Consider the following 72,089-nt stretch of genomic DNA (forward strand, 5'->3'; position numbering starts at 1 on the left):
GTTCTATATATTCGTCTGGTATGACGTTAAAATTTTAAGTCCTTCCTTTTTTTAATCTTTTATAATATTATGATCTTTTAGAAAGAAAGAAAAAAAAAAATGCTTTAGTCGATAAAGTTTGTAAATTAGATTAAAAAAGAAAACAAAAGAGGATATATGATGGTGAAAATTTTTCATATGGTAATCACGTTTGTCAACAAGATAAAAAATTTTAAAAAAAAAAAACAAAAGGAAAAAGAAAAAAAAGAGGGACCTTCTCTAGATATTTGCCCCCAAAAAGAAAGAACCTTTACAATAATATTTGTTACCTTTACAATAGCATCCAACATGATGATCATTGTCTAAAATTCACAAAAGGATCTACTTAGATAAGAGGAAGCTTAAAAAAGAAGAAAAGAAAAAGAAAGCAAAAGAGAAAGAAAGAAATAATTAAACAAATTAGGTCTCATTTTTTGAGGGGTTTTTGAAACAAGGAATGTAGTTGGGGTTACAGATGGTTGCCTTAATAGTACACCTAGGAAGGACCCTAATATCTCAAAGTCTATGGGCATGTCAGTCCCAAGGTCTCCACTCATAGGCCAAGTTTGAAACAAAAAGGAATTGGTCGCAATGGCAAAATTAAACTATGAAAAATTTTAGACTGAGTTTTCCTTCAACCACGATGAATTGAAATCCATTCCCTGCAGAGCTTCAGATAAGCACGAGAAGGGTATCAAGAGAGTATTTTGGGGAACATACTAGAAGCCCTATAGGGGTTTATGAAGATGGTGTGGTGAAGGAAAACTTTCTCCAAAATTAAAGGGTCGATCCTGTCTATCCAATGGTTGGAAATACCACATCGCATCACCACATGGTAAAAATAGAGAGATCGAGGGGAAGGGGGGGGGGGGGACTCTCTATTGGAATATATTCTTTGAAGAAGATGAGGAATGGCAATATCTCAAAAAACCAGATGTGGGTTTCCTACATAAATTTTTTGGGGGAAATTAAAAAGAAAGAGAACTCTAATTAATCGCTTTTCTCTTGTGCTTCATCTTCCATTGATATCTTCCTTCCAGTAATAGCATCACTGGCTGATCGAGGAAGATTTACTGCAGTAATAAGGCTACTAAATCCTTCAACAGCACTCCAATTTGTTGAAGCAGGTGACATTGCTGGTTCAGAAACTTCAGAACTTTTTGTTGTTTTAGTACTTCGAGAAACCTTCAGTCCCCTGGGAATTGAACTGTCCTTGTTCTCTTCAGTGCTGAAACTAGAAGATGAAGATATAGGTTTCAGGAATAGGCAAATTACTGCACAATCATCAATTCTTGATTTTGGGTATTTTGTTCTCCAAGCATGAATTGCATGATCTACTAAAATTTTTGCTGCAATAGAACGTTTCCTCGCCGAAGCAACTATCTTAACAACTTCTCTGTTTGATAGAACATCCCATACCTAATCGCGAGAACAAAAAAAAAAATACAATGATGATCAACACTTATTAAAAGATAGGAAAAAGAATTCTGTTCGAAAGTGTGGCCTACCGTGAGTCTATCTCTCTTCCCCATATAAAAAGATAGCTCTGAACCCTTATTTTAAGGAGGAGAGAGATAGACACATGGGAGTACTGGCATAGGCCATTTTCCCTGACAGAAAACTACTTCCCAATAGATATTCTTATATCTAGCTGGATAATTGATTCTAATTCATCTTACCCCATCAGTTGCTATGACAACAAATTCATCTTTGCTTGTAAGTTTTTTATAAGAAACTTGAGGGACAGAAATGAGTCCATAATCTTTCAAGCAGAAATCCCCAAAAGCTCTTGCCATTGCTAGACCTGGACAATTTTCCTCTGGCATCCACACTCTACTCACATTTGGTTCTTTTTCCATGGCCATAACTCTTCCTTTACGTTTCTTAATCCTTTCAGCTTCACCTAATTACACCAAATTACAATAACACATCAATGACCTCCCCATAGCAGGATTAGGAAGAGAGATGATTTTAGAAGAATAGTTACTTACTTGGAATACTTGGTTTTAAATCGACTGTAAGTTGGACGGGAAAGGGTTGGTTTCTGTTGTCTATTGAGCAAAGAACCGCACGAGAATCTCCCAAATTCGCTATCAGCAAGTGCTCCCCCTACATAAATAAAGAAGCCAAGCAGTGCACATCATCTCTCTCTAAATTGTTGGGGTTCCACGTGGAAAGCAAATGTGATAAATCCCACATCGTATGTGAATAGCCCGATGTGGAGATTTAAGGCCCCGTTTGTTCAGAGGGGAAGGTAGGGTTGGATTGCTGGTAGATTAGACTCACATGTTGGTGGGATTTTTTTGTTAGGATGAAAATGTTGAGGTAAAGTTATTTTTCTCATAAATAGTAACCAAAGTCTAGTGGTATTTTGGATGGCAAAGTATCGGATTTTGAAATGTCACATCAGCAGACAAAGCAATTAATGATGCCCCTAAGCTTTTGTAAATTCACTATCCTAAATTAACCAAACAATATTGGGGTGGGATTTTGAAGTACCACATCAGCATTTTTCTCACCCCACTTAAGTCCCGTCTAAACAAACGGGCCTAAAAATACTTGGATGGCTAGCTTTTAATGATGAGTTCTACCCAAATCCCAAAATTAATGGATGACACCATACTAACCTGTCTAAGGATAGTAACTGCAGTGGTACCACTATAGAAAGAATCAATGTTGGAATCCGAGCTGAGTTCCTTATCAGTTTCGCGGTAGGCCTTAAGAAAACCAGATTTCCATGAAGAAAATGTGGGGAAAAAAGGATCGTCTTTGCTAACGGTATCAACAATGTAATCACTTTCAGGATCATAAACATCACCATCTTCTTCATTAGCTGATGGTGTTTCAACATCATTGTTGTTAGATGAATTCAATACTGCACATAGTTTCGATGGTAGAAGATCCCTTATATGAAGTGCAACCTTGTGACCTGAAGGTCCATGTCCATCAAAAACACCACAGAAGATCTTACCTTCTTCTCCACCGAAACCCTAAAAATATTAATAAGATTAATTCATTAGTGAGACCATAAGAACAACAGAAAAAATCAATAAGACCCAACAACAACAACAACAACAACAACAAACTCAACCTTAACCCAACTTAATGGGGTCGGTCGGTTACATGGATCCAAACAAAACAAAGTATGTAAAACATAGTTTTAACCAAAAAATGGAAAGAAAAGATGGGAAGAGAGATGAGAGATGAAAAAGGAAAATGACAAAAGAAAGATGGAAATTAAATAGAAAAAATGAAAGATGAAAGATAGTAAGCATGGTTCTAAGTATCCATATCGTATCGTCCGATACCGGTTTTGCTAGTCACTGATACCGATATCGTGCCAATACCGTATCAATAGCACGGTACGAACAAGGGGTAAAATGATCAAAAAACTCATTTTTTGAAGGAAATTCAGGGATAATTTTGTCCGATACAGCAGGCCAATACCGTATCGGTATCGTATCAATTTTGCGGGTTGCCGATACTCGTTCCAATACCATGCACTAAAACCATGATAGTAAGAGGAAAGAGGAGAATTTCAGCCAAATGGGGTCTGCAACATGGATCCTTGACCTCCAGCAGGCTCTGCCCAAGGTCGTACTTGGAATAACAAACCCTAGCCTATGCATGTCCTTTATCACCTCTTCTCCCAAAAAAGGAAAATTGAAAAAAAAAAAAAAAAAAAAAAAAAAAAAAAACTTTTTTAATTAATTACCTCCCATATGGTCATAGTATCTTGATTAACACCTTTTCTTCCTCTTTCAGTGAACATGGATGTGAATTGAGAAGGACCACGTAACCTAACACGAGACCCATGATCTCCCTGACGTATATCATTTTCTTCTTCAACAACAATTTCTCTTGCTGCTTCTTCTTCTCGCTCCATGAATCTTTCCCTTTTTTCCATCTTAGTACTGCAACAAGCCCCCATTTTTTCTTTTTTTCTTTTTTGTTTTTCAAATTCCAAAATTAAACCCTTTAAAGAGCTTCTGGACAAACCAGAGACTGACAATGGCCTCCGATCAATACCCACCAGAATTCCTGCAAAAAGCCAGTCTTTCTGGGGGCCCCAGAAAGCTCCTTCGAAAAACAAAGAAGGAGAATTGAATGTAATAGCAAGTTGGAACTAAAGAAGAGAAGAGAAAAGGGTTGAGAAGACAACCTTGTGTTACCCTCAAAAAAGGGTCAGAAAATAGAAAATTTGCATATATAGTAGATTTCATTAGAATCGTCCATCTCTCTTAACAAACTTTGTAGTTTTAGAGTCTCATATACTATATAAAGTTAAAAGTCTCTGTTTCAGTTTCTGGCGATAAATGGGAACAGCTGGAAACTGTTATAACTTAAAACTTACAAAAGAGATTAGATAGATAATGACCAAATTAGCAGTCTAATTCAGACACTTATTTTATCTATCTGTGCCGCCCTAATTACGTAAAATGACTTCCTTAAACTATTTTTATGGGCCATGCTTTCATTATTACATGTTGGGATTTTTCACCTATCTCATTTTATTTTAATAAAATAATTTGCAAAATGTTTCGTACATGACCATACATTGTGTACAGTCATGCATTCAACTGTTGGATGGGCATGATCGTGTACAGTACACGGCTTCTCTCCCCATCCAACGATTGCATACACGATCGTGTACCATGCATGATCGTGTACGAAACTCTTCCCAAAATAATTTCTCTGATGTTTCTAATTAAGATTTTGTTTATGATTTTTAGAATTAATGTCATAATTTCATCCATGAATATTAGATTTAATTAGAACTTCATTTTAGTTTTTTTTTTTTTTTTTTAAAAAAAACTTTACTAGACTTGGGGCATATATAATGGCAATCTAGGGGGTTGTATTTTCATGTTAATGGCAATTGTATATTTTAAGCATGTTATTTAAATGTGTAGTTAGTAGTTATTGGAGTCACAATTGTTTGTGACGTTTCCAAAAGTCACAAGATAGACTTGAGCCGTTCATTTTAATGGGTTTTTCTATTAAATTGTCCATTCACATGATCAATGTTGGAGAATACATAGTAATGACTAGAGTACCGATACTTATTCATAGACATACACAGGATGCATGTCAATATAATGGGTATCTATTTGAAGTAATTAGACTCTGAAAATCTAAATCATGTCTTCTCTATCCAACAATTGGAATGAACACATCATCTATCCTCCAATTTGGATCCTCAATTGCTGCCTATCCGTGCGGTCAGAGTGTTGACTTGCACAGGCAAGGGTGAAATAACTTCCCTACCCACTGCCCGAGCACCCTGCCTAGGTGGAGTCCATGTGGGGTCCACACCCTGTCTGTGTAAGGCTGCACACCAACCGCACGGACAGACGACAGCAGAGGATCCTGATCCCCTATCCATGTGGTAGAATAGATGTTTTGTGAGGTTTGGAAAAGTAAAAGATCTTTGTAACAATAATATTTCACCTATTTAAATCCAAATTTTATAAGTTGTTGTAGCACTATCAATTGCATAATTGGATGTTATTTAGGGTTGTTTACTGTTAATCTCAATTCCTATTTCATGATAATGATTTTCAGATTTCAATTTTCATTATTTCTTGCGTGTCATTTTATAGTGGCAAACTTGCAATATGATACTTATAAGGATTATTTATATGCGTATTTTTTATTATTTATTTCTATCATCAGTCTAAGGTCTATATATATATATATATATATATTTCAATTCTCTCCCATGTATGTGCTCTTCTTTTTTTTTTATGAAAAAAAAAATATTTATTACTCAAAAAGAACAGAGTCTGTACATCATGCAAATAAGGGGGAATGGAGGTTCTATTAGTGATAGTAAAGAGGGCTAAAGAACGTAGGATTCTAAACCAAAGATTGTTTTTATGCTTTATAATTACATTTGAAAAGTTGGAAGTTAGTTCGGCAAGTTCAAGATAGGAAGGGGGGAGATTCCAGGGAATACACATATCTCCTCGGAGATTCAAAAAAGCATGTAGATCATGGTTATTTATCCAAATTTCTTTGAGATGGATTTTATCCCTCAATGCGTGTTTCCACCCTAGTAAGATTCCAAAAAGCTCAACCTTCATTTTGTCGGTCGAACAAGTAAATTCTGCAGATGTTAAAACACTCTGACCATCAAGCAAAAAGTCCATCCTATTAGTCCTATTGAAGTTTCAAAAAGACCTGCGCAACATAAGACAAGTAAGTTCATTACGTGGTTAGATGGAAAATTAGAGAGAAATTCATTTTGCGTGCATATAAGAGGATCAACCAAATAAGTATTTATCTGTGGAGGAATTAAGTTTAGATCCAAAATCCATCTAGAAATATTTAAAAGGACTGGATTGGGGTCATTCGTAGCTAGAGCCCGAATTACTTTGTTTCTTACATGCCAAATGAAATAACATGTAATTGTAACAATAGGAAAAAAATCATGATGCAGTTGGTTTATCCAGAGCTTTAGATTGAAGGAGGGAAGCACATAGTTGTGCCATACAAGAGCTGCTTAGGTGCTCTGCTATCAGTCCGAGGGGTCTACATGACCAGATACGCTTAGTCCATTCACAAGATAGAAAAAGATGCCAGTGAGATTCATCACGAGCACCACAAAAAACACATGTAGGCTCGATCGATATCCATTTTGAGAGAGTGGCCTTGACAGGTAAACCTGCATTTAAAACACGTCAAAAAAATTTTTAAATTTCGGATGTATATTAAGTTTCTAGAAAAAACGCCTTCATTTGGAAAGTAAGGCCCTGTTTTGTAATGGTGGAGTTAAAAAATTTGATGCATGTCAAGTGGAGAAGCTTCCAGATTTTGTTAAGGAGCATCTCCAGACGTCTTCAAAATCTGAAATATGCACTTTTGATATCTCATAGTTGAAGCTATTAGGGAAAAAGTGCATAAGAGACATTAAATTCCAGCTTTGATTAGAGATAAGATCACTTACCTTACATATTGAATTGTCATAAATTTCAGTTGGTAAACAGTGATCAGGAATAATAGGGACCCACAGGTCATGCCAGCAGTATGTAGTTCGACCATTTCCAATTTTTCTGCACACGATTTTCTTAAGATCAGGTAAAATGGAGGTGATACTGTTCCATATCCATGATCCCTTTTTTCTTCCCACATTGGGGTTGAAAATAAAGGTTCGTGAGAAGTACTTGGATTTCAACACCTTTGCCCAGAGAGAAGATTCCTCGTATATTAGTCTCCATCCAAGCTTTAGGATTAGAGCTTTATTGTGGGTACAAATCTTATCCCATCCTATAAAATGAGCTTTTTTTTTTTTATTTACAGAGTCATTGTTCAAAAAATTTAGGTAGATAGAATCTAATGACTTACAGATTTTTTGGGGAAAAAGAAAACAGGACATTAAGTAAGAGGGGGTAGAAGCAAGAACAGATTGGATCAAAATTCGTCTACCTGCATATGAAAGACAATTAGCCTTCAAAGTACTCAATTTCGTTTGGACTCTTTGAACAATGAGATCTAAATCCTTAACCTTGGATCTATGATGAAACAGTTTTGTTCCAAGGTAAAGAGAATCAGGGTTCATTTCTTTCATTTTGAGGATAGAGCAGATTCTCCTTCTCCTCTCAATATCAGTATTTCTGCTAAAATGGACTTCACTCTTTGAGAAGTTAATTTCTTGGCCAGTAAGATCGGAAAACAATTCAAAGATAGCTTTGATTGAGAGGATATCATCTTCAGTATTTCTACAGAAAATGAAGGTATCATCAGCAAAAAGAATGTGGGCAATTTTTGGGGCACCCCTAGCAATTTTGATTCCCTTGAAAGCCCTAGTATCCCTAACAGCATCTAGCAAACGAGAAAGAACTTCCATTGTGAGAAGGAAAATGTAGGGATTGAGGGGGTAGCCTTGCCTAAGTCCTCTAGAAGATCTGAAAAACCAAAAGCGCTTCCATTGATTTTGAAAGAAAAGGAAGTTGTACTGACCAAAGAGTTGACCAAAGATATCCATTGTCTAGGAATCTAAGAAAACCAAAGATTTCCCAATCATAGTCCACTCAACTCTATCATAAGCTTTTGACATGTATGTGCTCTTAGAATTAGGGTTTCACTATCTAAATTATTTTTTGGATCATTCACTGTAATTTATTTAAATAAAATAGTAAGTAAATTATTGGAAAATCACTTCAACTGAATGGATTGGGTGCCTAATAAAACCTTCATATATATCCTGCCATAACTTGAGCCAAATCATTCTATACTCAAATTTTACCTCAAGTTGTGAAAAATATGATATCTGTGTTATGACTTATGACAAGCTTTGGACACTTTTGTTCAAAAAAAAAAAAAAAAAAAAAAAGGAAAATTTCATGGATACCCCCTGTAAGTATACAATATATTATGGACACCCCAAACTTTGGAAAAATATCACAGACACCCTTTACTTTATGATTTTATTTCAACTTAGTCCACTCTATTAGGTCTGTGCATTAAATCCCTGTTAATTCTTTTATAATGACAAAATTACCCTTATAAAAGGATGAACTTACCATAAAACGTTAACCCTTAAGGGTAAAACCCCAAATAACCAAATTTGCCCAAAAACAAATACCACATCGTTTCGCTGGGCTGAAGGAGGAAAACACAAGAATAGAGACATCCAAGAATTACAAGCCTTGATAGAAGAAATATGTTTGTCCTGTATATTAATTATCCCTAACCAAATCTGATAACATTCACCTGATCTACCAATATTCTCATTTCCCACCTAGCATATGGAAGGGGATCAAAACCAAGCAGCAATATGGAACAAGAAATGTTAATTTTTTAATTTGCACATCCAGAAAAGAAGTACAATCAATGTCTTGGAGGGAGATTTTTCCCAGGTATAAATCACTTGTGTGATCAAAACAGAGTGGGAGGCACTTCCAGTGTAGATCTCTCATGAATGGCTCTCATTCCAGGAATCCACTTCTCTTCATTCAATGGATTGACATTTTAAGACGGTTTTGCAGTAACCGGATCCGATAAACGCCAACATTTGTTCGATCTATTGCAGAATAAAGGGGGGAAAACAAATTGAGAAAAACAAAAACGTCGTCTTGTCTCTCTTTCTATGCGCATTTGTTATGTATTTATATTGCTCATATCTTCGCCTCTTCGTTTCTTTGCTCTCTGTCTCTGGAGGAAATCTATCTTCAAAAGCTTTTGCTTGCAAAAGTGAGGGCTTTCTTGTTTCAATTAATTTGTTGTTTGTTTTATTAAGGAAGGGAAAGCGGTGAGCTTCACAGGTACGTCCGTTTCATTCTTTGATCTCGGTTGCTGTAGAAGTTGGGATCTGTTCGTTGGTCGGAATATTTGATCCTTCTCGGTTTTTCTTCGTTCTCGGATTGATCGTAACGGCTCTTGCATTTTATTTCTTAGTTATTGATAAATTGGGTTGAACAATCCGTTCAGAAAGATTATTACCACCCATCATCTTGATCTCCTTCTCTGTTGGGGATTGACTTCTTCCAAACCAGTTGCATCGGAAAATTTCAGATCTTTGGTGTAATGCCTAAATGGCCTCACATTTGGTTGACTCATGCTTTTCTGCTAGTGTAAATAAACAAAGAGAACCTTGAAGTGGTAAGAATAGGGAAGATGATGGAATAAGAGTTTTTTATTGAAATTACTGAGGGGGTAAAATGGATATTTCAACTTTGGATGCTAATTGTGCTTAACGTTAGGGGGAAGGTTGATATTTTTTCAAAGCTTGGGGTGTCCATAATATATTGTATACTTATAGGGGGTTCCGTGAAATTTTCCCAAAAAAAAAATTTGTTGGGTCAAATTGTTTTTCAACAAACGACAAATAGACCCCAAGGTTTCCATCACATGTCTCTAGTTTCAAGCAAAATAGAGTTTCCATTTCGAAAAATAAAGCAGTAAAGCATTTAGAACTACCAAGAGGATGCATGGACGACACGGGAGACAAAGGAAGGTAAATAATTGAATTCAGAATTAAAACTTACTTATAGCCGATCCAAACCATTGCCTACATATCTGATGCAGCTCAGAAAGAAGGGTTTAAAATAAACTAAAAAAATAAAGAAAAATACATGATAAGGGTTAAGGAGAATCACTTAATTCTGAGGTCTCTAGATGACTCACTCACCCAAGTGTGGAATTCACTCACCATTAAATGACCTCAAATTTACATTAGAGCTCACATGGCATACACAACTACAAGCATCCAAAATCATCAAGCCCCCTTCCACAAGACAAAAGATATATATATATATATATATATATATATATATATATATATATATATATATATATATAGAGAGAGAGAGAGAGAGAGAGAGAGGAAGGGGGGAAAAACAGTTGAAAATTAGTCATTGGAGAGGGAGAGAAATGTGGAGTCTTGAGCATTCAAGAAATAAATGCTAATGCCATCATGTTGATATTATCTTCCCCCGTTCTTGAAAAACTCATCCTCGAGTTTGAAGCAGACATCTTTGCCCAAGTGTCATGACCAAGCTTCTACAACTCGATCATCCTCTACCTCACTACATGGTGCTCAAGAATCATAACTTGCTTTAATACCACGCTATAACTCAAAAATTAAGGATTCAAAATTAGAAGAAAAAAAAATGTGATAATAAGGGTTAAAGAAAACCACTTAATTCTAGATTCTCTTAGACACTCACTCATCCATGTGTGGGATTCACTCACCACTAGATGATCTAAAATCATGTTGGGACTCACATGGAGCACCCAAAAGTACAAGTACTCAAAATCATCAAGCCTCCTTCCTAAAATCCAAGAGATATATATGTGAGGGAAAAGTAAAAAGAACCATTAAAAATAGAATCATTACAGAGGGAGAGAAAAGTAAAGTCATAAGCAATAATGCTCATAACATTGTGGTGACGTTACCATTAGTTGATGCAGTGAATATAGCTCCATGGCCATGATTGGGGATTTTAATCCCACATTAGCCAGATAATGTGCGACCATTGGACTTATAACCCCAGAATGGGCTTCTCCATCCTTTCCTATTTTAAGAAATTGTAGATGAAAACTCATTCAACCTCAATTCTTGTCTTAAAAAATTGTGGATGAAGATTCAATGATGCTTATATACTTTTTTTAAAATTTAGATAAAATTGAACCAATTATCAACTATTTATATTTTCATATATATATATTCTGAGCATCTAAACCTACCCCTCCTAACAATAGTTGAAAAACTAGAGTTTTTTACTCGACTAGCCCTTTTAAAAACCTGTTGAGTTGAGCAAGTCAAACTTGGTCAAGGTGAGTCATGTTTTTTCTTATTTTTAATATCTTCCTTCTCCTTTTCCAAGTGAGGAGGCACTTACATTATGGTTGTTTCATAGTGAGAAGGAAAAAAAGGGGTCAATATTAAAGACAACAAAAAAAAAAATCTAAAGTTTAGTTGTAGACCAAATTTACAGTCTAAAAATAGTATATAGCCCAATAAAAATAAAAACCAAACTTTGTGAGTTTCACATGACTCAGGAAAAAATACCGAGTCAATAAAAAAACTCGGATTGATTCGAACCTATTCTTGTCATTTCTTAAACCTGGGAAAGTCTTCATTCCAATCAAGTTCATGTTTGTTTTTTACTTGACTCAAGTGACTCACCCGAGTCAAAATCGGGTTTTCCAACTATGCTCCCAACCCCTCCTTTTTTTTGGGGGGGGGGGGGGGGGGGGAGGGGTATTTATATTGGTGGCATTTGTTTGAAGTGGAATTGGAAACGTTTGAGGGTTGTAATTTTAACAACATGTATTATATTATCACAACATGATTATTATCTACTTTTCGAGTTGTTTTAATGAAAAGATCTTGCTCTGATACCACTTGTAGGATCAAGTGCAACCCAAGAGAGTGTGATTTGGGTTGTAAACAATTTAAACAAAATATATCAAACAAACTTCAACCTAAAACTAAACCAAACAACATTACACAATAGCAAATAAGAAAACAAGGAGATATATTCTAACCTTCTAAATCTTCTCCTCCCAATAATAGTTGGAAAACTAGGTTTTTCGACTCGACTAACCATTTTCAAAACCTGTTGAATTGGGTGAGTCATGTTTTTTCTTATTTTTTTTAATATCTTCCTTCTCCTTTTTCGAGTGGAGAGGGACTAATGCTATAGTTGCTTCATAGTGAGAAGAAAAAATGGTGTCAATATTGAATACAGCAAAAAAAAAAAACCCTAGGATTTGTTTAGTTGTAGATCAAACTTATGGTCTATAACTAGTAGGGAAATTCTCAGTGTAACCATAAATGGTTACACTGAGCCATAACTAGAGTTTTTATGTCTAAAATAACCCTCATTGGATCATATAGGACAAAAGACCTTAATGGGTAAAATTATAAAATGGCACACAAGTTACGTAATGTGTTTGGAGTAAAGGTGACTAGGGGTATAAATGAAAGTTTTTACATAGAAAAGATGAAGATCTAACATTCGCACAAATTATACGATGCATCTGATTTTTAAAAATATAATTTAGTAGGTTACTATGATTTACATAAATTTGAGCTAAAGACGACGTCGGTGTGAGGCAAGGCCTAGAATAATGAAACTCAAGTCCAAGTGCATATATAAGTTCAGCCCTTGGTCAGCTCATACACAGGCCCAAGTCCATTTGACTCATTTGAACCAAGGCAAGAGGAAAACCAAGCACCAAGTGGCTAGGCCACTTTTCATCCTAACAGCCTAGCCCCACTCAAAAGTGGCCTAAAACTAGTAGTGGGATCCTAGTCAAAGTCTTTTGGTCTTTTCCATGCTACACTTCATCCTATGAGTACTATCTTGGTCTTCTACAAACTCTATCTTGAGTCTCCACAAAGGAAGTCTTGGAAAGCTCAACTTCGACATGAAGAATTACTTCAATATATGGAAAATTACACCAAGACATGGGAATTAGAATCTATGTAATGACATATAATAGTGGTTCAACCTATTAGATAGTGGATTATCTTTGTTTCAAAAATCATTTTCTTTCTTAGAAAGTTGTGTAGTGGTTTAATCTCAACCCTTAAATCACACTGTTAATGGATGATCAAGATATTATAAGAGCTTTAGGATATAGCTTTGGTTTTGCTTATAAAATGTCTACCTATCTTGTTTGTAATAGTGAAGTTGAATTTTGATTAATGAAAATCATTGTTTCTCCCTTGAGTAGACACTTGAACCATGATGAGTTCTCCATAAAACCAAGATGAGTTTCATTTCAATCAAGTTGAATTGAAACTTTCCTTGCAGCCTTGAAGAGTTGTAGCAATCAATCTAAAAGTATTGATGCATCTACCACCTTTGACAACCTATAAGAGTTGATTCATTGGAGTTGTTATCCTTCTTCTCTCTCAATCTCTTTATTTCTTCAATTCTTATTATTTTATCATCATTCAATATTCATCCTATGTTGCACCCTCTAATTCACAAGCCATTATCACATTCTTCCATTTGGATTCTGTGAAAACTTAAAGAACAAAAGTTGTAGCCGTTTCTATTATTTTGAATCTAAAACTTTAATCACCCCAAACCGGGTCGTGTTAAAATTTATATCGATTTTATCAAGATTGCACAAATCTGCTTTCTACTCGGGTTCATTAACCAAGTTGAGTGTGGCCCCCATCTCTCTCCCGACCCAAGTTTAAGCAATACCTTGAGGGTGTTTGCATCTAGCTGTGAGAGTAGATGAGATCCACAGGTGTAGGGTGAGTGAGAGCAACAGGATGAGTACCATCGCCGAGGAGAGGAGCGATGGGGGGTTGCCGGCAGAGAGTGGCTTTAGTGTGAGGAAGAGGCGGGAGAGAGCTACTAAGTTTGATCGAGGGATGGAGTTAGGGTAGGGGTAGTAAAGTGACTAAATTTCAAACCTCACTGTCGGATCTATATAATCCACGTGTCGACAAACTAGAGGGGAATTGTAGGCACCACATTTTAACACCTTGGAAGTGTGTCTGGGCAATGATGGTCGAGGTTGTAACTCGTGTGGTGACTGAATGGTAAGAATTACCAAATTACCCCTACCCCACTTTTTGTAACCAAACTGTCCCAAGTAGAGCCTAAACCCCTAGCATAGCCTTATTTAACCATTTTAAGTCCACATGTGAAATTTCACTCCAATCTGGCACCTTTTGTCAAAATGATAGTTTTGCCCTTGGCATGATTCTTGGTATCCAGACATCTCAATTTAGTTCGAAACACTTTGGATGACCTCATTTGGTTAGATTAAGCTTTCTCGTAAAGTTTCGACCAAATCGGATAACTTTTATGAAAATGACATTTATACCCCTGGCATGGTTCTTGGTATCTGAGCCATCCGATGTGACCTAAAACCATTTGGATAACCTAATTTTGGTCATATTGTGCTTACAAGAAATTTTATGTAATTTCGATATCATTTGGACCTTGATGGGTGTGAAACACCCTTTATGTGCTTTCCTTGGTATCCGTGCCACTTTTAGGTAAAATCTGGCTACATCAGCCACACGGATGGAAAGTACGTGTTGCGACCTTCGCGACAATATATGGCACGTCAAAATCAAACATTTAGATCAAAAGATATTGATGTTTGATTGTGGATTCTTAAAATAGAATCTTTAAAAAAGAGAGAAAAATAAAATAACAATTGACCCGACCCAAGTCAAACCGGATCAACCCAGCCTGACCCGGCTCAGCTGGACTGTCGGCAGGGGACAAACCCCCACCATTTAGGCTGAGCCACACAAGGCCCATCATCCATGCCTAGCGCACATATACTCATATAGTGCCAAGATAAGGCTGCCCAACAGGCCTAGGCACGCACAAGCCCCAGCTACCCACCCACTTTTTCCCCTGCCATTAAGGCCCCAAGGGTCTTTGAGACCTTCCCTTGAACAGTTTTCATCCTATAAATAGGTGTTTTGGAGAGGTTAGGGGAGAGAAAATTTATGATAAAATTATCTCTGTGAAGCTCGTTCTCCCATCTTTCCATCCACGCTAGGTAAATCCCCATATCATTCTCCCATTGATATATAAAATTCCACAAATACCCCTTGCTCACCACTCTTGCCATTTAGACCAACCACATTCGGAACGGCTTTCAGAGGTTTTCGACGACTGTTTGAGGTCAAATAAGGTTACCCAAGCTGACCCCAAGCTCTTCCACGTTTCAAGGGTATTTTTATATATTTTTATTTATTTTATATATTTTCTTTGATTTTCTTTACAAAAAGAGGTTGTTTTCCACTTAGAAAATTATTAAAAATAATACAAGAGTGATAAAATCTTGTAATTTTTAGGGGAAATGTTTCTCACTGTCTTTGATGTCCATTAATTTTCCTGAGGTCCAAATCATGTGTTTTGGGACATTTTTGCCCTTGTGAATATTTTGGGGTTTTGCAAGAGTGGGGCCCACAGAATTGGATTCGGGTTTAGCCATTGATATGGGCGTGAAGATCAAGTTTATATTCTCCTCTGGTTTTGTCTGATTCGGGTTTTTAATAATTATTTTGTATTTTCTTGTTCTAATCCCAATGCTTACCTTCCAAAAATACAAAAAAAAAAATTGTTTTTTATGACTTTCTTCACCCAGCAAGGACATGGAGTGTCCTCTGTAATGTATCATATCACATAGAATAATCGCCATCCATGTGAGTTTGATTTGTATGTCATCCATGCCTTTTCTCACCCTAAGGGCATAATGGTAATTTCGTAGGTGAAAACCCCGAAAAAATACTTTTTTGTGCATTACATGCTGTTTAGGATGTCTTAGAAAAGTTTTTATGTATATACATGTCCATCTTGCATCATAACCATGCATAAAGCTCATTCTTGCCCTTAGGGGCATTTTGGTAAATTTACCAAATACGGACCCAATGTACCATCCAGTAGCCTTATTTGGCATTTTTAGCAATTTTAGGATGTTTAATAACATATCAAATGCCTGAAATTACTTGAAAGTGCATGTTCCATCACTTTTATCATTTTTCCCTTTAGGGGCATTTTGGTCATTTTGTGATTGAACCATGTTTAGGGTCCTAGAAAGTTTTTTGTCATTTTATTTGCATGTTTAAACTTTCATAAGTATGTTTTAAATATAAATTTGTATTTTCATGCATATTTGTATTTTTGCCCTGTAGGGGCATTTTGGTAATTTTTACCACTTTGTGTTTTTTAGCATTGTATACATTTTAATCATTCACATGCATGCTTTTAATTATTTTTAATCATGTTTTAATCTTTCGTAGCATTTAAATGTGATTTCATGCCTTTAGAGTTATTTTCGTAATTTTGGCTCTTAAGTGAGTTTTTTTTCTTCTAAATAATTGTCCTTATCCATGATATAATCACAGGTTTAGGATCTTAATCACTTTTGTACTGTTGACCGTGTTTAGAATTAAAATATTAATCTTAATTAACCTAACTAGGTCCATAAATTTCAACAAAGATAATCAAAACACAAAAAAAAAATTAATTTAATTAAGTGCATAATACGTATAACACAATAGTACACAACAGAGTTTGGTCTAGGAAGACCGACCGTCGATCGAGCGGTTGCTGGGTGCCTAACACCTTCCCAGTCCGTGACTTGACACTTACCCAGAGATCTAAGGCAGACCATCCATTGAGTCATTTGGAGTTAATTTAGCGCCCCTTCTTCAAAGGAGGGACACCATTCCTGGGTCCTAGACCCTAAATCTAGGTGGAGACTCCCATTTTTCCATTTTCCTTCTGTCCCCCAGGTGCACCACCAGCGACCCTCCGTCCGCTGCCCCTACAGAAACTAGGCAAGGAACTGGATGATCAGAACTAGATGCCATAAAAATCCAATGGGAGACAACAGGCTCCGAAAAGTGAAGAGTGTGGTTTAGCAAAAGAGCCTAGATCATTAATGGCCCCTGCGGTACGTATGCTTGCCATTGCTAGGTTCTAACAACATCAAACAATGCACATGTCAATCGTCAGACATCAGTCCTTCTACAGCTTATGATGTGTTGAATTCTTTTGTTGCCCTTACTATGTAAAAGAGGACGGAAACTAAGCGAAAGTTGGTGCAAATACCTTTTTTACCCCTAAACTTGTGTGAGTTGGGGGTAAAATGTGTAAGTTACAGGCTCTATATAACCAACCGTGGTTACACTGAACACATCCCTAGATAGTATATGGTCCAATAAAAATAAAAATAAAAGCCAAACTCAGTGAGATTCACATGATTCGGGAAAAAACACCAAGTTAATAAAAACTCGGACTGACTCGAAACTATTCTGGTCATTTCTTAAACCTGGGAAGTCTTCAAAACTCCAACCAACTTTAATGTTTTGTTTTTACTCGACTCAAGTGACTCGCTCGAGTCAAAACCTGATTTTTCAACTATGCTCCCAACCCCTCCTTTTCTTTCCATGGGAAGGTGTGTTTGTATTGGTGGCATTTGGTTTGAAGTGGAATGAAAAACGTCTGAGAGTTATATTTTTAACAGCATGTATTATATTATCACAACATGGTTTATCATCCAGAACATGGTTACAATCTACTCTTTGAGTTGTTAAACTTCTAAGAAGAGACATTGCTCTGATACCACTTGTAAAATCAAGTGCAACCCAAAAGGAGGATGAATTGGATTGTGAACTATTTAAATAAAATATAACATACAAACTTAAACTGGATACTAATCCTAAACAACATTACACATGGCAACTAAGAAAACAAAGAGATATATTCTAAGCTTCTAAACCGTCTCCTCCCAATAACAGTTACAAAACTAGATTTTTTTATTCGATTGACCTTTTTCAAAACCTATTGAGTCGGGTGAGTCATGTTTTTCTTTTTTTTTTAATATCTTTCTTCCTCTCCTTTTCCGAGTGAGGAGGGACTAAGGCTATGGTTGATTCACAATAAGAAGAAAAAAAAGGGGACTACTATTGAAGACAACAAAAAAGTTCTAGGGTTTGGTTTAGTTACAAACCAAACTTATGGTCTATAAATAGTATATGGACCAATAAAAATAAAAACTAAACTCGATGAGTTTCACTTAACTCAAGAAAAAACACCGAGTCAATAAAAACTCGAACTGACTCGAATCTATCTTGATCATTTCTTAAACCTGAGAAATCCTTTACGACTCCAACCAAGTTTTATGTCCTTTTACTTGACTCAGGTGAATCACTCGAAGTAAACCTAGTTTTTCAATTATGCTCCCAACCCCTCCTTTTTTTGGGGGGTGTTTATATTGGGGGCATTTGGTTTGAAGTGGAATGAAAAACGTTTGAGCGTTGTAGTTTCAACAGTATGTATTTTATTATTATAATATGGTCTATCATCCACAACATGGTTGATATCACTTATAGAATAGACTACAACCCAAAAGGGCGTGAATTGGGTTGTGAACAATTTAAACAAATATAACATACAAACGTAAATCCAAAACTAATCCAAACAACAATACACAATGGCAAATAATAAGAAAACAAAGAGATATATTCTAAGCTTCTAAACCTTCCCCTCCCAACAACAGTTGGAAAACTAGGATTTTCGACTCGACTAGCCCTTTTTAAAACCTGTTGAGCCAGGTGAGTCATGTGTTTCCTTTTTTTTTTTTTTAATATTTTTCTTCTTCTCCTTTTTCGAGTGAGGAGGAACTAAGGCTATGGTTGCTTCATAGTGAGAAGAAAAAAGGGGTGCTAATATTGAAGACAACAAAAAAAAAATCTAGGGTTTTCTTTAGTTATAAACCAAATTTACGATCTATAGGCCAAAAAAATAAAAAAACAGAGTCGAACAAAAACATCGAGTCAATAAAAACACAGACTGAATCAAATATTTGTCAGGCTATTGTTCTCTTATTCTCTCGAATTCATAGAATAAGTCATCGATTTCTCAAGAAGATCAATTTTGTTGATTGCATGATGGATTCCCTTGAAAAACATTGGTGCATGGAATGAATGGGGCTAAGCGATCTGCCAAAGCTATGAGATGTAAAAATGCATCGATTGGGGAGAGTTCTGCCTTAGAAGGAAGCAACCGCGTGAGCAAGTGTGGGCAAAGCGGAAGCGAGAATGTTAGCTTGAGTATAGCAAACATTGGTGAGAATCCAATGTCCCGAAAACCTAAGGGTTCCTCCGCATTGTATGTTTCTGCAACTACCCCGATTGAATTATTTGAGCTCACTCATTATCAATGGGATTAAGGATACTTCTAGCAAAAAATGTATCAAAGAGTTGGCAGCAGACTAGCCGAAAACCTAGTTGACTCACCTAAGTCAAAACCTAGTTTTCCAACTATGCTCCCAATCCTTCCTTCTTCTTCTTTTTTTTTTGGAGGGGGGGAGGGGGAGTGTATTTGTATTAGTGGCATTTGGTTTGAAGTGGAATAGAAAAAGTTTGAGGGTTTTAGTATCACATTTTTGTTATTTATTTATTTATTTGATAATAAGAAATTTATTGATGAGAACATGTTGAGCACATAGGTTCCAAACTACAAACTTCAAGAATCTATGGAGTGGATACAAGTAGAGGTGTCAAACGATCGGTTTGGCCAGTTTCGATCAGGCTGAATCATTTTCAGTCTTGAAATGAGTGAGACCAAATCAAACTGTTAAGAAACTTTGATTTTCGATCGGTTTTGATTCTGGTCCGGTGCGATTTCGATTTATTTCAGTTTTTCAATATCAGGTTAATAGTAATTTAGATTGGTTTGTTTACGAGTTTGAACCATAATAAAATCTTACATTTTTAACTTGCAGTGAGAATATATTTGATAAAGACACTTTAATTCACCTTCCCCAAGTCAAAACAAGTAAATAACCATGAATAGGAAAATTGATTTGATATGTTGTCAAATGGTGCGGTTTTGATTATACGGTCTGTTTCCGGTTCGGTGTATATTTCGTAAGGTTGAAATCAAAACCGCACCGGAAAAGAATCACCCAAAATCAAAATCCTTTTATATGCAGTGTGGTTTTAGCAATTTCTATTCGATTTTCTTTATCTGATTAACAACCAGTTCACATGCGGTTTGTAATACTGGTTCACATTTGGTTTCAACTTTGTACCCTTGAATTCTATTTTCCATTTCCCTGTTATGTGGGAGATATTATATTGTTTCATACACATCTAACTCTGGGCAAAGTTCACTTATACATGCTGGTTGCAATGATATTTTTAAGTGATCAATCAAGCCCACAAAGTACAGCAAGGGAAGCCAACCTGAGGACATCACCAACCCATACCCCCACTCAATTCATTAACAAAGTCCACTAAGACATGCCCGTTGCAATGATATTTTAGAGTAATTACCAGGATCCTCTGTCCCTTCATGAATTTGGCACTCAAACAGAAATTCTAAAAAATCTCATTAAAGAGCCTTAATATTTTAGATTGTTTAACCCCTTTTCCTAAAAAAATCAGAATTTTCTTAATCTCGATTTTCTATCCGGTTTCTATTCGGTTAACTAATGATTTTTGGTTTTGAACCTAACCAAACCAGTAATAAAACCTATGAAACCAAAATTGACTCATTTATTTACAGTGAAGTTTGGTTTGACCGTAAATGACCAGTTCGGGTTCCCACAATTGGTTTTGGTTCCATTTTGACACCCTTGGTGTTCATGTTGTAATCCGAACAAAGAATAATAAAGGGGAAGAATAGAAGATAACTAATATTGAAATCAATGGATAAATAGGGTCTATAAGAAAATCATTGTTACAAATTATATAATTATTTATTATTCAGTTCGGTTTTCGGTTTGGTTATCGGTTGGCTCGGTGCGGCCCGATTTTCAACTGGTACCATCATACCCCAACCCAAAACCAATCCGATAAGAATCTGTTCAGTTCCGTCTGGGTTTTTAAGTCGGTATCGGTCGGTCATAACGGTTCGGGCTAGATTTTGACACCCTCAGATATAGGTCGTTAGGTCCTACACATTAAGGCCCTTTTGAGCAAGGCAATCAGACTATAGACTATAGACTATAGATAGGATGCAACATGGACAATACATGCCAAATAGGAGCCACTGATAGTGGCAGATTCAGACTATCACCAGTTAGATAATTGATCAGCTCCCTATTATCATATTCGACAATGATATGGTCCAAGTTATCTGCAATCGCTTGAAGAAGACCTTCCTGAATCGCCATCGCTTCCCCTACTATGATAGAGGAGATTTTCGTGGTATCTGAAACAACAAGAAGAGGTTTGCCATTGTGATCTCAAAACACAAAACCCAACCATCCAATATCGTTGTCCGCCATAAAGAATGCATCACAATTTAGCTTAAAAACAAATTCGGAGGGTACCAATAGAGAGACATGTTGCGCTGCTGCAAAGGAGGTGATTGAATATTATTCTGAGCAAGAGGTGTGTTTAATTCAGCCTTAAAACTCCTCAAAAGCCTTTTCCAGGTACCATTCAATTTGCTCCTCAGCAGGGGTGTCAATTTGGCCCGGCCACCCTGAGCCCAAACAAGACTTGGCTGAGCAGCGCGGACCAAGATTTACAAACCCAACCCTACCCCCAGTAAGGGTCAAACTAAAACCAAAACCAAAACCAAAACCAAAATCTACCAAGTACCCACCATGGGTTGTCAAAGCTTGGGGTGCACGACTGAGTTTAGGGCAGTAAGCCAGAAACCATGCAGAAAGGACACCAAGGCTGTCTGGTGACAGATATCAGAACTTGCAGGCCTTAGAACTAAACAATCACATTCACTTAATTCAAACACCCGTGATACGTCCATACAATCACATGAATGAAGTCCCTACAGCCATGCAAACTGTGTTGGCTCCGTCCATCACACCATTTGTTGAAAATCTGTTCTATTTTGTTTCTCTAATGCACTCTGCTCCCCTAAGTCCCTATTGAATGCCTCTGCCTTCTGATGATTCCTGTGATGAACCTGTCTGTCCATATTTCACATAAGCCAAGAGAGGTTTGTTGTCTTAAATGAACACTACAGCCCAAGCTGCTTCCTTCAACTCTTGATCATTACTCTTATCAGTTAAGGGCAGAAGAAGGTACCATAGGAAAATCCCCATCATTCAACATCTGTTTTGGGCTTGCAAAAAAATTCCATAGGTTCACTGTAGGAGAAAATACCCAGGGTCTTTGATCCATTTGTTAACTAATTGTACCAGGTGAACTGAGTTTGGAATTAATCCTGATAAAACTTTCCCATTTGTTGCCTTGCCTCCCATATAAAATAAGATGTGATTTCTTCTATCCTCAATGTGATGTTTTTCTCTTTGAGGGACAGAACCTTGGATGCCATTGCAGCCGAAGCCAATTCTAATGGCGATTCTGACATATTGACGATAAAAATCCTGTAGCCCATTTTCTTAGTGAATGAACAAGAAAATAAAAACATGCCACAATGTTTCAGATTGCAAATCACTTAAAGCACACATTCATCATTTAATTAGAAAATTTGATTAAGAGAGACTTAGAACTGTTAGAACAGGGTTTCAAGAATCGGTATGGGATCGACCGGATCACAATAGAGCACCCTTTAAACGTTGCACCAAGGCCAGCCCTCATAGATCAGCCTCCATCTTAGACTCAATTTGCAATGGCTTTATTTATATATATATATACTACTTTTCCTAGAGCCTAGAACACCTAAGCAATTTGCAATGGCTTTATTTATGATTTTCATGTTTACACAATGAAAATCTCAGTACATGAGGTGAATTTTTTTTCTCTATCCTTTCTCAAATTGCTTGTGACCCCACCAGAAATTGGATTGCAGAATCAATTTCGCCATAAACCATGGCTGATCTAAAATAGGACATCAGATAGGTTAGGTTAGGAATTTCATCTTCCATTCTACCACCCACCTAGAGATTAAGCCCCATTTCCAGAACCCTAAAGATCTTGGAAACTTCTTTACTTTTATCCTTTTCAAATACAGGCTGTATCCACTATCCCCTGCTGGATTCTGCTATTCAAATGGATACAACCCACTCTTTTGAAAGTTTATTTGCTAAACCTGACCTGTCAAATCTTCAAATAACTCCCCAACTTGCCTTTTCACAGACTAATTGTGGCAAAAAGTAAACCGAGTTGCAATTACAAAGTTAACGAATTAACGACATTCACCAACACAATGTGACCTGAGACCTGAGAGGATGAGATGAGAGGCAAGAAGGGCAATCTTGTGAAAGCTTTCTCACCCTCCCCTCCACTTTAAAGTTTTTTCAACCAATCAATCAAGTGATCAACTACCCACATCTGTCCATGGCGCCCACTATTCCAAGCCCCACCCTCAAAACAATACCCTGCGTCTACATCGTTATGAGATATTCCATCATAACCCGAAAAAGCAATACCAATCTACTTCACTGTTCAGAATTGATTATATCACCCCCAAAAAAATAGTAGAATTGATAGAATTTATCATTTCCAGAGGGGGAGATTTGAAAGAAATGAAGCTCAAGAACCGAAAGATGGGGCAAGAAAGAACAACTAGTCAACTAACTACACACCAATTGTAAAACTAAACAATATCTATGAAGAAAATTTTCCAAAACAAAAAAAATGGAAAAAGGGATGTTACAGAAAATGTAAGAGTTTACCGGGTCACCACCATTGATGAACAAGAACTCCCCTCTCTCTGAGAGATGAAAACAGCTCCAAGCATTGATCATAAGACTTTTGATATTTGGGCGATCTCTCACCCGGGCAGCATTTCTGCCATCTATTGTAGTGACATTCAAGGAAGATCTCATCAATCAAACAAATGGCTCCGGTCTCAAACAACCTTGGAATCAAATCAAACTCTGTTCCTTCGACATCCATCTTCATCACCACAAAATCGTTCTTCGTGACTGTGTTCTTCAACCAACTGGCAAAATCGAATCCCCGAATCTTGTCCACATCGCCGACGAAATTGATCGATGATTGAACAGGTTGAATCCGACCCATTCCTCTGCCTTTGGCTTTGGCTTCAGCTTTCTCCCCAGGATCTCGATTAATTTCAAAAAATAATGTTTCGTTTCTCACCCAAGCCGCGTAAGGCAAGAGATTGATACCTTTCTTTTTCTGGTACTCTTCATGGAAAGTTTTATCAGCTTCAATGGCATAGATTTCAAACGTTTTGTTTTGTTTCGGATATTGCTTCTTGAACCAGCTTCCGATGCTCGATCCATAGCTTCGAGCACCAACATCAATATATACATACCTCGGCTTGAAGCTTATATCTGCCATGGATGGAACATACTTTATGTTCTTTATATTCCTCTTCAATGTAATCCATGGCTTCAACGGCTCTTTTGTTATCAGAGGTTCTGCTTTCCTGACCAGTTCTTGCTTATACCCAGGAACAGAGCACTTATTAACAGAACTACCATCGAGCATCTTCTCCCCATGACGAAGAATCTCAGTCTCTTTCTTCAGAACAATCTCCCGAATGGACGGCAACGAAGAATCCATGCCGCCGATATCACGCGAACGAACCAATCTACAACAATTGAATAAAGCAAGAAAAGAATTGAAACTGTACACATCGTTAGCCGAAGCTGTGTGGACGACCAAAAACCCTTCGGGCTTAAGTGTCCTGGCAACCTCAGAAGCGAACTCAAGAGGCCGGACGGATTCCTCAAGGGCACCCACCCCTGCAAATTCGAAATCGAAAGTATTATCGTTGAATGGCTGACGCACGGCCTGACCGGAAACCACCAGTGGAGGAGACTTCTTCTTGGAAATTCCGACGGCATCGTGAACACCGATCTCCTTCAGAGAGAATACGTCTTGTCCGGTTGGGGTTTCGATGCATAACGATTTAGAATTGGGTAAGAGGTAACCTTCAGTTATCAGATCTTGAAACACAGAGGAATAAAAATCGACGCCCTTACGCCACTCTTTGCTGGTCCAGAGATCGCGAAGAGTAGAACTGGAAGAAGACCCGACGGTGTCGACAACAACCGCGGAGGCGTCGATTCGAAGTAACCCACCGGCGATGTTGAGATTTTCAGGAACGGAAAAGAAACAGAAATCGCCGGAATTGCAAGAACCACCCGTAACCGTGACAACGTAAGCAAATCGAAGAAGGAGAACAGCAACGGCAAACAAAAGCATTCTAACAAGTATGTTTTTCAAGGGGCTTGATTTCCCAGTCGTAGGCTCCATGACTGACTACGAAAGAATTTCTTTCTTTCTTTCTCTTCAGAAAAACAGAATGAGAAGATAAAATGTTTTAGATAAAAAAAAATCAAGGTATGGAAAAACTAAAACCTAGCGAGAGCAGAAACGAGCAGAAGTGTGGTTGGCGCCGATTAGGGTTCTTGGAGGATGAGAAAAGAAACATAAACGGAAACTAAAACGGGAAGCCATGATTGCTGCGTTGTAGGATCTGAACGCGAATCTCTCTCTCTCATAAGATCTTCTGCGTTTTCATCTCTCTCTCTCCACTTTTCTTTCCTCTCCACTGTTTCTCTGGTTTAGGGGGGTTTACAGTCCGTAAAGAAAGGAAGAAGACGACCAAAAGAAGGGGGGGAATGCAGATAAGCGTTGGGCTCGGAAAAGAAAGCTTACGTGGCGCCGCGTAGAGTTTAGCCTGAACTTTTGAGTCTTTACGCGTCTTTTAATTTTAATTTTTCCGTTTTATCTCTAATAGTTAGGACTATAAATGGATCGGATTCGACTCGGATATGGATCGGATGTAATTGGATTAGGATATTTCCTGTTGAATACGGATGCCTCTAAACGAATTCTGATGGATTTGGATGCGGATCGAATTTAAATTTTCGATCATCCGTTTACACCTCTGTCTTGTGTAACCCGAACCTTCCTCCCCCTAATGGATACAATTCACTCTCAATCCATAGTTTTAGATAATGATTCGCTTCTCCTCATATTCTAGAACCTATTGAATCTTCAAAAATCCCCAAGATCATTATTTACTTAATTTTTCATAATTAAGTATTCGAATTCAGATTTTTATCAGAGTATTCAAATTTTTTTCTGAATATCTCTAATCGAATACGAATGCCCCTAAACAGATACGGATGTCGATCGAATTCGAATATTTTGTTGTCCATTTACAGCTCTACTAATAGTTTCTGTCTCTCTCGCCCCCAAACCTAGGGCGTTGACGCTGACGGTGAAAGAAGACACGTCAGACTAGAGAATGCCACTCATTTGTAGTGAAATATCCAAAATGCCCTTTAATCGACTTGTACCTGTACGCGTTCATGAGTCCAGAATCCAGAGTTCCAGACCCGAGTTTCAATGTTATTTTCCGCAACAAGCGGGACCCAACCGCGTACATATATATGTAGGACCCACTTCTTAGCGAAGATCCTAACCGTTTGTCACTAGCACAACCTTTTTTGTTCATTGGGAGTTGGGAAGGGAACCAGCTAAACGAAAGAAGCTTATTATTATTATTATTTTCTTTCACCAAAAAAAGAAGCTTATTATTGAGTATTGACTAATTGTTACCTAACACGTCAGAAAGTTTTCTGACTCAGGATACGGGTCTAGGATTGTGGGGGTTTGCATAAGTACACATGTTTCCTCCATGGATCGTGATCCTCTGCTGCCGTTAGCCGTGCGGCTGGCGTGCAGCGAAGTCGATTATTCCAAAGCTAGTAACTATAAATCACGCCCACGGTAATCACTTTGACGGTTTTGAAGGGAATCAGCACTCTGTTGGTCTCGTGTTGAGGTGGGTTCGGATCCAATAGGCATTAATTATGTTTCCGATGGAATCTCCATTGCCGTCTGATGGAGTTCTGCATTCAAATAGTAGTGATGGTGGGAGTAAGGGGGATCTTTATCCCCTGAGGTCGGCTGATTGGTACGGTTGTGCGGTTCCTCTTATAGGGGAGCTGAAATGACCATTCCACCCCCTGATCGAACACATTGTCTGGGTGGGATTCACCCTCTTTTATTAGAGGCACTAGGAAATCGTATTGGGCAGGGGAATCGCAGGTGATAAAAATTTGAGTAAGGGTGCCAAAATCAAACCAAAATTGTTTACAGAGACTGATCCATCTGTTTAAATCAAAATCGTGAAATCGTTTAATAAATGGTTTGGTTATGGTTTCAAAATTGAGCTCCTTTAGTTTTAAAGTTTAAATCGAATCAAGCCATTTAACACTTTTAAATGTATATAAATGTGTCAAAATCAACTCCAAGGGCCAACACAATTGGCAGGAGACGAAGCCTAAGGAAGCTGAATGTCCTAAGTTCGACTCCGCCTCCCCCCCCCCCACTTGGGGCCACACCCGCCTGAGAGTAAACTCTCTGGTGAACATAGGGTCCCAATAGCTCACGGTTCATGGTGATGCGAGGTTATACACGAGCCCTAGGGGATTTAGTCAGCCGAAGACCGGATACCTCCTGTTCCAAAAAAAAAAATGTCAAAATCAAACAAAAATCGTTTATTGAAATCGAACCGAACCATTTAAAGCCGAAATCATAAAATCGTTTAACAAATGATTAGATTTTAGTTTCAAAATTGAAACTATTTAATAAAACGGTTTAAACCGAACCAGACCGTTTAACACCCTTAGGTGGGACCACTGTTAGCAAAAACGCGTTTAAAATGGAATTGTAAACGCGTTCCCGTTTTTTACCATTTTAAACACGTTTTGCCGTATGCTTTCCAAACATATAGTAAAAAACAGTAAACGGCAAGTATTCCCGTTTTAAACACGTTCTCCTTTTTTTGTCTTTTTTAAGACCTTCGACTTAACTAACCATATCTCTCTCTCCCGAACTCTAATCGATTTGATTTTTTCACCGACGTAAAGATGACTCGAAGGGCTACAGTTTTCATGATATCACCTTCAACTCAAAGTCAATGCATGGATACCAGAAATAGATGCATGTATTTCAAATAAAAATTCCTTAATTTATATGAGAATAGTGGCATTTTTTTTGTTCCCTTTTTTTGAAATATAAACGTTTAAAACCCGTACCGTCCGTTTTTCATTTTTTACCGTTCTTTTTTTTTTTTATCGTTTTATTTGACCGTCTATTTGTAATTTTTTACCATTTAAAATCCGTACCGTAAAACTCCGTTTTATTATCGTTCCCGTTTCTACTAAGTATGGGTGGGACCATTGAATTGTTTACAATGCCTACTATATCATTTTGACCATTATTCTCCGTTTGTTTGACATGAGTATTTATGCCAATAGCATTAAAATATTCAATACTAAAATTCTGAGTGTGAAAAGAAAGTCAATTGACATGCTTGAAAATATGTGGATGGCAAGTTATATCACTGAATTTAAGTCTACAATTTTAAATATTATCATTTTCATCTTTCGAATGAAAAATTTTTGAATATTAACATAAAAATTATCATCTATATAAATTTATTTTTGTTATAAAAAAAATTTTCATTAAAAACTAATGAGAATAGATACAATCAACATTTAACAAAATTTTAACTCCAAAATCTTTTGTCAAATATTTATAATTATGATATTTGTAGATTTTTTGTATTTTTTAGAGGGGAGAGGAGAAAGGAATCTGTCCAAGAGTATGGCCCATGCGCCCATCCACAACATGGGACAAAAGGGCCAACCCTTGCCCCCCATAAAAGGGGAAAATCCCGCCCTTCTTGATGGTTTCGCACTCGCTCCCATTAGCCCTTGTTTAGTGCTTTCCAGTTTCGACCACTTGGAACTTTCGAGTTTGGAGTGATCTTTATTATTTTAATTTTCAGCAAGCTAACGTCTCGCCGTCTCGGTGACCCTACGAGTGTGTTGGAGCCTTGGAGGTTGGAGTGTTGGACAGCCCAAACTGGCATATTTTCTGTTTACATATCATGTGGGCACAAAAGACAAAGCAGCCGTTGTGGCTTATTTTGAATACCCATAATACCCTTTTGGTCCTTGTAAAATTCCCCACACGGCCACGCTTTTATCACGAAATGGAGAGAAAGTTCTTTCCGTTTTATTTTATTTTTTGGTGCAATTCTTTCCGTTTCATTACTATTAATTAATTTGATTACTTAATACAAGTATTAATTAAAAAGATGAAGAGCACATGGGCTCTTCATTAATTGTCCAATCCACGGGGATGTGGGAATTGGGATTGACTTAAGCTCCTATGTCATAGTTTAATCCGGAATTTTCGGTAACCCCATACCTGCACAAGATCCAAGTCCCAACTTTTGAGCGTTAACCTGTAATTAAACGTTAATTTTTTTTTTTTTGGGAATTAGAAGCTTTATATATATTTTTTGAATAGAGGGGGGATTGAACCAGGGAGGGGATAAGGTACCAGTCAGGAGACTCGAAGTCGAGACCTCCTTGTGAGCATGAGCATGAAGCGCACCGCGACTCACCAACTGAGATAGGCAGTTGTTGGTATTAAACATTAATTTTGTTTTTTCATTTATTTATTCACCATTGGAGCTTACATGGTTTTATTTATTCGTTCATGGTAAAGTTCTTGTGATGGGTACATCTATGGAGCTTGCTCTTATACCAAGAATCATCTAGACGACATATGATAAAGGCAAAGGGAAGCAGTTTTCTGTACTAGAGTGTGGCTTATGCCAGCACTCCCATGAGTCTATCTCTCACCTTCTTAAAACAAGATGGCAGAGGTGTCTTTTCACATGGGGAGTAGAGAGATAAACTCAGGGGAGTGCTAGCGTAGGCCACACTCCCGGACAGAGATCTTTTTCCCTAAGGTAAAATATGATATTCCTGAGATAATCTCATCATTACGGACCTATAACCCTAAGCATCACAGGGTTGTCTATGAGAAAAGTGGAGACATGATCAACATGCGTATTTATGACAAATAGCTTGGAAGCCAAGCCACGCCGCTCATGTCTCATACACCCCCCGTCTCTTTGAAAGCAAAGCTGAATTATACGACTTGGTATGGTGATGAAGTGCACGAATTCACAAATGGTAGGTTCTACACCTGCCAAAAGTTGCAAGCACCCGACTATTGGGCCATCTCAGACATTTATTGCAGATATCCCATTCGTCAAATCAACTCAAACATTCAATATTGATCTGATAAGCTGTCCCAATGTTGAGATATTTCAGTACCATTACCATCATGCCAAGCCGGGTTTTTTCTCCAATCCTACTATAAATGCAAGGGAAGTAACCCAGGTAAAATGGATGTTATCTCATCTGAACCACTATCCTTTCTCACTTGGTTTTCGTCTCTCACCTTCTACTGGATGCTACAAGAACTAACTTTGTCATCAGAAGATCCCCACGGAGTCTTCTCCGGCCCCTTTTTAAGCCTTGCTTAGTGTGTATAGGTTCATTCATTTGACGACAAAGATCTTCTGACAATTTTCACCTGCATCTTTTTCCATGGATTTTTTTTGGTAAACATAATTTATTGTTGATAAGTGATAACGTGTATTACAAATGGAATCTGAATTACAAACTTCAAGAAGTCATGGAGTGGAAAGGGGCCATACAGTCCTACACGTTACGGACCAGACTCTCTTAGCAAGGGAGTCGGCAATACTGTTTCCCTCCCTTGGAACAAAAGCAAAAGAGCATGATTCTACATAATATGCATTGTGAACAGTATATTGGACAAGAGGAGCCACTGATGTTGGAGGAGACGGGTGTTCACCGTTGAGGATGGTAATTAGAACCTTATTATCTGATTCAATCACAATATGATCCCAACTCTTCTCAATAACCTGTAGGATGCCCGACCAAATAGCAATTGCTTCGCCCACAATAATGGATGAAATTGAGATGGTTCAAAGGCAACATATATATAAAGGGTTCCCACTGTTATCATAAAAAATGAAGCCAAGACCACCATTAGAGCTATCACATGGGAGAGATGCATCACAATTTAGTTTTATAAAGCCCATCAAAGATGGTTGCCATATACTTTGATTTCCTTGTTACTATTACTGAGGAGGAATGATGAATGATGGATGAGATCTTAGCCCACAAACCTCTTGAAATTCAATATTAAATGCTTGTTGTGCTTGTCTAATAACATTAATTGGAGACCAAAGGTGTCTTTTGAATATGAAATCATTGTGTGCGCACCAAAATATACCAAACAACGAAACTGCAAAGAGAGACGGTCTCACGATAAACCTTCTTTCCATGAACACCCAAGGCCACCAAATTCCGAATCCAAGAAAGTATGCTTAGTGTAGTGGTAGATGGTGCAATATATGAGAGTGTGCTACCGAACCAAACCACCCATGCGAAAGGGCTGACCCTTTCGATGTTGCCAAATCTTTTGCACATGCATGCCATAGAAAGGATCTCAATTTTGGCAAAGTTTGGATAGACCAGAGTTGTTTTCATATACTAGGAAGCACTACCCTCCTTGTAGATGAAGATGATGCTGAATTTGAAGAGTCAGTTGTGTTCTTAGCGCAAAGCACATGATATGCAGACTTAACACTAAAATAACCATTTGAAGCTCCTCCCTAATTAAGGTTATCACTCCTTGGAAATAAGGATAAGGGAATTTCAAGAATGGCCTTACGATCACATTTCCTGCAACCGGTGGTTCCAACATCTATTCTGCTGAACAATTAGATCTAAAATTAGATAAAAAGGACATAAATCTGGAGGAGGGTATTATATCTTGAAGCCAGGGAGGCTTGGAACCCATTGGTCCTACCAGATTTTGATTTGAACACTCATCTCAATACGCCACAGAAGTCCTATAGTAATAACTTTGTGGCCAGCAATAATACTTCACCATGCCAATGATGGCTGCCTACCCAATGTTGCCTAAAGGAAATCAACTCTTGGAAAATAAAGAGCTTTCATATACTAAGATCATGGCATATGTCCGATCGAATACTTACATATACACCATGCAACTTGGAGAGAAGGGCCAGATTATGCAATTTTGGGTCTCTATAACCCGACCCTCCATTGAACTTTGGTTTATATAGTCTTTTCCACGAAATCCAATGAATTTTATTACCTTGAGGCGTCTTCCCCCAGAAAAAACATACAAACTCCTTGGAAATTCTGTTATGGTGTGTTGCATGCAGTCTAAAATGTGAGGATGAAAAGTTTGACATATAAAGGGCTTTGGAATTGAGTAGAGTTTCACGACCAGCATGTGATAGGAATTGGTCCTTCCTGTTGGGGACAAATGCGCAGCCACGAGGAAGTACTCAAGTAAACAATCACACACAACGTAAATAATTTATCGTGGTTTGGAAAGATTGTCTACATCCACCCGAGAGAACAAGAGATTTTTCACTATTTCCTCAAAACTCTCTATAGCATTCTCCACCTCACAAAATGCTCCTTTTTGCTTGTGAGCAGGATTTTTCAAACAGAGACAATATCTAGGGAAACCCAAAACACTAATCCCCACATAATTACATTTCTACCCACATACATGTAATGGCACAAAAACCTGTCCCAATTACAATTATGTGGACCCATTATAGAATACAGACATTCCCAACCCGGACATGAACTCCACCATTGTAGCATCTTTGTAGTCTTGTCATTAATATCTTGAAAGATATCCACCTTTGATACACCAAAATCAACAGGAAGATCGAGATACTTGCGCGGACCATCCCCATAAGGAACCTTAAAGACTCTTGAAAATCATCTTTTAAATGAGGAGTAGTATTAAGGCTAAACGTACATGAGGGAGGACTACATTGATCGGTTGTCCGCTTGCTCTACAATACAAATCAAGGCACTCTTTCATGCATGATAGCTCTTATAGCCTTAATTCATGCATGAAGTTTCCATAGACTAATCATTCATTGAAATGTCACCAAGAAAGATAATTTGACTAATTTAACCATCCAAATGAAAGGACATAATTTGAATTAATCACATGCTCTCAATCATGTACCTCATATATTGGTTGAAAATGAAAAGGTTTTTTTTTTTCTGAACTAACTCATGAATTCTTAGAAACAAAGGGAGCAAAGAAAACCCCTAACCAACAAAGCTAAACAACCGTTAACACCTAGCACAATGCGGCTTTTTGGCTTCACAACCTAGCACATCTAACAAAATGCTTTTTTTTCGATGAGAAACAAAAATATATTTCTAGGAAGAGGAATATGTTACATAATGTCTGTACTGAAATATATTATAATTTCCCAAAATAGCCTTGGAGGCCAAAAACCTAACCGTACTATATAGGTTAGAGTCAAGATTCCAAAAAAAATTTAGCATTAGTGAAGTTTTTTGTTAGAACAGCAAGTTGAAGAAATAAGTTTACTGCATTCCAAGGCCAACATATATTATCAGTTGGATGCAAAAGAGTGCATAGTTCTCTACTGTTGCACCATATTTCTTGTGGCTTAACCAACAGTCTTCCTGCTTGTTTCAACCCCTGCAAAATCCTGAAAAATTCTCCCTCTAACTTATCTCTTGACAAGAGAAGACTTGTAACTATAAAAACACACTGTCCATCTTACAAAATGCAAAAAGCCCAACCTGTTAATTTTAAGTTTGGGTTATATACGCCTACGCATATTAAAACAAGGAGATTGAAGGCAAGGTTAGAAACGTGTAACATATTGTTGGGGGGAGGGTCGCCATGGGGGATACAGACATAGTGGGTGTGGGGGGTGAGGGAGTAATGTTCAACTCTGAGAGCCACTCATATTAGAAGCTGATACCCATGGTTCGAAGAACCGTGAAATCAGATCGATGAATCACCTAATTTGGATAAGAATCAATGGGCATCGATCCCAATTCCTACCAATCCTAATCGCTGGTTCCCAATTTAGAATAGGATCAGTCGTTTTCATTTCATTTTATTCATCTTCTCTCTCAGTTGGATTGAACTCATGAATTCAAGTTCTATTCTCAATTCCAATGTTGATTTCCCTTTTACCTCAAAATGGCTTGGAATTGGTTGGTTCAAACCGATTCAAGCCATTTCTAATTTGATCCTCAATCCATTCATTGAAACCTTGTTGAATCCTGAAGGGTGAGCTTCTAACTGATAATTCTAGCCCGTAGACATTATGAGCTTTAAGGAGACAAACAAATAAAAGAAAAGATTTTTATCAAGTAGGAGAAGTAAGAAGTTGTAACCTTATTTTTTTGGCCCATTATCTTATTCACAAAAGTTATCATTTCAGATGGATAATGACTTTTGAAAATGATATATTAATAAATCACTTTCAATTTATTTTGAAAATCTTTTTTTTAATTATGATTAAAATAACTTTTGAGAATAAAAAAACGAACATAAAATAAAATTATAATCTTGTTGTACCCAATCTTGGTTAGAACAAGATTTTTCTTATGAAATTTGTTCAAAACTTTAAATATCTACATGATCTCTTTCACCAAAAAAATATATATGTTTATATGATCACTTAAATAGAAACCAAATTTATAGGTGGTTAATATGACATGGGACCTGTTGCCGCTATTTTCGGTCCGGATTGAGGTGGACGATCTGTAAGAGAGATGGAGAATGATCGGATAACCCCAAGGTTAACTTGTGGTAACTCTGATGATTAAGTTAGAAACGGGCAACTATAAGTATGAGAGAGATACGATAAGAGTATTCATCCATCCGTCTACCTTTATATCGTGATCCTTATATAGTTTGAATCGGTTTGTATTATAATCTGACTGAGTGGATGATGAGCTATTACGACTTACTAGATTAAATCAACCGTGTTGAGTCATCCAGGAAAAACGTAGAAGACATGGTATTTAAGGTGTATTAATGGTGAGGGACCCACAATATATACGGTGTCAGTGATATTTTGTAATAGTATCAACACCTGTATAAATACATATTTATGTATATCAGGACCATTCATCTAATTGGCCAATTTATTATATCGTGATGTAACTTCTTATGCATCAACCTTTTTTGTTTTGATAAAGACTTCTTATGCATCAACGATACGATATCTCGTTGGTGAAAATTGATGTTATGAATAAATGCAGTGGCATATGTGGTAAAATTATGAGGAGATAGGGTTAAATATATATAGTGGTTGTTGTTCTCAGCCTACAAATTCGATGGTGGGCCTGCCGACTGAGCGAATAGGGTAATAACTAATAACGTGATGCACAGGTTTGCATGGGATAGGCTGGCGCTGACCGAAGTAATTCGTTTCATTTTCAAATTAATTAATTATTATGTGATTAATAATACACATTTTCTTACCTCTAATTGTTTCCACTGACCAACCAAGCCAGCCATGTGGACAGTTGAGAATGGACCCTACATTCTTTCTTTCGGCGCCGCTGAACCCAAATGTGGACAAGTTAGAGTGGACCCCACCCTCTCTTTCACCGGTGGAGTGCGGGAAGAATTCTCCTCATCACCCGGTGATGTCACCCTATGATGGGATTTTTATTTTAGGGTTATTTCTAAATGTCCCCTGAAAATGGTTAAATTTATAGTTGTCTCTCTGAACTTTTATTAATTTTACGTGCACCCCTTCTTTCTAAACTAAGTACCACTATAGTCCCTGCCGTTAGATAGAAACGTTATGTTATAACAGATCCCAATTCTTAAACTTCAATGGACCATCCTACCCCTAAATAGCGTAAAATGACCAAAATGACCTTTGGAAAAAAAAAAAACCCAAACCTGCAACTCATCTTCCCCAAATCGTTTAAGGTTTGGGGAAGATGAGTTTTTGAATCTGAAATGGAACAATTTCCTGCACACTTACCCAATAATCGGACGAGATGTTTGTGCCGGAGACGATTGATGATCATAAGCTCAGCGCGAAAATCATCGATCCCCTTCATGTTATCCCTGAACTTCTTCTCCGCGACTTCAATGTTCTTCTCTAGGAGAACCCCCTTGTGAGAGTATTGGTTCACATAATCCTTGAGGTTTTAAAACCATCTTCCCCAAATCCTTTGCAAACCCTAAACGATTCCCAGGTTTTATCTCTGAATTTATGTTTGCTTTTGTTCAAAATTCACCTTAAGTGCATTACATCCAAATGACACTCTAACAGTAAGAACACACGCTTAATTTTAAGTTTGATAGATGCGCAGTTGAAGGATGAAGTAAAGGGGGAAAAAAAATTTCCTGTTGCGTGGACTTACAATGGAAAGGAGAAGAAATCAGAGAAGACAGAAGTCAATTAATTAACAAGAACTAATATCATTCACTTTTCAATTACAATTATCTCCAATAACCTTTCTCCTTTATCATTCTTTCTGGTCTTCATCCGTAAATTCTATATTTTTCACAATAACCACCAAAATAGGGGAAAATCTCAAATCTGCACCTGTGTAACCATCACAGAAATATACTTTTGACTCAGTGACTCGCTCACACAGTCACCACTCACCTCCAAAGTTATTAAACTTGGAACCAGGAGCTGATTTGGGTATGTGCAGGAAATTGAGAGAGAGAGAGCTATGGAATTCTGGCGATTTCCTAATTAATTAGAAAAAAACTGGCGTGGCTGTGTGGCACCCCAAGAGCTGCACACTTGTTGCTCCGGCGATGGTGGTATGGAATTTCTTTCTCTTGCAGTGTGTCAAGAACTCATCTTCTCCAAACCCTACACGATTTGGGGAAGATGAGTTGCAGGTTTTTTTTTTTTGTTTTTTTTTTCTTTCAAGTAAGGTCATTTTGGTCATTTTACCCTATACAAGGGAAGAATGATCCATCAAAGTTCAAAAACTGGGATCCGTTATAACATAACGTCTCTGTCTAACAGCAAGTACTATAGTGGTACTTAATTTGGAAAGCAAGGGTGCACGTGAAATTAGTGAAAATTTATGGGGGTAACTATAAGTTTGACCATTTTCAGGGAGGCATTTAGAAATAACCCTTTATTTTATCACAAACTTCCTTTGGACCGAAAATACCCTTTCCCTCGGGCATGGGTGAAGGGAAACTCGGTCCTATCATAATCTTTTTGGATGAAAAGGATTGCATCACCATGGGTAATACTCTTAGGGGTGTCAAATGGTCGGTTTGACTTTATTTCAGTCTTGGAATGAGTGAGATCAAAATCAAATCGTTAAGAAACTTTGGTTTTTAATTGGTGTATTTTTCAATATCGGGTTAATGCTAGTTTAGATTAGTTTTGTACATTTTCGAGTTTAAACCACTATGAAATCTTACATTCATAATTTGTAATGAGGAAAGATTCGATAAAATGCTTTAATTCACCTTCTCTAAGTGAAAACAAGCAAACAACTATGAATAAGATATGTTCATGTTGTCATGCGAATAAAGAAGAATAAATTGTGAGGGGAAGAATGGAAAAAATTAATATTTAAATCAATGGATAAATAGGATAAATAGAGTTTGAAACAAAATTATTATTGTAAATCATATAATTATTTATCATTACTTGTAAGTGAAATATAATTAATATTCAAATCAATGATAGTCACTGAGAAGATAATTAATATTGAAATCACAAAATGAACCATAATATTGAAATCACAACACGAACCCTATTATCAAATCATTTATTTGACAATCCAACTAATTTTGTATAGTAAACAAGGAGATTAATGGAATTGGTTTTAACACCCCTAGGTAATACATCCTGTTGCGTCAAGAAATCGTCGAGCGGTCCTGCGAGTGCCGTCACCTGCAAGTGGACCAAAGGGGTCAACAGAGAGAACCGGTGTGGTCCCGCCTAGGGCTCTCCGATGCCAAAGTTAGATCTCCCGGCGCAAACAGATGAATAGTGATTATTCAAGATGAGTTTAGATGTCCCCATGGGGTTGTGTACCTTGCCTTTTATAGTAGCATATGGCGGTGTGGAGAGTCCCCGCTTGATTGACGATTGTGCCGTTGAGTGGATAGAGGCCCTGGGTAACGGGCTCTATCCCCGATTGGCCATCTCCCCGCGGGAGGGAGTGTCCTGGTGGCATCGGGATCCTTGGTGGATAGATATCCGCGTGTGGTGATAACGCCCTTGGTGCTTGAATCCGCCTGGATGACGTGACCTCTAAGGGTCTAGAGTCCTGGTAGTGACATGAGTCTTAGCGATACGATCGGGTCGTAGATGGGTGGCCCCACCTCGGTGCCCATGATGTTGGGCCTGGTGAGGCCGCGCTCGGTGAGGAGGCGCGCCGGGTGAGGCTGCCGCCCGGTGAGGCCGTGAGGAGGCCGCGCTCGGGTGAGGCAGCGCCTCGGTGAGGCCACGCGCCTAGGTGAGGCCGTGAGGAGGCCGCGCCGGGTGAGGTCGTGAGGAGGCCGCGCTCGGGTGAGGCCGCGCCTCGGTGAGGAGGCGCGCTCGGGTGAGGCGCGCTCGGGTGAGGCCGTGAGGAGGCCGCGCTTGGGTGAGGCCGCGCCCGGTGAGGAGGCCGCGCTCGGGTGAGGCCGCGCCTAGGTGAGGTCGTGAGGAGGCCGCACTGATGCGGGCCGCGCCCGAGTGGTGGTCGCGCCCCGAGTGGTGCCGGGACCCTGCCTGCCCCTTAGCTATGGAGCGGGTCGTTCAGTGACACGTGGCGGCCGTTGATTGGCCCGTGAATATTGGATGTATCATTTGCCCCCACTCTCTTGGGATAGGATGTCCAAGAGAGTAGGTGTCTTTGAGGGGTCCGCGCGAATAAACTTTCCCGTGGGGTTTGCCTCAGTAAATCCACGATGAGGTAGGAGAGGTTGGGGGTTCAAACCTTACCTCCTACACTTTTTCTTTTTGTTTTTGTAGGTATATGTTCCTTCCTCTCCCTTCTTCTTTCACTTCTCATTTCTCTTTCTTACTTTTTATCTTCCCTTTTGCTCTCCTTTCTTCTTTTTGTCTTTTGTCCTCTTTTTGGTGCCCACCATGTGTTTGTTTTTGGGTCACCTCCACTAGTATCCACTTTGCTTGATTTTTGGGGTCCTTGTGCTTGGGTGGTGTTCTCTTGGTGCCTTGGTTTGCTTGGAAAGCTTGAGTGCCTTGCCTCTTATGACCTCTATTCCTTGGTTGTGCCTCGTGTGGTGTGGCTACATCATTGCTGTGTGCTTGTCCTTCCGGCGCGATCACCTTTTTTCTGAGGTACATCGATTCCAACCCCTCTTTTTTTTTTTTTTTTTTTTTGTGGGGTGTCTCCTCGAGGCCGCGCCCCGCGGGAGTGGCCGCGCCCGTGGGTGTGGCCACGGTGAGGCCGCGCCCCCGGGTGTGGCCGCGGTGAGGCCGCGCCCGCGAGTGTGGCCGCGCCCGCGGTGAGGCCGCGCCCGCGGTGAGGCCACCCCCGCGTGAGGCAGCGCCCGTGGTGAGGCCGCGCCCGCGGTGAGGCAGCGCCCGCGGCTGAGGCTGAGCCCGCGGTGAGGCCGCCATTGGCCGCCTCGGGCGGTGCTGGGTGGCCATGCTCGGGTGTGGTCCACGCCTTGCCGGTGATGCCGCGCCTATGGTGGCCGCGCGTGGACGTGATGGACCCTTGTTCTTCTTCCCTATTCCTCCTCTTGTATGTGATGGATCCGCTGCTTATATTTTGCAGTGACATTCTTCTTTCCTTTCTTGCCACCTTCAGTGGAGATTGCTTTCGAGTAAGTAGTTCGCTCCCCTCTTGTCCTTCATGTCGCTCCCGGTGACCTTGGCCCCGTCGCCTGGGTTGGATCTTCGCAGGAGCGTTCCCGGACGCTCTTCTTCGTGGGTACTCCGCCTCTATACCCTCCCCTAGTGATACCGGTGGACGAGTGGGACCTTCTAGTGTCTCCGGTCCCCGTAGGGATCGTCCGCCTCTCGGGCGGCATCCTCACCGCCGGTCCCGCTGATAGGTTAGGCCCTGTTGCTAGCGTCTTGTCACCCTCTCGAATTGGTTTCCTCCGTGAGGAGTTTCATATTCCCGCCGAGGTCATGTTGCGCGCTCTTGGGCCTAGCGAGTATGCCTTCTCTCATCGTGCGGGGAGATCCGCTCACCGTGCATTTTTCCTCCAGGGCCTTCGCCTTCCTATCCTCGCTTTGTCGAGTTGGTGTTAGAGCATTGGCACCTCACCCCCGGGCAGGTGTTGCCCAACTCTTGGAGGGTGATCTTGGGTTTCTATGTCTTCTTCGCCCCTCGGGCGTGCCGCCACTTCCTCTGTTTTCCCACTTTTATCTCAATGAAGAAGGGGAACCATGGATGTTATCACTTTGCTCGCCGCGTGCTCAAGGGGCCCTATGCCTCGTGGAGCTTCTCACGGGGATTACTAGCAACGTGAAGTATTGAGGGATCGCTTTTTTTGCCACGGTCCCCGATGCCCACTACGGACCGTTAGGGAAGTTATTGACCTCAAGAGGGTCAATCGGGGGCTTGAGCCGAGTGATTTTGAGGGTGACTCCCCAAGCCGTGCCTCGGGTCGCGATCCGTTCCACGCCCGTGAGTTGGACTCGGAGGCCTTCCCGCCTCCCGGAAGCCGAGTCCTGGTAAGAGCGCCGTCTTTTGTACTTGATTGGCATGTTGGTATTTGAATGTATGTGTAATCTGATTGGTTGGTCGATCTATACGGTGGATACGGCCCGGACTTCGCTTTGCTCGCGGCAATCTCGCGGAGGAAGGCCGCTCTCAGGGTGGTCCATCTCCTTGAGTGACCGATGTTAGTGGTGCTTCGCGCTCGTGGTTGTTGGAGCGGGCGGAAGGGTGGACCGGACATGCCCGCATGACGAGCTCCGCGCGTGCGGGTCCTCCTTCCCCGCATTCTCCCTGTGACGGTGGCGCCTGTGCCCAGGCCTCCGCCTCCCTCTCGTTGTTCCTTCGATTCTTCTCAGATTGCCCCTTTCCAAGGGGAAGGTGTGAGTTCTTCAGCGGTCCCGCCACTCGATCTTCCCACGCCGGGTGAGTCCCCGGTGATCACCTTGGGCGTGCTGGAGGGCTCGACCTTGGCCGAGGCCGTAGATCGCGGAGTGGGTGGATAGGGGCAGGCTCCCTACCGCGAGGATGGCCTTGCAGAGGCTTAGCGATGCTTGTCCGGCCTGCACTCTACCATGACATGGCTTCGGTGAGTTATTCCTTTACATCGTCTCCTCATGTCCATTGCTCCATCTATTTTTACACTATTTTATCTCTTGCCATGTTGATTGTAGGTCCATCACCGTATTGCCGAGGCGGTGCTCGACGGAGGGTCACGCTCGTGAGGTGCAGATACAGCGCACCCCGCGTGGACGTGGAGAGGGAGCTCCAGGATGTGTCTATGCCCGTGAGAGGGCCGAGGCCGACGTGCGAGGGTGTCGGGGAGCTCGTGTGGGCGTTCGGGAAGCTCCTAGAGGTGTCCGAGGAGCTGCGCTTGACCTCTCGCCGGTGCGGCCGAGAGCTCGGCTAGGGTTCTTGCTTTGGAGGAGGAGCTTCATTCATTGAGGGGAAGGCATGAGGTGGAGCCGGCATCTGCAGTGAGCGAGCCGTGGCTGAGTTCCGTGCATCCTCTCGCGTTCTCGACGCCAGTATCGCGCACTTCAGCCCGCCTATGAGGGAGGGGTCCGGGACTTAGCCGCTTGTGTCCCGGAGGTGACCCCGACTATGACTTCTCTGTCTCGGTTCTCCGAGCCGCGCGCCCGGGTGCAGCCGGGTGGAGAACGCTCCGATGTCGAGGTGGAGGCTGCCCCGCTCGAGGGGTGCTGCACGCCCTCCCGAGGCGGGCATGATGTCTCCACTGGTCGAGGTGACCCACCACTCGTGATCCATTGACCTTACACGTCCCCGATCCTGTAGACGTCTCCACCTTTTTCCTTTTTTGAACTTGAATTGTAATCGCTATGACTTTTCTATGTGATTGCTTTTGCTTTTCTTTGATTGCCTTGTCGCTTGGTGATTATTTGCACGTTGATGCTCTCTCACCCTTTATAGTTAACGCCTTAGGCGTAGAGCCTCAATGGTGGCATGGCCCCTTAGGCATGAAGCCCTCGGGTGGCATGTTGCCTTAGGCTTGAAGCCTCGTGTTGGCATGTCGCCTTAGGCATGAAGCCTCGATGTTGGCATATCGCCTTAGGCACGAAGCCTCGATGTTGGCATACGCCTTAGGCACGAAGCCTCGATGTTGGCATACCGCCTTAGGCACGAAACCTCGATGTTGGCATACCGCCTTAGGCACGAAGCCTCGATGTTGGCATACCGCCTTAGGCACGAAGCCTCGATGTTGGCATACGCCTTAGGCACGAAGCCTCGGTGTTGGCATATCGCCCGAGGCACGAAGCCTCGTGTTGGCATATCGCCTTAGGCACGAAGCCTCGATGTTGGCATACCGCCTTAGGCACGAAGCCTCGATGTTGGCATACCGCCTTAGGCACGAAGCCTCGATGTTGGCATACCGCCTTAGGCACGAAGCCTCGTGTTGGTTCGATTGAGTGGTAGGAGAAGACAAGTATTCTTGCAACATTTCTTTATTTTGACTGAAATTCACATTGTCTTTGATGTTGCTCATCGCTACTCCCATCAAGCCATCGCTTGCTTACCACTACCACTACTCGCTATGCTTCTACCGGTAGTACTTCTTCAGATGTTCTGAGTTCCAGTGCACGGTCTACCTTCTTGCCCCCTGAGTCTTCAGCGGTAAGTCCTCGGGCGTATCCGCTTGGAGACTATGTAGGGTCCTTCCCAGTTGGGTGACATGCCTTCCCGCCTCGTGGTCTGCGATGCGCTTGCCCTCCGTAGTACTAAATCTCCCTGGTGGAATAGCCTTTCCTTGACCCTGGCGTTATAGTACCGGGCAAGACGCTGTCGGTAGGCGACGTTCCTTAGTAGTGCTCTTTCGCGGACCTCATCTATAAAGTCTAGGTTCGCCTGTCACCTGGCCGACATAAGTGCGTTCATTGAAGTGCGTAACCCTATGGGACATAGCGCAGACTCTACCGGCGCCAATGCTTGATGCCATATGCTAGGCGGAATGGGCTCTCTCCCGTGGGCGTCCGCATCGTAGTTCGGTATGCCCACGGGACGCTTGCAGCTCTTCTACCCACTTGCCTTTGGCTCCTTCTAGCCTTTTTCGACTCCTTCCGGAGCGTTCTCGTTGGTGACCTCCACGACCATTGGCTCTGGGTATGCACCGACACAGCCGATAGTCGATGTTGTAGCGGTGATGAATGCTTGGAATTTAGGGTTGTTGAATTATTTTCCATTGTCTCGAGACGAGGATCCGTGGTACCCGAACTCGTAGATGACGCCGTCTGACGAACTTCTCCATCTCTGCCTCGTTATCTTGGCCAAGGGTTTAGCTTCAACCCACTTGGTGAAGTAGTCGATCGCGATTACCAGGTACTTTCGCTTCCCGGTGCTGCGGTGAAGTTGCCTAAGATGTCTAGTCCCCACATGGCAAAAGGTATGGGGTTGAGGATTGATGTCAGCTTGGTGGCGGGTAGATGGTAATCTGGCGAACAACCGACATTGCTCGCACTTCTTGGCATATTGGATGGCCTCCTCTTGCATTCGTGGCCGTATAGTCCCGGCGGAGGATTTTGTAGGCTAGGGCTCGCCCCCATGTGGCTTCCACATATCCCCTCATGGACTTCGGCTAGGGCGCACTCCCCTTAGGTCCTAGGCACCGGAGTAGTGGTGCTGTGTGCTCTCGCAGACAACACCCGTCTAGGACGGTGTACTTTGCAGCTCTCATCCCGATCTTCCTTGCTTCGGCCTTGTCTTCCGGTAAGACATCGTTCGAGGTAGTTGAGTAGAGGGTCCATCCAGCCTAGGTCCCTCCGTGATCTCATTAACTGCTTTTCCTTATATGTTGGCTCATGCGGGATCTCAACATAGATCGCGCTTAGCCAAATTTCGGAGTTCCTCATTGGCTAGCCTGGATAGGGCATCGCGGCGGCGTTCTCCTCCCCTGGGAACTCAACCATCTCAAACTTCTCGAAACCCTCGATCAATGCTTGAGCGCGTGTTAGGTATGATGCCATCCTCTCATCTTTTGCTTCATACTCTCCATTCACCTGGTTCACCACGAGCCGGGAGTCGCTCCGGTGGATAGGTGTGTGACTTGGATGGCTTTGGCCACCCGGAGTCCAAATTAGTAATGCCTCGCATCGCTTCATTATTGGATGCTTGGAAGGTGAACCAGAGCATATTGGATACGAAATCCCTCGGGGCTGGTTAATATGAGCCGGGCCGCTTCTCTGCCGCATTGCTCGACCCGTCACGAACATGTCCCACGATCCGGATCCTTCTCTTGGGCTCCCCTGCTTGTGACTCGATCTCGATCGGGTACACTCGCAATGAAATCTGCAAGGGCCTGGCCTTTGATGGCTGTCCTTGGTTGGAACCTAATGTCATGCTCACTTAACTCCACCGCCCATGCTATCAATCGTCCGGAGACGTCCGACTTGTGCAATATCTTCTTCAAGGGTAGGTCTGTGAGGACGTGATGGTATGGGCTTGGAAGTATGGTCGTAGCTTCTGGCTGCCATTACCAATGCATAGGCTACCTTCTCGATCCTAGTGTACTGGTCTCCGCATCGATCGGGACATGGCCGACGTAGTAGATCGGCCTCTGGACTTTGTCTTCTTCCTTCAAGAGATCGCCCGACCGCGGCAGGGGTGGCGGCAGTATAGCTGCAACTCTTCGTTAGGTTCCGGCGCCAAGGCAGGTGGGCTCTCTAGGTACTCCTTTAATTCTCCGAACGCCTTTTGGCACTCTTCCGTCCATGTGAAGTCCTTAGGGCTTCGGAGGTTCTTCAATGTTTTGAAGAATGGTAAGCACTTATCACCTGATCGTGACACGAACCTGGAAAGGGCGCGACCCTCCCATTCAACCTCTGCACTTCCCCGACTGTTCGAGGAGGTGCCATCTCTTGGATGGCCTTGATCTTGGATGGGTTAGCTTCTATTCCACGGACGAGACCATGAACCCCAGGAATTTTCCGACGTTACACAAGGCGCACTTTGCGGGTTTAGCTTCATCCGGTTCCTCCTCGCATCTGCGAAGGCTTCCTCTAGGTCGGTCGGTGTTGGTTGGTGTGGACGCTTTTCACAAGCATGTCATCCACATATACCTCCATGTTGCGCCCAATCTGCTCCTCGAACATCTTGTTGACCATTCTCTCGATAGGTGGCCCCTGCATTCTTTAACCCGAACGGCATGACGTTGTAACAATAGTTCTCTTTGTCCGTCCGAAATGCGGTGTAAGACTCATCATCCTCATACATGAGGATCTGGTTGTATCCGGAGTAGGCGTCCATGAAACTCGCATCTCATGGTCGGCGGTGGCGTCGATCGAGGTCGATCAGGCAGTGGGTATTCATCTTTTGGGCATGCCTTGTTTAGGTCGGTGTAGTCGACACACATCCTCCACTTCCCACTTGGCTTTGGTACCATGACCACGTTGGCGAGCCAGGTTGGGAACTTTTCCTTCGATGAACCCCGACGGCTTAACTTCTCGACCTCCTCCTTGATTGCCGCTTGTCGGTCGAGGGCGAAGTTACGCCGCTTCGTTGAACGGGCTTCTGGTTGGGTCGACATGTAGTCGGTGTTCCGCTATGGAGCGTGGTATTCCTGGCATGTCGGAGGTCGACCATGCGAAGACATCTATGTTCGCTTGGAGGAGGTGTCCAAGCTCTTCTTCTGTTCCTTGCTTAGCAATGAGCCGACTCGAACGACCTTGGAGGGGTCATCCTGGTGAGGGGCCATGGGATGAGGTCTTCCACCTGGCCTTCCCCTTCTCTCTGTCGCTCACTCGGTCACCGATCATGCTCTCTAGGCAGAGTGCCATTCCATGTGTGTTGCCATTATTCGTTTTCATGAAGGTGGCGTAACACTCCCTTGCTTTCTTCCTCGATCTCCTCGGACTTCGCCTACCCCATTCTCTCGTGGGGAACTTCATCTTCAGGTGAAGTGGTGATATGACTCCTCTAAGGGCTGTCGGTGATGGTCGCCCTAAGAGGCCGTTGAAGGACACCACGGACTTGACTACCATGAAATTTACCATGATGGTTACTTGTTGAGGTGTACCCAGAAGGTGACGGGTAGCTCTATGGTACCTCGATGGAGGCGGTGGCACTGAGAATCCATGGAGATAAGTGGGCTCTGGTTTGAGCTGGTCGTCCCGAACCCGAACCGCCGATAGGCGTCAAGGAGAGTACGTCAACGGACGCCCTGTGTCTATCAATACCCGTATGGTGTCGATTGGCTACCTCCACTGTACTACCAGGGCATCTTCATGCGGGAAGTTTAGTCCTTCCAAGTCTTCATCTCGAGAAGGAGATCACCGCCTCGATCTTGGCTATCTTGCTGGGCTTCTCTGCCACTCCCACGAACCGGGCATGAGCTTTAGCTTTTCTAGTGGACTCTTGCCCTGGTCCTCCAAGTATGGTGAGGATGGGAGGTCCCTTGGTGCCACTAGGTTCTCGTGGCATCTCTCCGCTCTTACGGGCGGTCTCTCTCTCGATCTGTTCTTCTTTCTTCTCGTCTCGGCTCCACTCTATCTCCGTCGCGACCTCTATCTCCTTGGCCTGAGCGGTTGTCACGTCTCCCCTTCACATACTTGTTCAAGCTTCCGCTTTTACCGAGTTGTTCTATCTCTCTCTTCAATTGATAGCACTCCTCGTGTCGTGCCCATTCTCTTTGTGGAAGAGACAATATTTGTTAGGGTTTCGCTTCTCGGCCTGCTAGCATGGGTCGTGGCCAATGGAGTAGGTCACGGTCCTGGATCTCGCATGAGTATCCGGGACCTGGTGGTGTTCATGGTGTGAACTCGAGGGTGCTTGCCCTCTCACTTCTCTCTCGGGCGGTCGTGTCCTCCTGGATGGGCGGTCGCTCCGCTCTTGTCGGCGCTCGTCCTCGACCTCTTACCCTCTTTGCGGTCATCGTGTGCCGGCCTCTTGTTGTCCCGTGGCTTGGCCTCGATTATTTTTGTTCTAGCTTGTAGTACCTCGCCATATTTGCAAACTCGTTGCACCGCTCCAGGAGCTCTTTCATAGTCCTCGGTCTCATGACGTGCCGGGTCCTTGATCAAGTCCAGTCCCTAATACCTCCCGCTAGGGCTGCATGTTGTGTCCGGGTCATCCAAGTCTCGAACCTCCAGGGACTCCTTGGTGAACCGGTAACGTATTCCCGAGAGATTCCCAGGGTTCCGTACCACGTTTAGTAGATTGACGGTGGTCTTCTTCGCTTGACGCTGCTTTGGAAACGGGTGACGAATGTTCACATAGCTCGCAAACGAGCATATAGATCTCGGTCGTAGCCTGGAGAACCATGATGTGGCTGCTCCCTTAAGGGACGCAGGAATGCCCGACAGATATCACGTCCGACCCCCATACAGCGTCATCATGCCATTAAAGTAGTTGATGTGGTCATTAGGGTCGGTGGTACCACTGTAGAGTTCAAAGGTGGGTAGTCGAAACCTCGGAAGGTAGTGTAGCCGACATGATCTCTCTGAGAAGGGGTGTTGTCCAGGTATGGAATGTGTCTTGCCTTTGGTCTCGCTTCTTCAACCCTTCCGACTTCTCATCCAGGTCGCGAGTCTTTGATCGAGCTCCTCATCCCGTGTTGCGCTCCACGCTGGCCGGACGTGCGCTGCGACCTCGTTCACGCTCTCTCTCGGATGTCCCCTCCCGCCTTGAGTGTTGGTGGGATGGGGAATGGTCACGCCGTGATGAATCCCGCCGTGAAGGTGAGGGGCTTTCCTCTCTGTAGGTCCGGCTTCGTCGTGGTAGGTGACTTTCTTCCGGTCGTCCGTCGAACACGGACCTCCGGACCGATCTCTGCGGGCTAGACACCTCGCCCGGGTGTTGGCGTCCTCCAACGTTCACCGTGGTGAGAGGTCTCTTGTTCTCCGGGATCTGGGAAGGCTCCCGGTGCGGAGTGGGGTTGCTGTCGCGCAAGTCTCTCTCGATCTCGCGCCACGGGAGATGATCTCCTAGGGTTTGGCTCTTGTTGAGGTATGGACTCCACCCTTGCTCGCTGGTGAAGTCCTCCGACGGTGAGATGTCGCACGCTGCGTCGGTATTCTCGAAAGAGTCGTTGTTCACCGAGGATCCGCGTTGCGGTCGTTGATCGACCCACGAGGCCGGAGCATTGGGGTCGGTGTCACCTCCACCACCACATCGTTGGCCTCGTCATTGTTGGGCTCGACGATCACGAATCGGTCATTAAGGGGGATCTCCTCCTCCGAGGGACATGGTCCTGGTCGTTGGCTCTGGGCGAGAGCCCTCCGGGGTGGTGATCCATTCCTTGCTCCGTTGTTGGTGGTGGTAGTCTTCCTTCGTGCCATTGAATGAGTATGGAAGCGAGCTAGTAGTCGTAATGGCTAGCGTCGTTCCCAGACGGCGCCAATGCATTGCGTCAAGAAATCGTCGAGCGGTCCGCGAGTGCCGTCACCGCAAGTGGACCAAAGGGGTCACAGAGAGAACCGGTGTGGTCCCGGCCTAGGGCTCTCCGATGCCAAAGTTAGATCTCCTGGCGCAAAAGCGGATGAATAGTGATTATTCGTATGAGTTTAGATGTCCCCTATGGGGTTGTGTACCTTTGCCTTTTATAGTAGCATATGGCGGTGTGGAGAGTCCCCGTTTGATTGACGATTGTGCCGTTGAGTGGATAGAGGCCCTGGGTAACGGGGCTCTATCCGATTGGCCATCTCCCGCGGGAGGGAGTGTCCTGGTGGCATCGAGGATCCTTGGTGGATAGATATCCGCGTGTGGTGATAACGCCCTTGGTGCTTGAATCGCCTGGATGACGTGACCTCTAAGGGTCTAGAGTCCTGGTAGTGACATGAGTCTTAGCGATACGATCGGGGTCGTAGATGGGTGGCCCCCACCTCAGGTGCCCATGATGTTGGGCCTGGGTGAGGTCGCCCCCTGGTGAGGAGGCCGCGCCTGGTGAGGCTGTGAGGAGGTCGCACCTGGGTGAGGCTGCGCCCCTGGTGAGGCCACGCGCCTAGGTGAGGCCGTGAGGAGGCCGCGCCTGGGTGAGGCCGCGCCTGGTGAGGCTGTGAGGAGGCCGCGCCTGGGTGAGGCTGCGCCCCTGGTGAGGCCACGCGCCTAGGTGAGGCCGTGAGGAGGCCGCGCCTGGGTGAGGCCGCGCCCCTGGTGAGGAGGCCGCGCCTGGGTGAGGCCGCGCCTAGGTGAGGCCGTGAGGAGGCCGCACCCTGATGCGGGGCCGCGCCCGAGTGGTGGCCGCGCCCCCGAGTGGTGCTGGGACCCCGGTTCATTCCCCTTAGCTATGGAGCGGGTCGTCTGTGACACGTGGCGGTCGTTGATTGGCCCGGTGAATATTGGATGTATCACATCCAATCAGGCTAGTAAATTCAAATCATACTGTAAGGTATATTTCCTCAAATTTGAATAATTATGGTTGAGATATCATCATTCTTATTTGATAATAGAGTTTTTCTTTTTAAGGGAATCAAATCTTAAAAAAAACCTGCTCAAATTCACTATATAATTTTTCGAATGTAACAAGTAATTCTTTCTTTGAAACAGTACTTGCCTTTATGCATGCTTATTTATTATCCATTGAGCATATATCATTGTTGTTGTTGTTGTTGTTGTTGTTGTTGTTGTTGCAAGAGAGACTCTTCTCATCATCCCTGAATCCTTTTTTCTTCAAATATTAAGGCAGTGTTTGGTATACATTCTAAGTCGATTTTGCATTCTCAGATGATAAAAATAGTTGTTTTTATCACTCGAAAATGCAAAATCAACTTAAAATGAATGCATTCCAAAAATGCATACCAACCAGAGCCTAAGTCTTTGCTAAAGAGATCCAAACTTTGATACAATATATAGAATTGGTGGTAATAGGACACGTCAGCTAGTTGATGACTCGTCTAAGATTGCAAGCAACCAAGTCAAGATATACTTTTTCTTATTCAATTAATAAATAGCCTTAAAAAGTCCTAGGAAAGCAAGATAATTACCTTTTTTTTGGTAAACCAATAGATAATTAGATATCAACAATAAATTGTAAAGCATAACCTAACACATGGCCGGATCGGGTTGGGCTTAGCCCGAAGCTTCAACCCTGGTCCAACCCGATCCTGATCCTGAGCCTAAAGATTTCAACCCTAACCCGCCTTCAAGGTTGAAAAATCCAGCTCAGGCCTTGTTCGGGCTCAAGGCGGGCTCGGGCCGATAAGGCCAAACTTACACCCCTACTTGTAACTGATATACAAAAATATTTATACAATGGAACTCCTCACAAACAGTGAACAAGAAACCCAATTCAACAACATTTACATGGTATCCAAAGCAACCTGGTTTTTCAGTTTATCTTAAACACCTTTTTTCTCCACCACCGTTCTTTCTCTTCTCAGAAATGGCCTTCGATCTCACCCGCTATGGACCCTTCCATGATTGCTGCCTCATCCACGGCTGATGCATCTTCTTCCTCTCTGTTGATGGCTTCTTCTTCAACACCATTTGCACTTGGAAATATCTCCCACATTCTTCAGATCAAACTCAATCGTGGAAACTACCTGTTATGGCGCACACAGTTCATGCCTCTCTTTCGATCATCTCATTGCCGTTGTGCATCCCGTTCCTAAGACACAACTCGCTCTCAGTATATGTTGAGGTCTTGGTGCTGACTATATATGATGCGGTTTCGTCACCTCGATCATATCTCATCTTGAACCCATTACGCTCAATGATCTCATTGGTTTCTTATTCAACCAAGAGCTCCTTATTCAAAACTGAATCACTGATCTCAGCACTGATGTGTAGGTATAACGTGCGCTGATCGGGGCCCGCAAAACTTACTAGAGGTTGATCCCCACTTATCAATTCAAAATGTGGTGCTGACATGGTATGGTATGATGTCTATGTCTGTCAGGGTGTGGGGGATGCACAATTTAAAATAAAAAGAAGGGAATTGCCACTTAGGTTGTTAAGGGTGTAGATTCCTAAAGGGGTACCCCAATTCCTGATTAAAGGACAGAGTTATGATTGATTCTATATAATCTGGCTAAAAAATGGATAAGAGGTCAAGTTATGGAGACGGGAAAGTTTTATGCACCTCACTCTGCCCGGATGAATCGATCTTTCTTTTAGATATTAAGGTTCAAAGATTCTCTCAAAGATAAAGCAACTTGTAACAACTTTCAAGGTAAATCTATGATCAGAATACCATGCATCACAAGGAATCATATATGCAAACATTAATATTTACACTGCAATAGCTTACTTTAACGACCTAAATTAATAAGGATCAAAGTAATTGTATAAAGTCATATTTAAATATTTTTTTGGTACAAATAATATTTAGGGTAATTTACACATACCACCCCTGAGGTATCACGAAAGTATAATTATATCTTCCAGTTTTGAAAAATTCTACGTATCCCCCTGACGTTCACAAACGTTAACATATACACCCATTCCGTCAGTCTATGACTAACAATGTTAAAAATGTGAATTAAAATGACAAAATTGTCCTTGCAAGAAAAGAAAAGAAAAACTTGCAACTCATCTTCCCCAAATTCGCCAAATCGAATTTGGGGAAGATGAGTTTGCAGGTATCCTTATAGGGAACACCATGGCTTCATTCCCAAATTCATCTTTTTCTGTCCCTCCCCTTTATGTTCCTCTCTCACTCTTTTCTTCTATTGTATTCCTCTGATAACCCTTCTGAAAAACTAAAATTACTTCTTCTCCAATTGATCAAAAAGATCGAATAGTGCTTAATGGTTTGTTACAGAACCTTAAAGCTTAAATCGGTGATGTTTACCCTTCAAAAGAATGTAAAAAATCTAAATCCCTGATCAACAATTGCATTCATGATTCATCCCTTTACATGTTCAACTTACCCAACCCTAATCTAAAAAGAAATATTCAATTAAATTAAAGAAAACTATCACACAATCAAATCGCAAAAATGATCAGTAAGATTTAGTAGGGACTGTGATCATGATCAGGGTTGAGGATTTCATCAGGATGTATTATAGCCCTACCGAGAGGGCAAATACGATTCTGGGAAAGCCAAACATCGGCACAGTGAAGATGAAAACCATGATTACAACCAGGAAGTAATCGCCCAAGCTGACCACTCTCGATCTCATCAAGACAAACAGCACACTCTGTCCCAGTCAATTTATCCGTTTTGGGGAGTTTCTACAATTCCTCAGCCGATAACCCTTTCTTCTGCTGCGGCTTCTCTGGTGATTGTGCTACGGGTGCATTCCTTGAAGCGGACCAAGTATACCAGGAACACTATGCCCATCCCTACACACGGCAACAACACAGCAGAAACGAGGATCCTCTACTGCCGAGCTACCTGGCAAGACAGTGCTGCCCAGACACGGTGTTGCGCGCAATGTCTATCTTACTCCTGCCCAAACGTCTTGCCCAAGTGGGGATAAGGCGGTCTTTGCGTGCAACACCGTGTCTGGGCAGCACGATCTTGTCGAACAGCTCGGCAATAGAGGATCTGATTTTTTTTTTTTTTTTTTTTTTTTGGGGTGTTTTAAGGCTTTCAGAGGTTTTTTATCTCAAGAAGAGTTCAAAGGCTCTCAACCCTTCTAAGGAGGAGTTGGGGGTAGGAGAAGGGAAGAGTTCACGGTAATCAACAGCATTGCAGTAATGGTAGAGAAGGGCAATGGAGTCTGAGTGGAGAGAAAGAAAGGTTTATAATGGGGGAGGGCATAAACACAATGAATTTGCGAATGAAGCCATGGTGTTCCCTACAAGGATACATGCAACTCATCTTCTCCAAACGATTTGGGGAAGATGAGCTGCAGATCTTTTTTTATACGGACAATTTTATCAATTCACTTTATATTTTTAACAGTGTTAGTCATAGATTGACGGAATGGATGTATGTGTTAACATTTGTAAACCTTAGGGGGTACGTAAAATTTTCCAAAACTTAAGGGTATAATTATATTTTCCTGATACCTCAAAAATGGTATGTATAAATTACCCTAATATTTAAACATTACCATTAACTAAAACATGACTAAATATCATGTATTCAAAATATCCAAAATGCCGGCAAGGGCGCTTAAACTTGACACTGATGAGAGGAGACGTAGTGCTGGCAGGGAGTTGGAGACTTGAGACTCGAGAATACCATGTATTAAAAATATCCAAAATGCCCTTTTAACCGACCTGTGCGAGCTCTGAGTCTCTGACTAGTTTCAGTTTCAATGCCATTTTCCGCTTCCAAAGGACTTAACCGAGTACATATGTAGGACCCACTGTTAATAGGAGATCCTAACCGTTTATCCCTAGTAAACTGTGCATGCCTTATTGTTGGGTGTTGGGCAGTTGGCCCGTTTGTTTGACATAAAAACAGAAAAAAACAATGGAATAGGAATTAGACTATCTCTGTTAATAGCATTAAAAAAAAAAATCATGGCTGTCTCTGGCCGTACGAGAGCCTGAGTTGCATTCCATTTTCTCCAAACCCTTCGTGTGTTTCTCAAATGCTCTAAGAAGACCCTTCATAAGTGACCGGAGCATTTGAGAAACACACGAAAGGATTGGTTCGAAGATGAGGGAGATGATGGGAGTTGTTGATCGAAGGCCTGGTCTTGTGCACAGATTCCCAGGGGATTGTCAATCCAGTCGTTGCAGTTAGGCTCCCAAATGTGGACGCCCCCCTCTCTCTGTCTCTCTCAATTCAGATTGTCTACGGTGCAGCTGTTCGTAGCGGCTTGTGCGGTGCAGACTGGGTTGTGTATGCAATAATCGCCTTACTCCTACTTGGGCAAGAAGTTTGGGCAGGGGTAAGGCAATCTTTGCGCATGCGGTTCAGTCTGTGCTGCTCAGACTGCTACAAGCAACGACACCGTAGAGGATCTAGATCCCTCTCTCTCTTATTCTCATGAAGACTTCCTTGCATGAATCTTTATGAATTAATAGTTAAATTTCCAGAAAAAAAAAAACCAATTGTGACATGCATGGGAAGATATGGGAAGGTATGTACCTACATCGGAAAACAAATGGTTGAATTTGTGTTTAAAATTTGATGTATGTTTTTCTTATATATATAAACCACATATGATCAAATCATTTCATTACTTATGTTACAATGTTGGGATTAATCCAATATGCGCGCCCAAACAAGAGAGTTGCCATGGGGCCCACCGATTAGGGTTGGAACCCTAGGCAGTTTTCCCTTTATACATATACATGTTTAACCTCACCAAGGAGATTCTCTCTGTGTGGCTCTCTCTCTTTTTAAACCTATTCTCTATTTTTTTTTCTTGAGTGTGCAGGTATCTCTGAGGACATCCATCATAATCTTTGGATTTGATTCTTCCCATTGAAGGAAACCTAACAAGATTCCCACGGAGTCGTTCGAGAAAGTGTTCTGATCAAAAGCTTTTGCGTTGAACTTGTAATCTCAAGTAATTGGGATCCTCACGTTGCATATCTGTCTTCCAACAAGGTGAAATTTTAACCCTAATTTGTTTACAATTTAGATAATGACAAAGTTTAGATACTGTTGAAAATGCCCTCTACCTATAGTTGTTGGTGAAGATATGACACATTATGTTTATTCTTGACATTTGAAGTTTTTGTTTACAAATTTGATGTTGTTTTTAAATTCTCAGAGTTTTCTGTTACATAAAAGGTTTTTTGGTCTAATTCTTTAGGGCAAAAGTTGTGCACAATGCCAGCTCAAAATGAAATTGTACACTTCCTCACATATCAATGTCTATGTGAGGAGGTGATATGTCATAGATGCCTCTCCCCCTATTGTTAAATTCCAAAGGAGGTTTCCTCATTCGCCTGAAATTGCATTCGGGTAGTGTAGGGAACCTTCTCTTGAATTTTTATATAAAGCTTGTATGTGCATATCCACGCTTTGGTCCTTCATTTTTTATTTTTTATTTTTGGTTAAAAGAGGCCTATTCAATGAAACGTGAAGGATACATAGGCTTACAAAGGTCCAACAACCATGCATGCAGTGGAATTTGACCAAACAATTGCACATGTAAGCGACCGGGCCTTCCTAGATAGAGTATCTACTACAAAGTTGCAATCTCTACTGATATGGGAAAAAGAACATGAAAGAAAGTATGGTGTTAGATGAAGAATGTCCTCAGTAACAGGCTGGAAATTCAAAGGAGGGGAAGTTTGAGGGTGAAGCAGGTAGCCCACAAGTTCTTTGCAGTCTGACTCAATGATGATGTGCTCAATCCCTTCAGAAATTGCCTCTAGCATCCCAGAGTGAATAGCAAGAGCCTCCCCTAGTAAGATATTACACTCCCTCCATCTATTACCATAACATATACATGGACAAAACTTTTGCCAAAAATTTTTGAAACTAGGAGATTTCCGTATACTTTCTTATAAGAAATGTTGCTTCTAGAACTTTTTTTCCCATAACTGTCAAACCACTATGAGAAAATTTCAGGATTTTTTTTTCTCCCTCCTCCCCGACCCTCCCTTTTATTACAACAAACATTGCTTTAAATGTTAATTTTTTTTTCAATGTTGTTCATGAGGATTTAATTAAATATTTAAAATATATCAAAATAAGGATAAAATGGAATCATTAAAAAGGGGCAAAAAATTTCCATTTGGCTAATGTATAGTATATCTCTTATGGGATAATATTCTATGTCCGAGAGTGGAGGGTGCTTCTGCAATGGGCATGAAATGATCTCATTGCCTAGAGGATAAAGAGAGAGAGGAAGGAGTTGTTGCACCCTCCGTTCTTGGACAGAAAATTGTTGTCCCTCTCTTACATAATATTTTGGGGGAAAAAGAACCCTAAATGCCAGTGTGGCCCCTCTTTCTAGACATAGAGGGGCGTGGAATGATTGTCCCTCCCCTTATGAAAGGTGGAAATCTCACTCCTATTGATGCTTTTGCACATACTCCCATTGATCCCATGCTAGTGCAGGGGAGATCTTTATCTCCTCCAGTTCCCCAATTCCTCTAACATGGGGGTTTGGAATGACCACCCTATGTTAGATAGATTGTAATAAAATGAGAGACTAAATAAATACTTTGTTATTTTGGAAAAAATGCTTTAGTCCCTCATCAAAAAACTACAAAAGTTATTTATTATATTACCTTTTTTATCTCTTGAATTAAATCGAAAAAAGAGAGACATTCTATGGTGTATATGCGAGGACGGCGTAGATCGGACGGCAATCGTCGGATTAGAAGATCCTACGGTCACGTTTGATAGGATATGACTATTGTGAACAGGCTCATCTCTGGTTTAATTTGGGCCGTTAGATCGGACGGCAATCGATCTGATGGTCTAAATACAAAATGAATAGATATGTTTATTCAAAGAGGTGCTCCACTTCTATAAAATAGAAATGCTATGTTCAAACGAAATCTCTCTCTCTCTTGTAATTTAGTATCTCTAAAAAGGAGTTCTGTGTTTATTTTTATTGCTTTGTTGATTCCTGAAGATGAATTTGTCGTGTAGGGCAAATACCTCCTTTAAGATAGCGAGATCGCGTTCAAAGCAGTTTGAAGTTTTCTTCTTCAAACAGAGTTTTTTCTAACACCCTACCCTTGCCTGGGTGAGATCCACCATCCCCCTATTAGAGTAACTGGGGAACTAGGTCGGGCAAGTTGTTGGGTAATTGTATTACAATTCCTTACAAATTATTGAAACAACACGAATTGCAATACAATAGATTAAGTAGTACAAACTGGGTTTGACCTTTGGCTGAAATGAGAAGACCAAAGCTTGAATTTGATGTAGAACCACACCCGCAACAACTTGAACAAGCTTGAGGTTGAGTCACACTTGTGGTGCTGCCTTTAAGGTAATTGATGCCTCCTACTGCCAAGGAGTGTTCTGCACCACTACCCCAAGATAAAACAACCTCCAACTAGAAGATAAAGCAGTCCTTCTAGTCCCTTGAAGGAGCCAAGAGCTTCAACACAGCAACCCTCTAACACACTTAGAAGAAAAGAGAGAGAGAGAGAATAATACTCTTAGTGATTGCTAAGTATGAGCATGAACATGTATCCAAAGATATCTCTTACAAAGCAATTGGTTGGGTTTATATAGGCCCAAGACCAATCCTTGCACTCCCTTGGAATTCTCAAGAATAACCATCCACTTATGATCAAATTGAAGAATAAGATTTATGGGCATGAATATGGACATGAATTGGAGGTTAATTCCAAATTCATGGTCATTCCCCACTAAGGGTCATGAATGACCTTAAAATTCATTCATTCTCCACTAAGACCATAAAGGCCTTAAAATCCCATAAAATGATCATTCTCCACTAAGGACCATAAAGGCCTTAATACCCATAAAGGAAGAGACATCACCTATGGCCATGAATTGAGAAATCAATCTCATTCAATATCCTTGACCCACCTTCCCACTCATGATAGTGACCATGAATAGACTTTAGGGTACCCATAGAATGTTACAACCTTTGAAATTACTTCTATGATCACATGGATCCCACACCATAACAAAGCAATCAAAAAAAAATTTTGAAACTTAAAATAAAATAAAATATATTTTAAATCTAACACAAGGAACTAGAAAAGATAATTTCCAATGAAATGGTCATGTTACCTTCCAAAGAAACCTCTCCATACTTTGAGGAAAAGAACAATGCTAGGCTGTATAGCGTATGCTAGCACCTCCTTATTTCTGTCTCTCTCCTTCCTTCTACTAAATAACATATCTATCTCCTATTGTCGGAGGAGAGAGATACACCACAAGGATCCGCTATCATCCACTAGATAGTTAGAAACAAAACTTAAATCCCTATTATATTTTAGGTCAAATATTTTCTATGTTGGAGACGCAAGCCACGTCCAAACAACATGGGGTGAGCAAAATGACCATCCCAACACCCCTAATGACAGGCCCATGTATCTGGCCATAGATTACGCTGCGACACAATGAACATCAACCCTATTTTTTATGGATGACGTTTTTAGTCTAATAGTACGGCCCTACGTCAAAGCTGCCGGGATTTATGTGTGTCGTTCTTTTAATAGGGGCTGATATATCATTTCATTATTTAAACTTTCGGCTAGCTAACGTCTCCATGACCCTACATGTTGGAGGTTGGAGTGTTGGACAGCCCAAATTTGCAAAATCTCCGTTTACATCATGTGGGCACAAAAGACAAAGTAACGGTTGTAATTGCAGACGCTTATTTTTAAATACCCATAATACCCTTTCCATGCATGTAAAACTCACCAACGCTTTTATCACGAAATGGAGAGAAAGTTCTTTCCGTTTTATTATTATTAATTATTTTGATTATTGAGGGCAAGTTGGTAAATTAAGAAGAGATAGGGTTAAAGATGTAATTATGATTATTCTCATCCTACAGATGAATGGATGGATGGTGGGCCTGCCAGTGAGGACAATCACGGGTGATGGACAGGTTGGCATGGCTGGCGCTGACCGAAGAAAACGTTCATTTTCAATATTAAAATCCCCATATTCCCTTATGTCTATTTCCATAAGTACAAATTTTCCTACCTTCTAGTTGTATCTATTGACCAACCAACCTCACATGTGGACATGTGGACAGGTGTGATTGGTCCCTGCATTCCTTCAATGCTTCCGAAAATTCTCACATGTGGACAATTGAGATTGGACCTTACCTTTCTAAGACTACAATTTGGATCCTCTACCACCAAGCTGCCTTGCAGGACCGTGCTGTCTAGACACAACGAGGAATGTGATGATCGCCTTACCCCTGCCCAAGTGGAGGTAAGGTGGTCATTACACACCTCATCATGTCTGGCAGCACGGTCCTACTGGGTTGCTCAGCAGTAGAGGATCTGAATCCCTTAAAGCCATGTTTGGATGTCAATAAAAGAAAAAAAAATTTATAAATTGAGAAGAAAGACATAAAACAATTATTGCATCATCATGATTTTTGTCTCATCATATTTTTCCTTTTCTTTTCTTTTTTTTTTGGTTTTTGTGTTTTTTCAAGACATCTAATGTAGCTTAAAGAAAAAGTTCTCTTTCACCAATGGAGTGTTGGGAAAATTCACCTCATCATTGGTCATGTGATTATGCGATGAGAGTTTTGTTCCATCACAAACCTTCACTCACTCGAAAGTAACCCTCTCTTAGGGCAACGAAGTTGTCCATGCACATGGTGAAGGACATGGAGGGAGGGGGGGGGGGAAATCCAATTTGGACTAATAAATTCAAGGGAGAGAGTTGGGCATGTCACCAACTTTCGATAAGCTAACGGCATATACTAATCACACAGCTAAATACAAGAGGACAAAGAGGTCTTTTTCAAAAGGGTAGGAGAGAGGAAGAAATATGATGGGCACCCTGGCAGCATATATGCTGCCTTTTCTTCTCTAAATTCAAATTATACTCTAATGTTTACTTATTCAAATTTGAGTTTTTACTGTTGTGATTATCATTCTTATTTGATAATAAAGAATTTTTCTTTTTATGGGAATCAAGTCTTAAAGAAATCTTATAAAATCCACTATATAATTTTTTTAAAGTAATAACTAATACTTTCTTTCAAAAAGTATTTACTTTAATGCTTATTTATTATCTATTGAGCATATGTACGTGCCGTTGTGGTAAGAAAGACTCATCATCCCTTAATCTTCTTTGTTTTATCATCTTCTCTTCAAAGTATGAATTAGTCTTTGCTAAAGAGAACCAAACCCTGATACAATATATAGATTTGTGGCAACCCAAAAGAAGGTGAATTAGATAATAAAGAATTAGAAAGATTAAAACTTTCTACTTGAAGACTTAAGCCCAAGTACCCAACCCAATATATGAATGCAATAATATAATTTAGAGTGGTTTGGTCTTTTGCCTACGTCTACTATCCAAAGGACCAGAGCTACCGCTACTCTTGAATTTTTCACTATTAACGATCACTTTCTAAATGACAGTGATCAAGCCTTCTCACAATTTCTTATCCTTGATAGCAATTAAACTTTTACATTTTTTTGAGCTCACAACCAACTTAATAGATTTTTTGCTCACGATTTGCAACCTGATTGTTTTTTCAGGGTAGCAATCAAACCTCCACAATCACATGTGGGATTAACACTTAGAGATACCCAATCTTTTACAACTCTTACACTTAAGAAGAGAAGAAAACTAAATAAACCTCAAAAGACTAATTTACAAGTTAGAGAGCACTTGAATGATTTTCATTCAATAGAAAATCCAAGACAATGATGATCTCAATTAAAGCCCAATATCTTATCAAGCTCCCCCTTGTCCCTCCTAAATAGAGGAAGAAGAAAAAACTGGCTGGCTGGTCTTTCGAGTGGCTGTTTTTGCCAAGCATTGTCTTTGACCTTGTTTTGTACACCGCATCCCATGTCAGAGAATGAATCATCTGCACGTATCAACAGGTGAACATACATCTCAGAGTCAATCACATTTTAATTTTGTTTTCATAAAACCCTCTCCTTCCCAGCAAATGGCAAAAATAAGATAGGTGGTTGGCTTTCACATGTACGTTCACCTATTGGTACGTGTAGCAGAACCGAGCTCCCCATGTCTGTCATCAAACCTATCTAATAGTCCAATGTTAAGTCCATTATGTTCCTATTTGGTCATAAGTTAAATCCCCAATTCTAATTGTGAGACCCGTCGACCTTGAGGGGGTCCTTTTCACCACGCCTTCGCCAATATGGTGATCAAATGGTGCAAAGGCACATCCTTTTGGATATATCCAAAGGTATGAGACTAAAGGTTGTGGTTTCACCAAGGGTGAGCCGCGTACCTTTGCACCAGACCCATGACTATGTCACATGGTTTCTTGAGTTAATCTTTGTTGCGGTGTGTGAAAGTGGTGATACAAAGTTAGTCCAACCAACTTAATACACACAAGTATACAAAAAAATAGTAATAAATAAATAAAAGCATACTTTATACAATAACAACATACATACCAAGCACAATTAGAAGTATGACCTAGAAAATTCTCCAGCTAGTGGAGTTGCCATTGTGAGAACAATGAACATTTTCCTCCATGGCGAGATGAGAGATTTAGGAAGTTCTCTACCTCATCCCTTTGGGAAGAGAGGGGGGATGAATAAGGAGTCGCCACCCAGAATAGGGTCTAGAACCCATGAAAAATACAAAAGTTGACTCCATAACAGCTTCAATGGGGTAGTCAAACCAAAAGTCATGATACGGTTCATGTTACGAATCGAAGAAGGTATTAGGCACTCCGGTCCACCCCGTCAAACCGGTCTTCTTAGTTCTTGATCAAAATATAAAAAATATACCGTAAAATACAAGAAGCCATATAAAACATGAATAATGAAATACATGACAAATGAAAGAACTAGGTTACAAACCACATACCCAAAGCAGTTGGCTACAAACAAACGTTAGTATATAGGAATTAAATAGGAATAAAATGTAATGCTTATAAAGCTTGTAATATAGAGAGGTAAGATCATGCATACCACTTTTTGCATGCAAAATCAAAAGAAAAATAGAAAGAGAAAAAAATAAAACAAGACTAAATAAACCATAGATAGAGGTAAAAGTATTACCTAATGGAGGGATTGCGAAAAAAGAAAGTTAGAGAGTGTCTTTGACTCAAGAGAGTAGCCAAATGTGATTGCCAAACATCCCAAACTTGTGTATTTCAAACTATCTCTCAAGATGGAACCTTGGTGAACCCATCACCTTGGCCAAAGATCCAAAGACCTCTCTAAACAAGAGAGGTTGTTCTATTTATAAAGTTAGGAGGCTTCTCCAATCTCTTAACATGTCAAATGGTCAGAACCCCATCTCAAACTGTCCAAATGGAATGAGGAAAAGGTGGCTTAAATCAATGGCCCAAAAGAAGGAAAAAAAATCATTGGCCAATCAAACCCAAAGTTAATACGTAGTTTGTCATGTTAATGGGAGTCTTGGGGGCCAAGAAATGATCCAACAGGAGTCCGGACCTCCAAGGATGACCCCCAATAAAGAATTTTCTGAAAAATAAGAGTGTTAAGGGTATTATTGTAAATGGCATATTAAAGTCATAAAAATAAAAAAAAACTTAGAGGCTAAGTGATCAACCACCAACTGAAGGAGTGTAGAAGAGGATCCCGTCAATATAATATCATCAACATAAAGAAGTAGTACGACAACATTCTTATGGCGACGAAGAGATGGCAAACTCTAATGTTGGATGTTGGGTTATTACATATGTGAGGAATAGCGTACAATATAAATCCATAAAACCATTTATAATTATACCCTTAACAAAGAGTCCTCAATTCTGAAAAACCTAGAATTCAACATCCACTGGGCTCAGTTCAATGTTTAAAGCATGAACTTAATTCAATGTCAATTGCATGTCAAACAAAATCCAATGCATGTCTACATATGACCCTAAGAAGCTCGACAGATAATGGGTTATTATGTTCGATGTTTAATAAAGTCCATTCGACGTCGAGTGTATACGTTGAATAACATGCATTCAGTGTCGACTCAAGCTTAACTCAACGTCGACTTTGCCATTTTAGTATTTATTGTCGTATGTTACTGCTATATCTAGTTCTATTTTGGACAAGACTTGTTCCCTCTTGAACTAGGTTGGGCCTGACCTACTCATGGTTGTTCCTCAAAACTTCGGATGTTTGTATCTTAGGCTTCATATGTCCAAATGGAAGATTTAAAATCTATTTTGTCACATATTCCACATATTTTTACTTGGTATGAAAACCATGGATTGTACTGGTCAACATGAACTATGAACTAGCAAAAATAAAAATAAAAAACATCTTATAGTTTGATCATAAACCTGAGGTTCCTACTGACTTACCAATTGCACTTTGAAAAGGTACTCGATCCTGCTCTCCAAAATCTTTTTTCGGCTGGCATATAGAGAATTATGTTTCTATATCTCATCCTCCATCTCCTCTTCAAAGTCTTTCTCTTTCATTGTCGACTAATTCTATTCCTGCGAATCTTCATGAAGCATGATCTCATCCTGAGTGGAAAGTCACTATGGAAATGAAAACCGATGCTCCATTGTGGAAAGACATGAACTCTGATGGTCTTTTTTTTTAAGTAGAAGAGTATCTATTCAGTAAGGCAATAAACACTCCTATGAGACTGGTGGATCTACCTCCAAGTAACGAACTAGTGTGATGTCGATAGTCTACACCATCAAATACAATGTTGATGGGTCTGTTAAACGTCTCAAGGCTCGGTTGGTTTCACAAGGATATACTCAGACATTTGGTGTGGGTTATTTTGAAACTTTTCTCCTGTTACCCGTCTAAATTCTGTTCATGTACTAATACCTTTGGCAGTAAATTTAGACTAATCCTTGTATCAAACAGACATTATAATTAAAAATGTCTTCCTACATGGTGATTTACAGGAGGAGGTTTATATGGAGTAACCTCTTGGGTATGTTACTTAGAAGGAGGGGAATTCAGCTAAAGTGTAACATCCTACAATTCATAAGTATTAATTTTAAGATTTTTAGGTTTCTAATAGGATCATCATCGGAGTATTTTGGTAAATTGGATGGTGAGGCAAACATCGTTGAGAATTGACATATGTATACCCTTGGGGCATGTTGGTAAAATCGGAAATTTTCAATTAGCGTTCAATGGTATTGATTATTGTTCATTAACGATGGTTATTAAATAGTATAAATTTAACCCCAAAAAAAATAGTATAAATTTACCAAATATGGGTGGTTCTTGATTCCTTAAAAAGAAGATGAGTCAAGTATGTTAAGTGGGTTAGATTTGTAAACTAGATTATCAATTTAATGGCCCTAAGGTATGATTCATTTTAGTAGCATATAATCATTGATTAATTTAATATAATACTTAAATTATGGTCGTGGGTTGAATATAACAATGGGGGCAATGCCATGTTAATCAAAGAACCCAATATAATTTAAAGAGGCTTAGTATGGAATTAATTGAGTCAATTGGGCTAGCTTAGGACCATTGTTAACTAATGGGGTTTGGCATGGGCTAGCCCAAAAGAGGGATGATGCATGACTTAAAATGGGCCTAAATGAATGGGCTGGTTAATATCAATGGATTAAGTAGAGTGAGTGTTGGTTCAATGGGCTAAAAACTAATGGGTCAATTTAAGTGGATTAATTTGGTTCATTAGGGTTCACTTGGTTTAATGGGTTTAAGGGGTTGTAACTGGTTGCATGTTAGGTAGTATTACGTTAAGTTGGGGCAACCAAGACTCCAAGAGCATGGGCAGCTAATAGGTTATTGGTTCATAAGGAGGTGGAATATGGGTTTAGTTTAAGAATTATAAAAGGCAGGAGTGAGTGAAACGGGAGAAGATTTCTTCCCTTGGGGTTTTGTTTACTCCTTGTGTTGTGTTAAATATATTTAAAATAAGGGCTCATGTTCTCTGTGCCGTAGCGCAGGCTGTGCCCAGACACATGGGCCTGTCACTCTGGGGGCAGGGCGGTCATTGTGCCCACCCTCATGTGTCTGGGCGTACCCTACGCCCCCAGCACAGAAAACATTCTCCCTTAAAATATTATAAAGTTTCATAAAAATGAGTCTCTTCTTTTTATTTTGTCAGGTTGCTTCCCATAAGGCTTGTATTTTGTTTTCATAAGTTTTGCTTTTGAACAATGCATTCAAAGTGAAAAGGATAAATGATAGAGGCATATACACGCATGTCAACTTGAGTCGTGCCATGGGCAAGTGGCAATGCGGTGCAATGTGGTGTGATGTGATGTAGTTTATTTAATATGCTCCTTTGGGTCAAAGTTGGCCTGGTTTCGAGTTATTATTTTTGGTTCAAAGTTTGTCTGGTTTTACGCTTAGTCATATCTTAATCCTTTTGGATTTAATCATTCAACCAAGTTTTTACGTAATAGACATGTCTCTTTAAAGAGATCCATTTGCATAAGTGCTTTCATAACATTTGGATTGAAATTTTTTAATCCAATCCATTAGAACTAAGAGACACACTTACACCATGGTATACCTTCAAAGGAAACTAAAATTTGAGTGCTTGGATTAGAATCTTTTAATCATATCTATCCAAATCAATGGACACACCCATTCCATAGGATGCCTTGAAGTGATGCATCCACCCATATAAATAGAGGAAACGGATGCCTTCAAATGCATACATAAAATTTGTGCTACTCTCTCTACTCTCTCTCTCTCTCTCTCTCACACACACACACACACACACACACAATGTTATGGTGCACGTTTATTGGAGAATCACTAGACTTTTTCCACATGCATTGCATACAAGTGTAGGTTGAGTACAACTCAGAAGTTCTCAAAGGGGTTTGTACTAAATAATTATCACCTCCAATTCGCTATCCGCTCCATTTTTCTCCAATTCCTCACATAGGAGCAGAAATGACCACCCTACCCCATGTTGGGCAATGTGTTCGGGTACGGGTAGGGTGGTCATTTTTCCTCCTATATGAGGAATTGGAGGAATTAGAGTGGGCAACGAATTGAAGGGGATAATGATTCAGTTAGTATTAGCGGAGTGCACCGTTACTACCGTAAGCCAACAAGGTTGTTATATCTTGGATGCTTACACACATACACCCGGTTGCACCTGTAGTGGGCAAATTAAGGTCTTATGGCTGCTGATGTGGTCTTTTTTACCACTGAAATTACAAAGAAAAAAAAAAAAAAGGAAGAAGAATGTAGAACATAGAAGGTTGATAATGATAAACCTTAACTATGGTCTATCAAAATCTAATGTGAATGGGTTTTAGTCCTATGGACTCTTATATGGGCCCTATACACTTACTTGGACCTAAATTTTAAGTGATTTAAAGAACCGTTGTGGGCCTTAGTTTATACATGAAGTGTTACTGATTTGGGCCTATATAACATGCTATTATGGGCTAGATTTTAATCAAGTAATGCTACTGAAATGGATGATGATGAAATGAAATGAAACCCTAAAATCTTAAGCGAGGTCGTACTATTATGGCCCTAGAATTTGTTTATAATATAATACTCTTTGGGGCCTAAATTTATAAGATTCAACATGCTGTAATGGGCCTAACTTGTTAGATATAGTGTACTTATATGGCACTCCAAATGTAAAGAATGACATGTAATATGGGTTCTTAGCTTAGGCCCATTATATGGGCTAAACCATGCAGAGATTATAAGAAGCTCTACTTATGTTGATTTATATATTAACGTTGTCCTTCATTAACAGTTCAAGCTTTTATGTGAACGATAGCGACCAAGGCATCAGAGCAGGGAGGTCAAGTGTTCGACTCTTAGGAAGTGCATCGAAAGATTCTCCCAACATTTCTTTTCCCTCGGGTAAAGGACATGAGAAAATTAATATGGGCCTAGTACATATGGCATGAAGCTTGATATGATTAATATGGGCTTAACATGCCAAGAATGATTAAAATATTATTATAAGCATATAGTCTATAAGGAGATTAGATTTTGACCTAGGTTTTCAACCAAGGAAAGAAAAGAAAATAAATAAATATAGAATGGGTAATTTACACATACCACCCCTGTGGTTTGACAAAAGTATAATTTTACCTCCCGGTTTTGGATAATTCTGCGTACCCCCTGAGGTTCACAAACGTTAACAAATACACTCATTCCGTCAATTTATGACTAACACTGTTAAAAATATGAGGTGAACTGACATAATTGCCCTTGCAAAGAAAAGAAAAAAAAAAAACTGCAATTCATCTTCCCTAAATCGTTTAAGGTTTGAAGAAAAAGGGAAGATGAGTTGCAGGTTAGATTCAGCTAAGATGAAAATCTTTGGTTTAATCTGGAAGGAAGAACATCCATGACAACCTTGTACAGGTATTAACGTCGTCGGATTTGTAAATGGGAAAGAAGAGAGAGTCTCGGCCTTCTCTTTTTCTCGTCTCCTCTTCATGTCCATGTCGTCGCTGCTATTCTTAGATATCTCTTGTTGGCTCTCGCCGCAGGAGAAGCACCTAATTCGGTTGGACCTGTCGGACGCCGACAAATTGCTTCTCTGCATTGCTTTGAAGGCAAACTCTAATTTGCAAATCCGAGAATTGTTGTCACTCATCTTTCGTTTCATGAGATTTCTTTGAAACGGGAGAGTAAGGTGACGAACTGTGTGTCGATTCTACCGAATGAATCTTTAATGAAGGAAAGCTTACTGATATCCAGTGACAAATAAGTGTTAAGACAAGTTTGATAGGGCTTAAATAGGGGTTAAAATCGATAATTGACTATTTTATTTTGCCAATTATTAAGGAAGTTTCATGAATCATTTAATCGTTTTATATGCAAGAAGAGCAAGGACTTAAAAATAAAAACCATGGGAACCTGCCACAAGTTCCCATGAGAAATCACGGGAATTACATTATCGATTCTCCATTCTTAGTTAGTCCTCAAGGATTTTCCCCTTCTTTATACCAATCGAAGCATCTTGCAAGATTTTTTTATCCTAAACGTACTGAGGAAAGAAAATTTTTGCTTCTAACAACGGAAAACAGGAAACCCAAATTTAAATCTGGGAGGTTCGTGCTTGTCTTCTGGGATGAGAATGGGATGAGGATATTGACAAATCGGCGACATTAATACATGTATAAGGTTGTCATGAATGTTCTTCATTCCCGATTGAACCAGAGATTTTCATCTTAGCTCAATCTAACCTGTAACTCATCTTCCCATTTTTTTCAAACCCTAAACGATTTAGGGAAGATGAATTGGAGGTTTTTTTTTTGTTCTTTTCCTTGCAAAGGCAATTATGTAAGTTCACCTCATATTTTTAACAGTGTTAATCATAAACTGACGGAATGGGTGTATTTGTTAACGTTTGTGAACCTCATGGGGGTACGTAGAATTATCCAAAACTGAGGGGTAAAATTATACTTTCATTAAACCTCAGGGATGGTATGTGTAAATTACCCATATAGAATTGATTATTAAAAATTGAGAATGGACCTTGGACTAAAGTTTATCAATAAAATTAGAGAAATTTACGTTTATCACCTCTGCGGTTTCAAACAATTAGGTTTACTATTCTTGGAATTTCAAAAAATTACTTCCGTACCTCTTAGTTTTGAGGGAAAATTATAATTTTACCCTTATCCTCTTCTTCTTCTTCCGATTCTCAAGTCCACCTTTTGGGAGAAATGAGCTCAACAACACAAAGAGGTCGACAACCTTCACTTGACTCCAATCCATATTAACGAGTTTCCTTCTCAATTTTCGGTATGGCTTCCTCCTGGATTGAAACCTCATCCTCAAAATAAGCTTCAATCTCATCATCAACTGTATCCGAAGTGGAAGTAGAGGTATCACTCTCCGATACATCCGAAGATCTGGATTTAGATTCAGATTCTCTGCTTGAATCTCCAGGTCCAACTTTACCCAAATTATTCTTCTTCTCACTCTCCTCTCCCCTTTCCTCCTTTGGTTTTTGTTGTTTTTCTTCTTCTTGTTCTTTGTCTTCAAGTCGATAGTATTGGCGGAGGTGGCTTTCTAAGGTTTCCTCCATAGGTTTTCTCTCTTGTCGATGGGAGCAGATGAGGAAGAGAATCGTTTATCAAAGAACATGCAATTAAAGCGAGAGTCAATCGAGACCTTCGATTGCTTCTTGGGAACTCTCTGGAATCGAGGTCGGAATGTACAGAGGAGAAACGAGCATCATTAATGACCCTGCTCTCACTCTCATGGTTGATGCTATCCTCTCCATCCCTTGTATTTATCACATCTTTCTTCCCCTTCCCATTGTGCTTCTGCTTCTTATCATTTATTTTCCCCATGAGAGAAATCGACGTCTGAAGGGTTTTGCTGCAAGCACCAACCGACACCTTTTTACAGTTGTTTGATTTTCCCGAGGCGTCATGGCCGCGCTTATATCCTAAAATACTTTTGCTTTCCAATTTTCATTTGTAATATGAAAAAAGTTTTTTCATATTATTGAGAGACTCGGGTTACGAACATGGTAGAAAAGAGATTTGCTGCTCAAACAGAGACAGAGAAGAACAAGGGGGCACCGCGGCAGGGGCTCAACTCAATAGCCTCAGATGGAGACTCGCTGGAGAAAAGTAGCGGTAATTCAGCCTCTCACCGCTACAACCTTCGATCAATTTCAGCTGCCAAGACTGCCGCTGCAATCGTCTTCAATGGAGCAGGGCAAGGGATTAGGGCTACAAACAAATGGGGCGATGACACCTTCATTTATGGTATTATGGGCATTTAATTAATATTTGGGCGATGACATCAGCAGTTAATTGTTCTCATCTAATGTTCCTGGTATGTTTGAAAGAATTTTTCAAAATACAAGAGAAATTTATGAAATAGATGAAATCCTAAGGATGGTAGACATAATTATTTGAAATTCTAGGGAGGTGGTAGACGTAAATTTCCCATAAAATTAAGGAAATTTTTCTTACAACCATTAGATAAGAACTGAAACCGAAATTACACGATAAGTAGGTTTTAAATTTGTTTTACATCTATTACTTTCTATTTTAAAAAGATTTACTTAATCTCCAAAGTTGATTAGTACTCATGCTACGCAAAAATAACATAAAAGCAAACTTCCATGGGCATAAACATAGAAAGGCCCATTTTGTTTAGAGGGGAACGTGGGGTAGGATTGTTAAGAAGATGGGACCCACATGTTGGTGGTGTTTTGTTGGGTTGAAAATATTGAGGTAAAATTATTCTTCCCATGAATAGTAATCGAAGGGGTGAGATTTTGAAGTGCCACATCATTAAATAAAAAAATAATGATGTCCCCCGAGCTTTTGTCAGATCACCACCCCAAAATTAATCAAACAAGGTTGGGGTGGGATTCTAAAATGCTACATCAGCATTTTCCCACTCCACCTAAGTTCTCTCTAAATAAACGGGGCCAAAGTGACTCTATGTAATACCATCTCTATTCCTGATGAATGAAATAAAAACTAAAACCATTATTATATAGACACGAAAGAGGTTTACCCAACATATATAACATAGGAAAAGTTTTCCTTCACCCACGATGACAATAACACCCATAGATCAAGGGTCATAATTACTTTACCCTCTATGTGCTGAAGGTCTGAAATGGCCTTCACTATTCATGGAGTCTCATCCAAATGTAAATGACAATTGGAGAAAGATTCTCTTTTAATCCGAAGGAAAATTTGGTCCACCATACTATAATCAAGAAAGAGAGTTTGGTTTTTTAAATTTGCACATGTAGTCAGCGATTCTAATTCTGATTTGGCCGGAATCAATTGTGAATCAATTAGAACCCGACAAATCAAGTACAAATAGGCCTATTCCAGTACTTAGTTAGTAAGTTCGGGAATGGCAATTGAACGGGAATGGATACGTACGGCAATTAAACCCTGACTAGACGGTAATAATACTTTTTAAAAATTCGGCTTCATAAAACGCATACGGTAATAATACGATACGCGTTTAATACGTATATAATACGGCATAGACGCAATAATACTTTTAAAAAAGGGGCATATATTCATTATATAACATGCATTCACCACCTAATAAACAAAATTAATTAATCCTTGTAGATAAGAGTGTGCGTCCTGCACCTAGACAAATGAGAATAGGAAAAAATAGGGAAACTTACTGTTACCAAATTAATTAATCCTTGTAGATAAGAGTGAAACAGAGGATAGGTGAAAGTGGATTGTGGTGAGAAATCGAAAATAAAAAAGGTTTCCCGTTTCTATTTTCCATGGAGATGCATTGGAACTTGTGATTTTTCGTTTGATTAGCAAACAATATGAAATAGAGAAAGGGATACTAACCACAGTGGAAGAAGTTCTTGAAGAACAAGTGGAAGAAGAAATAAACAAGGAGAAACGCCGCGGCCGCTGCCGCTGCCAGCCTCTGTTGCATTGCCGCTGCCGCTCGCTGTCGCTGCCTGCCGCTGCTACATCGCTGCGCCGCCCTGCCGCCGCTTGCCGCGCACGCTGCCGCTTATTTGTTGTCGAAGCTTTGACAATAGCAGTGTTGAACGGAGATGGAGGGGTCGCCACGCTCTTGAGTCTTGCCTTCTAGGGTTGGACTTTGGAGTGAAAATGCAAATCACAAAAGAAGGGAAAGTGAAATCGTGAAAAATTCTAATCTTTGGGGGTTTTTTTTTTTTTTAAAACATTAGAGTAAAACTTAAAAAGTATAAAACGTATAATACCCGAATTATACGAGTATAATACGCGATCGGTTAAAAATGCGTTTTTATAAAAATATGGGAAAGTGCGGGACGGGAGTATTATTCGTTCAAAAATTCGGGTACACGTATAATACGCGTATTATACGCGTACTTACTAACTAAGTTCCAGTATGATTTGATCAGAATTGAACCATGGTAATGGCACTTGCCACTCAGTTCTATCCTAGAAATGGAGTTGAGTTGGGTTGCTTGGGATGTTGAGGCAATGATCATCCATACATCAATCCATATTTATCTATATTTTATGAATCATTAGTTGTTCCCAGCTTGGTATTGTTGGTGCTATTTTCCTTCTCCCCCCCTTTATCCTTGTGGATAAGGTTATGTTTGAAAGTCAAGAAAAGAAAAGAAAATAAAAAATTTAAAATTTTTTTAATTTGAGGAGAGATATATACACCTAAATCAATGATTGTATTATTATGTTTTTTTTTTCCCTCTTGATAATGATTTTACTTTTATTAACTTCCAAACATAACCTAATTACATGACAGATGGTTCTTTAAGCAATCAAGCGGTATAGAGGAGTGAATGGATGAAATGCGATAAAATAATATCATTTATTGAAAGGTAACGAGATCCTTTCATGTAAAGATGAACAAGGTTTAGTTATAGGAATCAAACCAAGATTGGTCTTGGTAGATACTGGTCAAATATCAATCTAGATCGCCCTGAATGAGGCTGAATCGGATGGATTTGCCCTTACTTTTTAATAAAAATCGATTTGTATTACCTTTTTACCATTAAGTCATATCAGTAGATGAAAATCAGATTGGTTAAGAATCGGGTCACCCTTGACCAATACTAGTCCAATCCGAGTGATTCCACCCATCTGAGACCAATTCCTTGAACTAGGGGTACAAGTTTGGCCTTGTTGACCCGAACAGGGTCTGGGTTGAGATATTTGGCCCTGAGGGCAGGTCAAGGCTAAAAATTTATGGTCCTGAGTCAGGGTCGGGTCGAACCAAGGTTGAGGCCTTGGGCTAAGTCTGGCCCGGACTAACATTCTCTTAAGTTATACTATAAAATATATATTGATTATATTATAAATTTTAAACGTCACTCATATTTTGTTATATAATATATTATATATGAAGACAATAAGTGATATAATACATTTTAGTATAGTATTAATTTACGTTAAATTGATAATTTTCTCTCTGATCCATTCTAGCCCATGCATTTCCTTTCCCCTCTCCATGATCAGGGCCAATTAGGGTAAGCTCGGCTCGAC

General features: G+C 40.6%; 2 protein-coding genes and 1 long non-coding RNA gene across 3 annotated transcripts; 1 reads left to right on the forward strand and 2 right to left on the reverse strand.

Annotated features, from left to right (window-relative positions):
• Positions 1-1,008: 1,008 nt before the first annotated feature.
• Positions 1,009-4,175, reverse strand: LOC122650523 (probable protein phosphatase 2C 73). The gene is made up of 5 exons (XM_043843928.1): positions 3,734-4,175; positions 2,646-3,008; positions 2,010-2,127; positions 1,698-1,921; positions 1,009-1,437 (listed from the first exon to the last, which is right to left on the reverse strand). The coding sequence occupies exons 1-5, from the start codon at positions 3,947-3,949 to the stop codon at positions 1,009-1,011; spliced, it is 1,350 nt and encodes a 449-aa protein (XP_043699863.1). The 5' UTR covers positions 3,950-4,175.
• A 12,252-nt stretch (positions 4,176-16,427) lies between these two features.
• LOC122652962 lies at positions 16,428-25,304 on the forward strand. The gene is made up of 3 exons (XR_006331676.1): positions 16,428-16,438; positions 18,376-18,378; positions 25,201-25,304. It is a non-coding gene; the product is annotated as an uncharacterized LOC122652962 (long non-coding RNA).
• Positions 23,546-25,179, reverse strand: LOC122652961. The gene has a single exon (XM_043846849.1). The coding sequence runs from the start codon at positions 25,127-25,129 to the stop codon at positions 23,582-23,584; it is 1,548 nt and encodes a 515-aa protein (XP_043702784.1). The 5' UTR covers positions 25,130-25,179; the 3' UTR covers positions 23,546-23,581.
• Positions 25,305-72,089: the final 46,785 nt, after the last annotated feature.

This window comes from Telopea speciosissima, chromosome 2 (assembly GCF_018873765.1).
Source record: "Telopea speciosissima isolate NSW1024214 ecotype Mountain lineage chromosome 2, Tspe_v1, whole genome shotgun sequence".
In the NCBI taxonomy this organism is placed as follows: domain Eukaryota; kingdom Viridiplantae; phylum Streptophyta; class Magnoliopsida; order Proteales; family Proteaceae; genus Telopea; species Telopea speciosissima.

Excerpts from the sequence above, each read along its gene's own strand:
- LOC122652961 (XM_043846849.1), bottom strand. The coding sequence starts at position 25,129 with ATGGAGCCTACGACTGGGAAATCAAGCCCCTTGAAAAACATACTTGTT.
- LOC122650523 (XM_043843928.1), bottom strand. The coding sequence starts at position 3,949 with ATGGGGGCTTGTTGCAGTACTAAGATGGAAAAAAGGGAAAGATTCATG. Across the intron at positions 3,009-3,733 it reads ATACTATGACCATATGGGAG|GGTTTCGGTGGAGAAGAAGG; the intron begins GTAATTAATTAA and ends TAATATTTTTAG. Across the intron at positions 1,438-1,697 it reads TTGTCATAGCAACTGATGGG|GTATGGGATGTTCTATCAAA; the intron begins GTAAGATGAATT and ends TCTCGCGATTAG.